Source organism: Pimephales promelas, chromosome 14, assembly GCF_988280905.1.
Source record: "Pimephales promelas chromosome 14, fPimPro1.hap1.1, whole genome shotgun sequence".
Lineage (NCBI taxonomy): Eukaryota > Metazoa > Chordata > Actinopteri > Cypriniformes > Leuciscidae > Pimephales > Pimephales promelas.
Window position 1 is genome coordinate 13,390,861 of NC_142782.1, and position 60,948 is coordinate 13,451,808.

The 60,948-nt window shown below is 37.8% G+C and overlaps 2 protein-coding genes across 2 annotated transcripts; both read left to right on the forward strand.

The window, feature by feature from the left end:
• The first annotated feature begins 21,730 nt into the window (after nt 1-21,730).
• On the forward strand, nt 21,731-38,054 carry LOC120479797 (H-2 class II histocompatibility antigen, A-Q alpha chain). Its single transcript, XM_089119445.1, has 4 exons — nt 21,731-21,829; nt 36,391-36,636; nt 37,214-37,498; nt 37,607-38,054. The coding sequence occupies exons 1-4, from the start codon at nt 21,772-21,774 to the stop codon at nt 37,726-37,728; spliced, it is 711 nt and encodes a 236-aa protein (XP_088975571.1). The 5' UTR covers nt 21,731-21,771; the 3' UTR covers nt 37,729-38,054.
• A 5,623-nt stretch (nt 38,055-43,677) lies between these two features.
• Nucleotides 43,678-46,198, forward strand: LOC120479795 (H-2 class II histocompatibility antigen, E-S beta chain). Its single transcript, XM_089119448.1, has 6 exons — nt 43,678-43,784; nt 44,048-44,323; nt 44,752-45,033; nt 45,190-45,303; nt 45,403-45,430; nt 45,512-46,198. Exons 1-5 carry the CDS (start codon nt 43,715-43,717, stop codon nt 45,423-45,425), a joined length of 765 nt encoding a protein of 254 aa, XP_088975574.1. The 5' UTR covers nt 43,678-43,714; the 3' UTR covers nt 45,426-45,430; nt 45,512-46,198.
• Nucleotides 46,199-60,948: the final 14,750 nt, after the last annotated feature.

Here is a 60,948-nt window from a genome sequence, read left to right on the forward strand (position 1 = left end):
GGCTTGGTGAGTTTTGGTGAACAAATGCATGTTATGAGCAACTTAAAAGTTATTTTCTCACTATTACAAAAGACCTAACAATGTTTGTTATGTTTTAAACATGAAGGTGATTTAACACATGCTGATTTTGATTTAGACTCTGGGAACTTTTCCAAACTGGTTTAACCTAACTGTTACCTAGCTAGACCTGGTTTCACCACATGCTTATCCTCAAAAGAATAATGTGATTATATTTATACATCACTGTCACATTTACAAGAAATAAACTGCACATATACAGTCACATATATGATTAGGCCTACCATTCAGAATATTTTGTCATACACCATTGCATAATCAATGTCCCTATTATCACACATCAAAACTCTTAGCTATGATGATGGGCCAAGATTCAATGCATTTATTTTTTGGTTTGTTTTACACTGTGGCAGTGATTACTGGCACACATTCAAACACTGTTTGTCTTGTCTAATTGTTTCCTGGCCAAATCAGTTCATAATCCAACATTATTGGCTCTAAATACTGTATATAGACTCCATAACAACATTTTAATGGACTTACAACTTTAATTTTGTAGTTTGCTTGAAAAGATTTAAACATTTGGTCATTTCAGTTCTACTATTTTCCTGTTTACGAATGAACAACTCCAATTTACCTGGAAACCAATGACATATATATATATATATATATATATATATATATATATATATATATATATATATATATATATATATATATATATATAAATCTACTCCCAATGGCTAAGCTGTCCATCTTCTCCAAACCCGTTGTGTTTATTTATTTATTTATTTATTTAATTTTGTGATCAACTGTTCTCTATTTGTTTTATATGAAGAAGGTCACTTCTACAGATTGCCCAGATTCTTCACATGGAAACATAAATATATATATATACCCTCCAATTGCCTGTGGTACCTATATAAATTAATAAAATATGAAGCTGGAAAGTTTACATAAAAAATATTACCTGTCTATCTGTTCAATCTTTTTTTTTTTTTTTTAATCATCATTAAGAAGTAGCTAGAGCAGGTTGCATTGGTATTTTTACAACTGTAAGTCTTTAATTATGGCCTATTTGCAAAGTCTCTATTTTTGTTTTGTGGCAAGACGAGACCACAAAACAATCCATGCTGAAATGCCACACAAACAGTTAAACTGTATCTATCAAGGGCCTAAAGCCACTCTCTCTTAACTTTGTGATAATGCGGATTGTTGTAATGTGTTTATATTTAGGTCGGTAGTCTGTTGAGATTGAATTACCTTTTAGTAAGCCTTTGTTCCCTTTTTGATTTTGCACATTTCATCCATTTGACTCATTGATGTTATTAACTATATGCTTTTATTTCAGCAGTCTGACTGGCAAAAAAATAGTTTCATCGATTGTGTATTGGATTTGAAGTGGTACAAATCTTCACTATGTATAGGTATAATTTACATTTCGACATTATTTGCCTCACAATCTTTTTCCATGAAGGCCCTTTCAGAGAGTCTTGTCTTTTAAAAAAGGCTTCCAGTCTTCACCAACTTAAATCTACCTAGATACTGATGACATCTAAATTCCCTTCTCTCATTGGTAGATCAGTGGCAAAGGAAACTTCTTCAAACTGGTCTGTGGCTGATGTTTCACATGAACAATGGTCCCAATGAAACAGAAACTGAAAGCTAGAACAATTTGCTAGTTCCCCTTAAAGCTTTATTTTATTTTAATTTTCATTATCTAAAAAAAATATTGAATGGAATCATGTTTTGACAGTACTTTAACACCATATAAGACCCATATGGCTTTTTTTCAGTCAAATGTTGATAGTGATATTGTTGTAAAATTACTGCTCACAGCATTTAAAGAAGGTTAAGGTTACAAGGGTTTAACAGAGTATCAAGTAAAGACCTTATTTTGAACATAAGACATTTTCTTATTTGCAGTGAGCAACTTGACTGTTTACAATCTGAGAAAAAGTGATTCTGTTTTTAATATGAATAATGTTTAGATTTCAATCTGCATAGAAACTAATGAAACGTCTCTCTTGTAATTGGATGGTTTTGGAAAGTGGTTTTAGGAAGAACATGCTATAATCAGTTCATGGTAGGGCTGTGAATCTTTGGGTAGACAGCGAATCGATTCGATTCACGATTCATAGGTTTTCGATTCGATTCAGGAACGATTTGTGCAAATTCAGAACGATTCGATTCGATGCGATTCAAATCCAAATTCGATGCGATTCGATTAATTCGATTCGATTCTTAATTTTTTATATGCGTTATAGTATTATTTCAATGCTTCACCCATCTTTGTCTGGGTTTGAATTAGCCTACAGCGGCCTCCGGGGATCAGATAGTGGGGATTTTGTCCATTGTTAATGTTAGTTCATGTTTGTTTTTAATTTTAATGAATATATTATTATAAAAAAAAAAAAATTCAATGGCCTACAAATTAGCATTTACAAGTAGCAAATATTTTGAAAAAGGCTTTTAAAGTATTGCATTAAATGACTACATGCACAAATTAATGGAGACGTTTTCATTAGTTTCATTTTGCGTCCTCTCAGTGCACTCGTTATCATCTTTTCACTGAATTTTGCTCGCGCTCGGTCCCATAGCTCTCATGCTTTCATAACGTTAACTACAGATTTTTGAGCAGTCCATGTTTGAGCTCTCCAGCTGAGCTCTCTGTCGAGAAAGCAATAGTTTTGAGGCAAACCGCTCAAGCCATTGATAAAGCTGCCATGCCATTGCGTGGGCAATATGAAATAAAACGCTTTCATTCATTTTTTTGCGCAAGGTGGTCTCTCGCTCGCTTTCCCTCTCTGCCGAGTGCTTGCAGCCGTGTGTGAACGCGCGATACGCGGTTTGGAGCACAACCTCTGTCTCGTATGCACGCTCGCTCTAGATTCCGGGAGATTTTAACTAATTTGCGGTAGGCTAATACAAGCTGATCACGACATGAGTAGCTCAACAGGTAGAAAGATAGGCTAAACTCATCTTTCAGGCATTTGACCGACCGGGCTTAAGCGTGAGAAATCAGGGGTGTGTGTGAGCGCCTGAAACCAATCAAATGCGGATGTCGTATGACGGCCAATGCGTGAGGCAGCTTGTACCAGGAACACTTTGAGGTTGTGTTTATATATTTTAAATCACTGACTCGCTATAAAATCGTGATTAATTCGATTCTTAGCCTTTTAAATCGATTATTCACGTAAATAAACGATTCACGATTCAAAATACATGTTTCAGGATCGATGCATATGCATCGCCAGGATTTATAATCGATGCATCGAGAAAACGAGTGAATCGTTACACCCCTAGTTCATGGTTGTGGTTTTGCTTGTCAAATGCCACGCTTCTGAAATGAAACCATAGGAAGAGTCTATTGACAGCATTCTGTGGGAAATGTCAGCGTTTTCTTTCTGATGAGTGGGCCAAACAAGATACACAAGAGCACAGACAGAGTATCAGATTTTAAAGTTAAAAATTACTTTAAAAGTTACTAACCCTAACCCTAACCCTAAGTTGCAATGAAATTAAAATTTCCCATTTAAATCATTAGCCTGATTAAGTTTTTTCTTTTTTTTTGATGACCACCAATGTTAAAACACTAGGCTGTGAATAAACATTATGAATAACATAATAAGGTATATCTTCATCAAAATAACTTTCAGCAGTAACTTTCACATGTTTAATGAACTTCCTTTTAACCATGTGATTTCTGTATGAGGAAGTCTCACAAACCTAAATACTTGGTTTAGGTTTGGCTGTGTTTGTGACAGGAGCTCTGGGGACTTTCCAAAACTGGTTTAACATGATTGTACTGGTTACATAATGAAACAGGCTTTGTTGCCTTTTACATGAATGCTGAAACATCAAGTAAACAATGATATTTTGCCAATATAACCAAACAAAGCCCTTTAGTTTAATTTCAAAATACTGTTATTACAACAATAATTGTATTGTTTTGGTGAACAATTGTGCCACAAAACAGGATTTTTTAGTCCGAGATTCTACAATATTATGTAAATCGTTCACATAGCAAACCTTTAATTCAAATACCATCTATCTATAAACACAGAATTACTTCAGTAGTTGCTAGACTGCAGTCTTCTATCTATCCATTCTCTAGACTGCTTGTCATTTGTGGGGTTGCAGGGATGCTGGAGAATGTCTCAGTAAATCAAGTGAAAGACAGGGAAATCTCCTGAATGGATGTCAGTACATCACAGAGTTTAGACTGCCATCGTGTGGTTGTTAATATTTCACATACCCAAAATCAAACCCCTTAGGTTTTTAATTTTTGTGATATTTACTGTTGGGATAATACTGTCACCTAGAGGATATACATAAAAATTACAGGCTCTTATCTCAAACACATTAAAGCCACCATACAAATCTAAATATTCGGAATATTGCAGTACATTTCCTTTTACATAAATTATTCAATAAATCTTTAATCAAAATAACTTCCCCTCCTCTAGCAGTGTTTTTGAGGGCTGCACAACCTGTCACTCACATAAGATCATATCAAAAGCAAACCACAATGATGCAATCAATTCCCAATGGGGAAAAAAAAAAAAAATCAAAAATCAATATACGTCCCATAGAAAAAAAAGAATGTCGTTCTCAGTTTAAAAAAGTATTCTGGTGATTGGGACATTTTTTTGCCATTGAGATGACTGAAAAAATGGAAAAAGTGTCCCAATCGACCGAAATTCACCATATTTATTTATTATTTTTACTTACTTGACAAATTAGTCAAGTTCCAACTCATAAAAAGGTAAAAAGGGTTATACTGCAGTTTGGTTTAATTATTTCCTTTGCCTTTTTATCAAGTTGTGGTTTTAAAATCAAATGCTCACCCCTGCACACCTCCTGTATTTGGTAGGATCTGTGCTAGCCTGATATCTGTAAAAATGTATTCTGGGACCTGGTATGGCTCAAATCCAGTGGTCAAAGGTTTTTTTTTTTTCATTGTTCATGAGTTTTTGGGATTCACCATAGACTATATTTAATTTGAAAACGAGGCTGTGATGGATAGAAGTACAGTGTGTTTAATGGATTGTATTGTTTAACAACAAACTAATTATTCAGCTGACAAAACATATTTCTAACAACAACAAAAAAGTTACAGTAAATATACATTAACTCCATTAAAATAGTTTTGAAAATTCCGATTTTTGAAAATTACACATGATCAAGGATCTTTATATAGTGCGGGCCAGTTGCACGAGAAGGCAACAAATTCAGTGAATTTGCCAAATTATCGTTACGTGCTGATCACCACTGTTACAGCTACACATTCCTGGTGACCAGACCTGTTGCATAAGGTTGCAACATTCCCTGCTTTTATGTTGGAATACAATAATTTAAATTTAAATTTTACTAAAACACAGTTCAGTTCAAACACTGTATCAGTGTACAGTACGTTAGCGCTATAAATGAGTGCTAACATGTTGCCAAACTGTAAAGAATCTAGCCCTTGCTAGTGCACTACTGAAAACTTTTAAAGGAGCATTTCACCCATTTCAACATTAATCTTTATTGAAAATGGATCATATATGTAGTCGAAATGTAAAATAATTTTTGAATTTGGTGCCCTCTTGACCGAGAAAATAACCGAGGGGTGCATTTGTAAGACAACAACTCCCGCAATGCACCACATTGCACAGCTCCGCAAGCCACACCCACAAATCCGGAACAGCGCAAACAGAGATATCACTCTTCCGTCTACAAGGCTAACGTTAGCCGTCACTAGAGTTTGAAATTCATTTCACACAAAATTTCTAGTTAGTTGGCTGTGGCGAGCTGGACGATCGAGGGCGAGGGACGTAAGAGGACGGCGCGAGGACAGTGGCGTGAGTGATAATGAAAGACACCTGTGAGACACTCACGCACCTGCGAGACACTCAAACTCCTACCTCTTACGGAGGAACGGATCATAAACATAGGCTACGTTCACACTGCAGGCTAAAACTACCTAATTTTTTTGCCCCTATGCGACCTGTATCTGATTTTTTCATGACAGTCTGAACGACACAGATCTGATCTTTTCAAATGTGACCCAGGCCACTTGGGCATGTGGTCCAAATCCGATATGTATCCGATCTTTTGAAATGCGACTTCAATCTGAACGGCCAGTACACATATATCCGACCCGCACGTCATTGCACGCACCTGTAGCTAGCCAATACACGCTAACTCCAACGCGTTTCTGCACTGTTATGGGCCGCTGCAGACGTGTCTCTTCCCCAGTGTTGTGCCTGAACGCGTTCAATGAACGATAGTGCATGAACGCGTTCATATACTGTATTACTGCCTGATGAACATTACTGTGAACACGTTCATTCTGGTGTCTGTGAACGTGCGTTCTCTGTCAGTTTAACTTCGTACAGTAGGGTGCCAGATTTCTATTAAGCCTTCCAGGAGAAAACCTGGCTAAAACACATGTAAACATTCCTCAAAATGTAGCGAAAAAATACCCAATCTGGCAACACCAGCCACCAGTGTCGCCGGTGACAAAGCAAGGAGCGCCGAGGACGCGTACTATCAATTAAACGGGTTTTATGACGAGGTCGGTGAGGATCGGAAAAATCTTACATTTATGTGCAAATTTTGCCCGTTGATAAAATAATTATTGTCTGTGTTTGTATATGGGCTGTGGCAATAATAATAATAAAACAAAAGCTCGCAACATATGGAAAAGATAACTATTCCGCAAACAACAAGTGACGTTGTTGACCGTTGATTACTCTTCTGCGCATGCGGGTCACTTCTGGGTCATTTCACGTTCACACAGGAGATCACAAAAAGGTCTCATTTAATTGGAAATGTGAACGGCCTTGCAAAAAAATCTAATTTTTTCAAAAAATCGGAATTGAGCATTAAGCCCTGCCATGTGAACGTAGCCAAGGAGGACGACGGCAGATCGAGAGAGAAACAGGCCTGATTTTATGTTGTGTTTTGTTTCTGTTGTGTGTGGACAGCAGTCGTCAATGAGGGGCTGCTGGTTTATACTTTCGTTTTGTATTTGTTAATTTTACTATTAAAATGTTTAAATGTTCGCCGATTCCCGCCTCCTTCTTCCCACAACAACAAACCCTGTTAACGTTACATTGGCAAACTCATTAGTGAATTATTCCTTGTTTGTATTTATTTCTACACTCACCTAAAGGATTATTAAGAACACCTTTTCAATTTCTCATTAATGCAATTATTTAATCAACCAATCACATGGCAGTTGCTTCAATGCATTTAGGGGTGTGGTCCTGGTCAAGACAATCTTCTGAACTCCAAACTGAATGTCAGAATGGGAAAGAAAGGTGATTTAAGCAATTTTGAGCGTGGCATGGTTGTTGGTGCCAGACGGGCCGGCCTGAGTATTTCACAATCTGCTCAGTTACTGGGATTTTCACACACAACCATTTGAAGGGTTTACAAAGAATAGTGTCAAAAGGGAAAAACATCCAATATGCGGCAGTTCTGTGTGCGAAAATGCCTTGTTGATGCTAGAGGTCAGAGGAGAATGGGCCGACTGATTCAAGCTGATAGAAGAGCAACTTTGACTGAAATAACCATTTGTTACAACCAAGGTATGCAGCAAAGCATTTGTGAAGCCACAACATGCACAACCTTGAAGCGGATGGGCTACAACAGCAGAAGACCCCACCCGGGTACCACTAATCTCTACTACAAATAGGAAAAAGAGGCTACAATTTGCAAGACTCGCCAAAATTGGACAGTTGAAGACTGGAAAAATGTTGCCTGGTCTGATGAGTCTCGATTTCTGTTCAGATATTATGATGGTAGAGTCAGAATTTAGCGTAAACAGAATGAGAACATGGATTCATCATGCCCTGTTACCACTGTGCAGGCTGGTGATGGTGGTGTAATGGTGTGGGGGATGTTTTCTTGGCACACTTTAGGCCCCTTAGTGCCAATTGGGCATCCTTTAAATTCCACGGCCTACCCGAGCATTGTTTCTGACCATGTCCATCCTCCTCCTGTTCCTCCATCAGCCTCGGCTGCTCTTCACTATACTGCGGCTCGTAAAGATAGCCACGAACATTGAATTCGAGCAGCAGAATTTCAAAATCCTCTTCTTCCATATCATGTTTAGTTTCTTCCGTCATTATCATACTTCCTATCTCCACAGCGCTTGTTAGCTTAGCTTCCAAACAAGATGGTTGATATTGATTCAGTATCTGCAAGTGAAGTCCCACCCACTGATCTGTAATAGGCCTGTAGCGTGAGTGGGTCCCATACCACTGAATAATAATGAGCTAATGTTTGTACTCTCTACACTTATATGTTATGTTTGTAGTCTCTGCTTATTATGATGCAAAATGACGATTAATAAGCAGGAAGTAAAACACTTAAATCCTTATTCCTCCCATCTCAGGTAAAAATAAGGTAATGAACCATGACCATTCAAAAATATGGGTTCCTAAAGATACAAAGCTTAATGCAAATGGGTGAAGTGTCCCTTTAAAAACAGTTAAAATTGTACCTCCAGTTCTCGCTGAAGAACAGACTATCCATGCTGACCCCGTCTCCCCAACCATTTTCTCATCCACGCTCGTTTGATTTTCTTTTGTTTTTATTGCTACAAAGAATAAGTATTAATTTAGCAAGTTGCCATGACATATCCATTTTGTTTACATACGCTTCCCCGTGAGTTTGCGTCATGTGAGGTGCTAAATCTGGCAAGATAATCTTAAGAATATATTGTAGTGTGTGATGCGCCACTATTTTCAAATCTTGTAGTGTGAACATGTTTAAGATTTGAGGGTAGAAAATCTGCAAAGTGTGAGCTGCAACCAGAATTTATAATTGGTTTATGATTTTAAAACTCATATGTGAGCCAGGCTTTAGTTCCTGTTTTATTGCTCCATTCGGTTACTGATTATCTCCTCATTTGTTTCTAATGTTACTCTAACCGCTCAGTCTAATACTGACAGCTACTAATATAAGGTGGTTTAGCCCAGCAATGCCCTGGCTGACACGCTGTACCCTCGTTATTCTATTACCATACTGTCTCAGTCTTAAAAATCTCCAGGCTTTGTTGTGTTGCTGATTATTCCGTTTATTTGTTTTACCGTGCAGAGGTAAATGTCCATTTATCTAGTTTCAATGGCAAATCATATCCATATCCGATTATCCGTATACATATACTTACAGTAAACTTGTCAACAATCAGTTTCCAGCGCCTGTGCGCCACAGTGGTCAAAAACCGCTTGCCCTTCCGGGTCAAACCCCTCCCTGTTGGCAGTTTGAATGCTTCCCTTATAACTTTGACCTCAGGTAACATTAGAGCGACACCCACAGTACAAACAAGAAACAACACCCAATATCTAAATACACAAACATACATTTGGCTCCTTGTTACATATGATTATTACCTGTCAGTTATTATGTTCGTCTTGTATTTAAACCCCCTGTTATGTCCAGTCCCATGTCGGTTCACGTGTGTGCTCAATGTTTTGTGATTTTGTGAGTGTTAGGTTTAAATAAAGACAGTGATCCACCTCTCAAATTTAATCAAAAATATCTTCATTTGTGTTCCGAAGATGAACGAAGGTCTTACGGGGTTGGTACAGCATGGGGGTGAGTAATTAATGACTTAATTTTCATTTTTGGGTGAACTAACCCTTTAACAAATAAGAAACACAACGTTAGATTGACTGTTAAGGAGCATTGTGTAAGTTCTGAAATTTCTAACCGTTACTGACACCAGTGGGCGTTAGAGAAACTGCAGCCAGTCTCCTTCTCGTTCTCGGTGTGCACGCTCATATGACCATGACCACAGCAACCAGAGAGTTGCCGCTGCAACCACAGACGGCTCATCGAGCTTCACCATAGATATATAGATGTCACCTTGGCCACGGCAGATAATTAGAAGGAATGCGTCAATAGAGCCGCCATCTTGGAACAGGGGAGCCCCTCGACTTTAATGCATCAGCGTCAATGTAGACAAAGGTTTAACGGAAATAAAATCACCATAAATCATCATGAATGTGATTTTTTTTTCTTTTGGTTCGTTCTAACAGTCAGACATGTATTTATCATTGATTCCAGAATTAAAAAAAAAAAAATTCTTCCTAGTTCAGATTTAATTCTTGTGAACATCATACACAGCACAAAAGTCCGCCACCATCAATTAATTCAAAGTAAAGTCAAAGATACAGTAGCAGCGTTACCTAGCTATGACAAGACCCCTGTTCCAAGATGGCGGCGGTTTTGACGCATGCTTAGAACCCGAAGGTGACGTCTAGTGTATGTCTATGGAGATTCACCAGCATGTTTACAGACGTAAGAAAAGTTACAGTACTGTAAGGTTTTGATATAAAACTTTGATATACTGCAAGGTTTTTGATATAAAGACAGACCTCGAGCTACAGCTCGAGGACGAGGTCTGTCTTTATATCCAGCCCTCGGACGTTAACTCTTGTCTTTGCCCGACGCCTGTCAATCTCTATTTTGGCCGCGCTAGATCAGGCTTTAAAAAAAAAAAAAAAAAAAAAAAAAAACTTACGAGGAGTTTCCGTGGGTGTCTGAATTGTGTTGGAGTCCATTTGAAACACTACTACTACTGCTTACTAATGGCTGCCGTACAGATGTAAGCCCAAGTAGACGAGAACACGTATGATGTCACATTTGGTGAATTTTCGTGTCCATTTGGACCCGTCTCCTACACACACAATTGAGCCTACAGACTGATAGAGACAACAGTGGTGGACAGTCAAGGTGTCATTCTTTCTATTACATTATGGTTGGCTCATAAATGTACAAATGAAAACTCTATCTTAAAGATTTTGTTTAAGTAAAAACCTTTAATAAACCTTCACACAGTTATGCTTTACATTGATGATTAACGTTACACATTAAAAGAACTATGTATACCTCATTGGCCACGTTAACTCCTGGGGAGTGAAACAAACACAGGTAACAAAAGAAACTTCTTTTCCGTGTGTCTCTCGGTGAACTTACAAATGTAAGGATATTACCAAAAACTTAACGAGCCGCAGTTAGCTCGGCATGTGCTACATGCTACGATGCTGGTGTAACATCAATATATATCTGAACCAACTGAACCTCAGAACAATAGTTCTGCTATATGAGCCTACATAAACAAGTCAGCTTGTACATGTATTTCAAAGTAAAATACATGCAGATAAATATACATATATTATGATATATTTAAACGTGCTTACTTATTAAATTAAAACTATTCTTTTAAAATTTCCAATTATGAAATTAAATTATGCAACTGTCTCTGCTGATATAGCTACAAATTCATTAATACAAACAATTGACTTGAGAAAGCCTGATCAGAAAGTGTGAAAAGTTTGAAAGTTTTCAGTTTTAAAGAACTTTGAAGTTTATAATGAATTAATGAATGAATTACTCTTTATTTCAGACCAATGGAGACATATCAAAAAAAACAAAAACAAAGTAGAAACAAGAACAATACATACAGACATCGATTTACAGACAACATACACATTTCTCTTAAAAAACATAAGCTTTCATTCCACTGCCTCCAGAAACAGGAAAAATACCTTGTATCACTTAATGTGATATTATTTAGCACCATTATGATGTTCTTTTTTGAGTCACTCAACCGACACATAAAATTGTACATATACCTCCGCAATATAGCATGTAGAGTGGGTACACTGTTGGAGACAAACAGCTGGCTTGCGCTTGTCCACCTTGGGACCCTAAGCAAAATTCTAAGCGCATCATTATATGCTACCTGGAGCTTTTTCATTTTAGCTCTAGAATATTTACACCACAAGTGAGCTGTATAGAGAGAAGTACAGTATGCCCTAAACAGAGATATTTTAACATCTTCTGTACACATATAAAATTTACGAGCCAACACGTTAGCTTGTCCATACAGCTTACAACACTGTCGCTGTATGTCATCGTCATCATTTAAGTCATTTCTAATAATGTGACCCAAGTATTTAACTTTAGTTACTACATTTATAACTTGGTCATTTAAATAAAAAGAAGGAAATTTTAACTTAAGGTCCTCTTTGGTTCTAACAATCATGATCACACTCTTTTCAACATTAAATTTAATATCATGCTGCACACCATAGCTTGAACATATTCGAAGCAGCTGTTGTAATCCTGCACTATAAGGAGATATAATGACTAAATCGTCAGCATACATCAGATGATTAATAATACTATCACCTATTACACATCCAGTCTTACAATAATTTAACTCTATAGAGAGACCATCCATGTACAGGTTAAAGAGAAGAGGTGACAGTAAACCCCCTTGTCGAACCCCATTCGTCATATAGAAAGGTTCAGATACATTCTTCCCCCACCGGACTTTTAAGGTTTGATGTAAAAAGTAAAATTCTTATCAGGTAAGGGGGAACCCCTCTTTCTTGCAGTTTTATAAATAATTTGGAATGGTTGATTCGATCAAATGCCTTCGATGCGTCCAAAAAACACATAAAAACTGTGGAATTATGCTCATTATAATTACTAACCACTTCTTTCAAGGAATATATGCATAAATCAGTGCCATGCTTGCTTTTAAAACCAAATTGGTTATCCGTAGTTACTAAATATTCTTTTAGCCTATCCATGATGATTCTCTCAAATACTTTTGAGATCACACTTGCCAATGCAATTGGCCTGTAGTTTCCTGTCACAGGAATCTTTAATTTTTTATCTTTAATTACTGGCACTAATAAAACTGATATCATGGAATCAGGTAGCACACCATGAATTAAAAAACCTGTAAAACACAATGCAAGTAACACGGTGATCCTCGTACTAGCTTGCTTTAAATGTTCAGCTGTTATTCGATCTGGACCACAAGCTTTATTCTCAGCCAATTTCTCAATTGCATATCTGACCTCGTCCGGTGTAACAATCCTACCTTTATCGCACGACACATGTCCAACCTTAAATTCCTTCCTCTCAACACAGTTAAAAATATCTCCATAGTATTTTCTCCACAAGTTAACAATATTATCAGCCCCAACAACCCCATCAATGCTAGTTGGCAGTGGTATTTTACAATTATTGACAGTTTTCACTTCTTTCCAAAATTCATAAACATTATAGTCTTTTTAAAGCTTAAAGTTGACAACATTTAGATATGCGTCGTAGTTCATGCATGTTGCTTTTCACTGAACCACTGAAACAGCCCTTTATATTTTATTGCAACTATATATTCCTGTATACCTCTTTTAGCCTTTGTTAAGTTGTTAACTATGGAAGTCATTAACTTGATACATTAATTAAATATTAATTAAAGTGAATGATTGTTTGTTTGTCATTATTCAATGACTCACATTGACTTCAAGTCCTCACAATATTCCTAATTCGTCATTTATGCAACTAAAATGGTTTTACAATGATTGTAGATGATTTCTTGTATAATCAGATTATAACAGACACACAATGAGTTGATGAATAGCCTACATAAAGCAGTTGAATAGTTAATGCTTAATTTCACAGATATGAAAGGGACATGTGTCCTTATATTCCCAGCAGCACAATTCAGGTTTGTAACATTTATAACAAGGAAAAGTTATTGATGGCTTCACACAAAAGTACATCATAGGTACAGAATGAGCATTTAAACCATAAAAATGCATAATAAAGTACACTCAAATGACCCAATTCTACTTAAAACATAATGGGATGTCATCCTCATTACATGGGAACTATAATGTGGGGGAACAATGTACAATCATAACAAAGTAAAGAAAGACAAACTAGTCCTACCAAAGGGGCTTTTCCCAGTCTTTCGGCCCAATTACCAGCTCAAGCACCAGGAGGGACAAAAATAAAACAAAACAAGAAGAAGGGGAAAAAAAATAATAAAAATAACAAGAGCAATAAATGAGCTCTAACTGATATAAATACATAATGTAAAGAACACCTTTGGTGTATATTAAATGTCAGCATATATATTAATAAAAATGTAAATCAAATTCATGCCTTGCGCAAAGATCCAAAAATAATGCAAATGAAAACCCCTTGCACATGCACAAATAATTAGGAGGCTTTGGTTGAGATGTGTTAAAATATTAATCCTACTACACACAAGATTGTTTTATAGACAAAAACCCTACAAATGTTTTGAAATAAAAGATCAACAATTATGTCTTGAGGTGTGGTAACAGTAAAGTGAAATAATTGACTTTATTTTGCTCATTCTATTTCAGTGTTACATGAATATTTTGGAATTCATGGATGTTCGGAGACTGATGGAGAGGATATGCATGGAATTGATGGAGAGGAAATGTGGCATGCCGACTATAATCAGAAGAGAGGAGTTGTAACAATACCTGATTTTGGAAATCCTCTTGTATTTCCTGGTTATTATGAAACAAGTGTTGTTGAAATGAAAGGGTGCAAAAATGATGTAGCCTTTTTGACTAACATTTTCAACTACCCACCACCAGAAATAAGGCATGTTAACATGAAAAACATGTTAACTCCTAACTAACTACAAGCGTTACCTTATTTAAACATTGTGGGATGACAAGGTAACGCTTGTAGTTAGTTAGGAGTTAACATGTTTTTCACTTCAAAATAATGGGCCACATCACTAGTAGTTTCTGCGGGAGGTAACGCTTAAGTAGTTATTGAGGAGTTAACACAAATTTTTCACAAATGATACAAGTAATTTAATTTTATATTTGACACATACTGTACAGGTTCTGTGAGGCACTAATGTTCTAACAAACTGTAATCTGGAAGATGTGGTTTTGCGCTTATCGTAACATAAATGCAGCCAATTTCTTCATTAAAGATGCTAATTGTTTTGACAAGTGAACATCGATGTTTATATTCATGTCCTAAAGAGAAGTCCTCCTCAGGCAGCTACTGTAACATAAAGTTATAGGTTTTTGGAGTCTGAGATATATGTGACTGACATTCAATAGAGCTCATAATAGTGAACTAATTCAATCATGAGAGTGTAGCATCACTTCCTAATTATTTAAGGTTTATTTTTATTCATTATTAGTATTATTTTATGTTTAAATTTTAATAAACAGAGAACATGCGTCCATCCTGGCAAGAGTAGTGGTCACAATCTCAACCTAGCTAATGTATTTGGGGGGATGTATAAACTTCATAAACTGGTTTCCACAAAGAACCCATTTGAGGCACATGCTTCTGAAATGTTATGACCATGTTAAGAGTAAAACCCCCACAATTGTTCACTTTTTAGACATGTTACTTTTGTGATTAGTAATTAATTGGTTATTATTTCTTAGTTCACAATGAGGATATAGTAATAATCAAATACCTACCAAGAAACTACCTTTGTACTAAATTACCTATTACTTATTGCTTAGTTAATAGTGCTTCCATATTAGTTAATAGTAATAACTTCGGTGTTAATGCAGTACTACCTATTACTTCCTGCATAGCTACTTGTTAACTACGAACCATTATTTTAAAGTGTTACCCAAAAGTGCAGTTTTAATACAGAGTGAAGCAAGTAAATAAACAAATCTAGAAGCAGGGTTCCTACACATTTTCCATTTCAAAATTCCATACTTTTCCAGACTCAAATTCAAACCGTTCTGTAGATTTTCAGACCATATTCAAAGTGCCCCTATTATGCTTTTTCGATTATTTCCTTTCATGCAATGTGTATAGCTATCTGCAAAGTTATGACAAAAGAAATTGACTTGAACAGCCTAATGTTTCTGTGACAGCTACAAGTCACTGGGTAACAAATGCCCACCTATGTTCTACGTTGTCCGCTGGCGAACAACTTGACCTGCCCTAAAACGCTATAGTTGGTTGTTGTTGTGTATGTCGAGAAGACGCTGTTTTCTGCTCTGCAAAAGCAAATTCTCTTGTAATCACTTCCAAAGGATGTGAAAAAAGTCTGTTAAAAATTACTACAGCGATACAACAGCAGTACAACCCTTTGACGAATGCTTCTCAAATATCCATGAAGTATAAATTAGGTAAACAAAATCCTTATCCATTAAAGATGGGACAATACTCATTTTGACAGTAAATTTGATTATTTATTGATGTATATATTTTTTACTGCGTGTTCTACTAGCGCATTGAGCACTGAGAAATGTTCTGCTCAAGGCATGCTTGTGATTGAGGTTCAGGTTGAATAACTAGTTCTTCCAGTGTTTGATCATCGGATTCGAGCTCGGATTGATATGGTAAAATCGACAAACGCCCCCAAAAAACGCCTACTGTAAAAACAGTAGCGAGTAGCGATCTACTGTTTTTACAGTGTGTACAATTGCTATAGGGCGTAATATGGGCGTTTAGCTTCTGACAAGCACTGTAAGTGGTAGACCAATCACAGCAGACTGGTCCATCTGGCCAATCAGAGCAGAGTATAGGCTCATGACAAGGAGGGATTTAAAGAGAATGAATCATGGGACCTGCATTTGAGAATCATTGAAAAATGTGGTGATGTGCAATGTATATTTTGAGAAAATTAAAGTGTTTTTTTTTTTTTTTGTAGGAGACCTCCAAAGCAAAAATTGTATTTTCAGCCCAGCCAAAAAATGGTTTTAACCAGTTATTTATATCTTTTGCTGTAGTGTCAGGTTATAGCATATATAAAACTACCAATTCTAATGCGTTAAGCATGGAAAATATTCCCGTGCCCTATGAATAGTTTCTCGAGAGCACGAAAAAAGTTTCTCGTGTGCATGCAAAAGTCTGTATTTATACAGCACTGCGCAAAAGTCTTAGGCATGTTAGTATTTTCACCCCGAAAAGTGGTTTTAAGCGGGTTATTTATGTATTTTGCTGCAGTGTGTTAGTAGGAAATGTCAGTTTACAATTCCTAACTTTGATTTTGCCATTAATTGTAAAGATTTTTGTATGCACAAGGAGTGAAATATAGTATAGACTTTTGCATGCACACAAGAAACTTTTTCGTGCCCTCAAATAACGTTCAGGTACTAAAACAATCAGCACAAGAGGAAGCCGGTATAACCTCTGTTTCATGACAGTTTCACAGGATCCCTCCACCACCCCATCACCTCTCTTTAGGCTGGTTTTCTATCACAGTCAAAGGGGGGATAAATTACTATAGCACATAAAATATGGATTTCAAGAACATTTCAACTTGTGATCACACAGGAATTTTTTGCATGCTTACGCATTCAAATTTCTAGTTTTAAATATACTGTAACCTATCTCCTTTGTGTGTCCCTGTCATCTTACTATGAAGAAAAAGTGACTTCTATTTAGGTTCTCGTCATCCTCCGTGGACTTATCTGCAGCCTTTTTCTCAGCCTCTGTGTCTCATGTTGATAAAAATGAGTAACAAACTTCATGTCCCGAGATGACTTTTCAAACTGAGAAAATTGATCTCTGATCTCTGAGGTTTTAGTTAAGAAAAGGAGACCTTTTGCTACATTTGCACCTCCCGTCCAGACTAAAACGGCAAAAACGAAGACCTAAAATGGAAAAGTTCAGAAACGCTGCCGACCCCGTTTTGCGTATTGAATCTCCAGAGGGCGTTATTGAACACGGGACAAAACGGAGGACTTTAGAAACGATAACGCAGAGGCTCACACTCATCTCTCTGATTGGGTGTCATCAGTCATGGCCTTGGTAACCTTTCCTGATTCGTCAGCCACCAGCAAACGCACATGCCCAGTGTAGGTGAATGGTCACGTGATCCGCATTTTCAGTCGCTTTAATGTGGAAGGAGATCGGTAACACTTTATAATAACTGCACACTATTAATCATTAGTTAAGCATGAGTAAACAGTTAATTCATCATTTATAAACATTAACAGACATTAATATGCAGTTTATAAATATAGCTATAAATGCTTTTTTCTTGATTTATAAGCATATCCATAATGCGTTTAATGATTGTATTTTCATACTTTGTTAATGATCAATTAAAAATTTCTAAATGAAGTATAGCATTATTTACAAACCAGTTGTTTAAGAGTTGTCAGTCATTCATAAGATCACTTATAAAGTGTAAGTACATGTAGTAAATACAGGTAGTTATAAAGCATTTAGTAGTGGTTAGTTAACTATTTTTGTGAGCTAATCTAAAGTGAGGGCTATTCATGCTTTGTAAAGCATTTATAAAGGTGATTTAAAGACTCGTCAATCTTCTAAACAGTAAAATGTAACAAACACAAAACAGTGATGCAGAACACAGAAATATTTAACAGCTTTTAAAAATGCTTTACAAGGCATGACTAGTCCTCACTTTAGATGAGCTCACGAACATAGTTAACTGACCACTACTAAATGCTTTATAACTACCCAAATTAACCCTTAATTACAGCATTAATAAATGTTAATAAAGCATTTATTAATGTAAGAAAGCCCAACAATGCCCCCTGGAGGTATCTTTATGTATGTGACTTTGTTGGTGCTTGCACGGGCATAGACAAGTCGGGACATGTCTGAACTAGTGTCAGAGAGCAGTTCAGATACATAGGAGACTGATTTTGCTTCTCACAGAAAGCGGACTGCTGCATGTTTATTACTTCCGTGAGTGATTGATCGAAAAGTAAGTTGTCTGTTTCACATTCTATGCTGATCAAACTTTAATATTCTGTGTATTCAGTTGCTATTATCCGTGAAATGTACTAGATCATATAGTAATTTGGATAATCATATTTTCGTGTGAATTGCATGCTACCACAGTCATGTAAAGTTAAATCTAAACTAGTTTGATACTGTTCAGTTGTTTAAGTTCTGTAGTATAATGCAGATATTTAAGCTAAATAATTTGTGTTATCTGTAAACTGTTTATACTAGCAAATTTATACTGTATTTTGTTTTCTGTTCATTGTAGACCACACATACCTATGAGAAAATCCTGTAATATTTCATACAGAAATAATCCGAATAAAACCTTCTGCTGGGACACACACTCTCTTGCTCCAGTTTCTCTAACCGGAAACTCCCACCACCATTTCTACTAGTGCTTAACCGAACCCCCTGAGCGTCTCATACGCTCGTACAATTAACACATTAAGTAACCATCACTATATGCCTGAATAATAAGATGTATGAATGTACATTTAAATAGTTTATTAATCATTTACTTATTCGCTCTAAGTAATCGTATGAACCACTGAAAATTCTTAAATAACTGGCTCATAAAAAATGCAATTCTTCATTTAGAAATGATAAATTGATCATTAATAAAGGATGAAAATACAATTATTAAACAAATTATAGATATGCTTTTAAATCAAGAAGAAAGCATTTATAGCTGTATTAATGAACTGCTTATTAATGTCTATTAATGCTTTATGAATGACGAATTAATGGTTTACTCATGCTTAACTAATGATTATTAGCGTGTAGTTATTATAAAGTGTTAACAGGAGATCAATTCTAATACACAGCTAAAACACTGGTGTGGACGGAGATCGTTTTCGTTTTAATTCTACGTTTCTAAACTAAAACGCAGTAGTGTGGATGGGGCCTGAGGGTTGCCACAAACAAACATATCCAGCAGTATCTAAGTTTATGTCACGCTTTTGCAACGTGTCACTTGTGGCTTTGAACCTAGTCTGCATTTTGACATCAATGTCCACTGGTTCCTCAGGACACTCTGGGACGTCCTGAAGCCTTCTTCACTGCAGCCGAATCTCTCTCATTTACATTTATTCATTTAGCTGACGCTTTTATCCAAAGAGACTTACAATTGCTATATGTCAGAGGTTGCACACCTCTGGAGTAACTAGGGGTTAAGTGTCTTGCTCAGGGACACATTTGTGTCTCACAGTGGATTCGAACCTGGGTCTCACACCAAAGGCATGTGTCTTATCCACTGCACCATCACCACCCCAACTCTCCTTGAAAAGTGATGCAGAGGGGCCCTGACCAAGACCAAGCATCAATATGTGACAAGTTTGATATGGAACGTGTTTCTGAGAGAATTACCTCCATGCTTCCCTGAACTTGTCAAAGTGTTTAATCAGGTAATGTGGCTTTTTGGAAGCACAGCAAACTTTTCATAACTATGAAGTTCAATAAATAAATATATTTGGGGTGGGGTGGGGGTTGCAGTGGCTGTTCAGGGGACATTCTGGGAACATATTTTTTTTATTAGTTGGGTAATAATTACATATATAATATATATTTTATATAAATATAATTATATTTTGACATAATCTGCCCCGGAGCAGGTTAGCTGTGGTGATCAGTGTTGTGCCTGAACGCGTTCATTGATGCATAGTTCATGAATATTTTGGGCGAACGTGAACTGTATTACTGCCTGATGAACGTTACTGTGAACCCGTTCATTCTGGTGTCTGTGAACAGCAGCACTCTCAGTTTAACTTTGTGCCAGGTTTCTATAGAGCCTTCCAGACAAAAATCCAGATAAAACATACAGTAAAAAGGCCTTAATATGTAGCGGGAAAAACACACAATCTGGCAACACCAGCCACCAGTGCACTGTTGCATCAAAACAAAAAGCAAGGAGGCTTCGTATGATCTTTTAAATGAGAAAAATCGTACATTTCTTTGCCTGCCGATAAAATAAATGTTGTCTGTGGTTCTATATGGGCTGTGGCAATAATTTTGAAAAATAATAGCTCGCAGCAACATATGGAAAAAAATAACTATGAACTAGTTAAAATTTTTAAAGAATGAACTAACTGAACTAGTTCATTTTAAAATTTGTGAACTGAACTTTGAACTAGTTCATTTGGAAAGTGAACTTGCCCAACACTGGTGGTGATGGGTGATGAACACTAAAAGCAGAGCCACATTCATGGTGCCTAAAACCCAGGGTTGGTGCAAGCTTCTAACTAAACTGAACAAAAAAAAAAAAAAAAACCTGGCTAGCCACCTAAACCAGCTTCATGGTATGCCAGTATATAAAATGCATTTTTTTTGTGAAACCTCTTGTAATTTTTAGATTCTGCAAGGTGTATGTAATCTTTTGACCACAACTGTACAAGTATTGCCAAACAGTTGGTCTCTGCAATAAATAAATAAATACATAAATAAAAAAAAAATATATATATTTTTTTACTATAATATTAAATATATTTTATGTGGTCCTTGCAAGAAATTATTTAGTCAAAATTCACGGCCAATTCTAATTGGATGTCAAAGGAGAAAAATGCTCTTTGCATCTATAATGGTGTAGTTACAGCATCTACCAGGAGGTGCTGCCTGGATCACGCTAACCAGCTAAACCTTGACTCTTTGGATGTTGCGGAATGAATTTTTCCCATAGACTGAAAAAAACAACAACAAAACATTCCTTACAAACACTGTAAACAACAACAACAACAAAAAACCTAGCAGTAAAAAAAAGTTACAAAAAAATTACTTTGAAACTATAAATGTACATTGAAATACAAATTCAAACTTGGTTAGTGAACTTATGCTTTAGGATTTTAAGACAGGATAAAGAACTGACTTGTTCACAGCACACTGCCCCAGCATTTTTTTTTTCAGGTTTGTCATTGCATAAGTCATGTTTTCACATGACCTTGCAGTTATCTCTTCAACAAACATTTAAAACCAGCTGCTCCTATTATAACAAAAACAACATTGCATTTGCATTTTACAATTAAAGTTACAGTAAAACAATAAACCCAGCATGTCTTTTACAAAGTAACATTAGAGGAAAAGAGGGAAATTCTACCTAGATACAGCAATGTCACAGTGTCAGTCAAACTTTGATTGGAGGATGCAAAAGCCCTAAAAGAGGGAGTAACACTTTCTTTCTTTCACCTCAAGTTAAGTATCTGTCAGAAGTTTGTTTGACTCTCTATCAAGATGGAGCTGTCCATAATCGTTCTTGCCCTTACCATTGTTCTCTCAGCTGATGCTCGATGTAAGTTAAAGTTTTTTTTTTTAAATATCATTTTGGTACTGTTTTCATAAGTTGCGTAAATGGAAAAACTTCAAACTGATCTCTTGTAATAATGCTAACAGTTCATTCAAAACCTGCTTGTGCTTTTATTAGCAATGTTAACGTTTCCTTTCACACTACCAACATCAAATTATTGTCATACAGTATGTTTGGAATATTAGGTTTAAAAATGTTTTACTCACTTTGGTACTATTTTTTTTTCCACAAATAAGCAAAAAAGTATTTCCTAAACTCTCTGTAGAAAACTTTTAATGATATGAAATGAATGATCTTTCTTAAATTGTAAATTGTAAGCCATGAATTAACAATTTAATTAATTAAATGGCAATGCAATAAAATGCATGTTGCATTACTCCACGTCTGGATTGGGGGCAAGTAACAAAATAAAAATGATTAATGGAAAATTAAAAATCAATGAAGAGGAACAGGATGTATCGATATTTTGCCCCAAAAATGAACACAACAACCGGATAAATGCAAAACAAAAGTACATTTAACTGAACAAAGAGGAAATAAAAGAGATCAATAACTTGATCACAAAACAACAATAACAAAACAACAAACAAAAATGAATATAGTAATGCAGGAAATATTTAAATGAGTAAAAGTGAAAGCAATTTTTGCTCTGCATTTCACCCATCCAAGTTCACACACACACAACGCATTCTCACCCCAAGGCGTCACCTTTGGACATGCTTCAATATTTGACGTTTTAGGCGCCCTTTAGCGTCACTTACATGACGCGATCCTACGGCGTCATCTAACTGACGCTAAAGGAAAGCGTCAGTTAGAGGACGCGGTTAGGTTTAGGTGTGGGGTGGGGGTAGGGTACACGCGATCCTAGGGCGTCATCTAACTGACGCTAAAGGGCGCCTAAAGCGTCAGATATTGAAGCATGTCCAAATGCTTCCCAAGGCGTCAGTTAAGTGACGCCTTGGGGGTGAGAATGGGCTGACACACAGCAGTAAGTATTGAACACACACACACACACACACACCGTGAACACACACCCGGAGGAGTGGGCAGACGTTTTTCCTGAGGGTAGGTGCCTTGCTCAGGTGGATCTCTGTTATGGAGAAGGAGAGTGGAAGAGAGTACTGTTCATTCACTCAAACCCACGACATATAGGTTACAAGTCTGAAAAAAAAGAAACAACATAAAACTTCATCAACTCAAATCTAAACACAAACAGGAGACTATCACAATATAAAAATTTGGAATATTTACATACATTTACAAGCAAATTAAAGAAATCAACGAACAACGATTGATTCACTTTCAAAGAAAACACACCATGAACACCCTAAGTCTACGGGGCTGTAGTATGGTTTTATGGTAGTATGATGTAGAGAGGAGGGTGTTTTTAGCGTCCGTGCTAAATCTGCCCACTTAAAAATAAGGTCACATGACTCAAATATATTACCAAGAAGAAAGTTACTGAATTTTTAATACTGAATTTATAAATTGAATTGGTGGAGCACATTAGTGAGCAATGCCGTGAAGATCCCTATTAACTTAAACTGAAATCAAAGAACTAACTTCTGTGACATAATTTTTAACAAATCTGGCTAAATAGTACAGCATCACTTTGAGAGTGATTCGAAAGCAGAAGGCTGATTACCACACTGCTATTTCACTATTGGCCAGACACACAACAGTGATGCCATCGAAGGCAACAACAGTCTTTCTTTGCAAATGTAACAAGGTTTATTATTCAATATTAAAATACAATAACATTACTGAAGTGATTGAAGATGAAAAGGAAGCAGGCAACACAACATGCCTTAAGATTCCCTTATCCTGCATACTGGAAATGGCTCTGCTAAGAGGTGTACACCCTCAACCACACAAAGAAACTAACACTTACTACAAATCCTATAGCGAAGTGAGACTAAATTAAACCATCAGTTATCCCCCACCTTACAAGATTAAACCACACATAAGATGATTGGAACCATGTTGTCGTTTAGGCTGAAAAAAAGAGACTAAAGAAAACAATATCACTATCAATCTAATCACCCTTCCTACACCAGACCCAATGGGCTCTCTGCACGGCGGTATTTCCGGTGAAGGATTAAGGATGCTCAATATCTTCCGCCGATCGTAGAGTCTAATGCAATACCGAGAATTTATGTTGAATTTTATAGCCCATGGTTATAATAAAGAAACGTTAGTCACAAAAACAGATAAAACAGACACCCCTCGTTGTGTTTATGCTTCTTTTTAAAATTATATTAAGTAAACATAACTATATAAAATTACATCTAAACGTATGTACGTTTCGTTTCAATGACGGGAGGACAGTAAATTTTGAAGACTCTGCCATAATCCCGTTTTCCTCGGTTCTCCTCCGCTTAAATCTCCACAACCGGAAATGGACGAGCATCCTTGCGTCAAATGCGGAACTTATGCGTGCATATAGCCCATTGGCTTTATGCACAGCTGCACTACTTCCTGAACTTCAGTCAGCTCCTTGTTTTCTGTCTGCCATTATTGGCCAAATTAATTAATTCAGGTGTGCCTGACCTCAGTAGTCATGGCAACAATAATCAGACACACCTGCATTAATCAAGTTTGGCCAATAATTGCAGACAGGAAACAAGGAGCTGGCTTAAGTTCCGGAAGTAGTGCAGCTGTGCATAAAGCCAATTGCCAACATTCTTAATAACAGTAATCGGCTATCATGCATCATCCATAAAAAAAAAATAATAATAATATATATATACTGTATATTAAAAAAAATATATATATATATATATATAATTTATGATTGTCATATAAAAAAAATTACTTACTGTTAAAAACAATTACATCATCAAACATCCTCCAATATACAGTAAAAAAGAAAAAGAAAAAAAACCCTCTTAAATTCAGCTGTGTGTGTCGGGGTTATGTTTTTTTATCTTGGATTTTGATGTGTTTCCCTGTTCTGTTCATTTCTTATATCTTCTAATCAGTTAATTAGTTCAGGTGTGTCTTGTTAAACTGTCTGTTAGCTCCCATTGTTTTCCATGTATATAAGCCCTCTTCTGTCTTGGTCAGGCATTAGTTAACATTATGTGTATGTGGTATGTTTCTCCTTTTTATTGTTTGGATTGTTCTATCAAAAGTCTCTTGAAGACTCTTCATTGTGCGCTTTAATACAGCCACATCTTGTGACACTGTGCTTCTCTGCATTATGACTGCGTTAATGGACTGGGGTCATTTTCAGTGACTGCAATTGGTTGCTTGGTTGAAATTGTAAACAAAAAATAAAACATCGGTAACTAGTCAACCATTCTCTGAGATTTTTTTTCATGATAATCGAATGTAAAGAGTTTTATCTCTAAAAACTGTTTAGCGTATAATGCTAGTACTGGGGGCATTTACTAAGTAAAAAGAAATCGCTAGTTTATACCACTAACAACAAGGCTCAAAATAGCCTCACACTAACACCGAAACATAATGAGGGTCCATTTATGCAAAACGAAGCATTGAGAACTTTATAAGTGTACAGGCCGTTTAATAAGAAGATACTTTATAAAGACGGTTCACTTCGTGTATACAGGCGGCGCCATCTTTGGAAAACAGTCACGACAAGTCAAACCATGAACGACGTGCTGAGTGATCTGAACTGTATGAAGTTCAGCGAACTTCTGAACTGTATGAACGGCTTTCGGGGATCGACTTATCGAGACTATTTTCTAAGATGGCTCCTGTCTGTATACATGAAGTAATTGTCTTTATAAAGCATTAACCCTTTCACACGTAAGTTTAAAATATTCTAACTGACCCCCCAGCGTGAGTTTTTCAAGGCGACCGTTATTTAGAACTTGCCACTTTAATGTTTCCATGGTGACGCGTCATTGCTTGTCACGTGACACAGCACAACCAGAACAGAGCGCGGAATGAATGATGATCTGCTTTTATGTCATTTTTCCTTTTTTATTAAAAATATAAAAAAAATGTATTAGCTATATCATGAAACACTGATATTCCGATTGTCAAATATGTGCAAGTGGATGGGTTTTGTTGTTTAGACATCTTTATAACGATCGCGTTAGTTGAGCTGTATGCACAACGGGCGGCGCCATTTTAGTTTTGTTTTCAGTTCAGAGAATCGGATCTGTTGGATTTATAACGTCAATTCATCCACTTCTCACGATATACATGATATTAAATGGCTGGTGAACTGGGAGAAGAATATGATCAAATGTTAAGCTACTTACACAATGTGTATCTGATATGAATAAAATGTGTCGTCTTATTATAATTGAAGGATTATTATTGCCGCTTCCATAGACATCTGTATGTATTTTACAAACTCAAAATCATTGTTTTGCTTGTACATATGTGTATTTGAAGAGCTCTTTTCCAAAACGCTATAAATCCATTTCAATAGTTTTCAGGAAAACTACATTTTTTTACCTAGACCCACACATTTTGTGAATATTCAAATTATCCTGTTTAAATGTTTTATTGGTTCAGTCTGAACATTTTGAACAATAATTATTAAATCAAACAACAATATTGTTAATGATAATTTAAAAGTTAATTTTATTTTTTTCCAAAACGCTATAAATCCATCCATTTTTTGTATCATTTTTAGTAAAGTCATTTTTAGTAAAGAGTCAAACCTCAAACAAATAGTACCAATTTCAACATATGCATGAAAAAAACGAATTATTAAAAATGATCAATATATGATAACGATATTCAAAAAAGGGATGGGCACCCCACCAGCACATGCACACACACACAGGCTACATAACATGTGAGCAAAGCGGAGCAGCATGACGCTTAAATATAAGTTAAAAAAAAAACAAAAAAACAAAATAAACATTTCACATTTGTTTTTAATAATATTACATTACTTATTTTTATTATTTCATCTATGTTGAGTAGGCTATGAAAAGGGAACCGCATGAGATGAGTAAGATAGGATCAAAATTCAAAAGCTGCCCAATATCGGAAAATATTTGGAGTGCGTCAGACATGATTTTGACCACTTATTAAGTTTTGTTTTGTAGAAAGCTTGTAAATTTCGTTTCATATAAATTGTATCTTCATTTTAATAAATGTTAAATCGACAAATTGACTGGATTAATACATTAGAAGTAAATATCAGACAATATAATCAGGACACAGAGGCGCGCAGGTGAACCGGAGCGCGTCTCATAATATGAACCGAAACACCACGATGCTTGCCTCATACAGGCCTGAGAACTAAGCTACAGAAAGCTTTAAATATCTACTTTTAAACAAAACAATTAAAAACTAAAATAAATTGGCAACTCTCTGCGTATGTAGGCTAATTCGAAGTATGCGTTTCTATAGGCCTATGCGCGTTCACTGCGAAGATGGCGAGTAAGCATCATCAACTTTATCTTTGTTGCTGACACTGACAGAAAACACTAGTTTATTAATAAACAATTCAAATGTTTCATGGATAATCATTACTTTTGCCGGTTCTTTGTGGCAAGCTTTATGCATACGTTGAAATGCGGAATAGGCAATTAAAAACGCTCATATGGTTTCTCTCCCATTTAATTAAATCAATATATGTGATTACTGATAATACAAATGGCTTAAATGATCTACTACTAGTCGACTAGAAAACTAGGACTCATTTTGAGGAATGAATGAACATAATAAACCTCTGTTCAGAGTGCCGCCGTGCTGGATTGTGTAGAGCGCTCATTGAATTTGAGGATTTATCGTGTTAACACAGTCTCATCCCAAAAAGTCATATAACTGACGTCTTGGGGCGTTTTTTGACCATACGTCAATATCCGCCTTTTTAGGGCCCCCTTAAACGTCGGTAGATGGCGATCCCGGGACGTCATACAACTGACGCTTTACCTTTAACGTCAGTAAGGTGACGGGTTGGGTTTAGGGTTAGGTTTCGGTCTGGGGTAGAGTTAGGATCCCATAACCTCATCTACCGACGTTTAAGGGGGCCCTAAAAAGGCGAATATTGACGAATGGTCAAAAGACGTCCCAAAACGTCAGTAATATGACGTCTTGGGATGAGACCGGGTTGATCGTGTTTAGGCTAAAAACAGGGCTGGCGCTTATCGCGGCTTGGAAAGAAACTGTATCTTGCAGTACATTTTAAACAAGGAAATATAGCGATTTGGCATGAAACGTTGATGGAGCAGTGAAAGGGTTCTGTCCACAGCAGAATGACACGACAAACTCGTTTTTTTTAAAAATGGCGTTTATCGTGTTTTGGAAAAGAGCTCTTCATTTAAATGTCTGAAACCTAAAATAAACATTATGTGGTTGAAAACACTCAATAGTTGTGATATATGACAGCACTGATTGCGTCTGTCTCTGGCTGAGCGCCAGCCAACGCACGAGAGCAAGTTTGAATTTAGCAGTTGCTGACATGTGCACTGAACGTTCTAATCACACCGGTGTCATCGTACGCTCCATGGGACCAGCCAAGACTGATCACACCGGTGTGATCGTATGCGTGAAAGGGTTAAACGGTCTGAACACTTGTTCTCAATGCTTCGACATGTAGGGACCCTCATTATGTTACTGTGTTAGTGTGAGGCTATTTTGAGCCTTGTTAGTAGTAAAAACTAGAAGTTAACTTCTTTTAACTTAGTCAATGCCCCCAGTACTATTATACGCTTAACAGTTTTTAGAGATAAAACTCTTTACATTCGATTATCATGAAAACAAATCTCAGAGAATGGTTGTCTAGGTACCGATGTTTTATTAGACTAAAGGTTCATTTTGCACTGGATTTCTACTTTAAGGCTATGCTAAATAATTAAACTGACCATAAGAAAAATGTACGCTAGCACCACAAATGAACACCGGCCATCTTTTTATTAGCCTTATAAAACTCTTATCAACTGTTAAAAAGCATCACAACTAGTGAAGCCTAAAAAAGCATAGTTAAACTTACACACACACACCAGTTAAACTCTAGTAACCTAAAAAGGCACAATATCCAAGCCAATTATATATAATATTAAACAAATTAAATACAAAACAAACTAAAAATATATAAAACCTCACCGATATTATGATACAGTAATTTATAAACACGCAGCCTCAATGGGAAAAAAAAGCACCTGTGGCAACTTTTTGCAAAACGCTACATATGTAGGCTATGTAGCAATACTTACAGTACATATTGCGGCAGTTCCAACAGAAATGAACACTAGAGGCAGTAAAACAGCAAGCACTTTTAATCCTTTTCATACCAAAGTATGAGAACATGGCTGTCACTGTTATGTGGCTTAGATGAAAGCAAAAGAGGATGTAGCTAATGGAATAGTCTTTAATCCACAAATTCAAAACAATAAGCTGGAGGAAAACTCAACCACGAACAAATGAACTCAAACACATTAACACAACGCAAGACAAGGGTCTAACAGAAAGTGAAGGCTTAAGTAGAAGGGTAAAGAAAGTCACAATTACTGTGCGATTTTGAGCCGGAATCTGACTCGTGCGACTCTTTTTCGGGTGGGACCGATTTTCAGCTTTGTCGTGCGTCGTTTGTCGCGCAGTGTTTGTGCAGTGTACAAGGGGAAACGAGAGGCGATTAACCTCTCCCGATCGACAATCGGATGGTTGGATGAATTTCTGGCATGTCAGAAATTTTGGTCGCTCCTCGAGACTATATCGCACAATTGATGCAAAGCTAGAACCAATTGCCCTAAACTCATGCTGTTTCCGAAATCTCCACTCAAACCACTACTCCCTACCCCCTATGTAGGGGGTAGGGAGTAGAGAACTATATAGTGAGCTCACCAGCATAATAGAAACACCACTTTCGGACACTACTCGATCATCTCTCGGCTCTGGGCTAATTTTTAAAAATAAAAACAGTACATTATATTGAGCTTATTTCTCCAAAATTTTTAAACTAAAAGTCATTTCTGGCTGTTTCTGTGAATTAATGCATTCTGATAATGCGCTACTCCACACATGATTATAGAGGGAATGCATTGACGTCACTTTCCTGCTGGAACAACCCCCCTCAGCCTGACCGAGTGGCAAAAGATCTGCTGCGTGACTGGATTTAATAGGGGAAACTGCGAAAATGCGACTAAACCGAACAATTTTATCAATTTAAACTAAATGTTTGACTCAATATAATGTTCCTTACAACTTACTAAAGATCCAGTGATCCATGGATATTGACATGCAGCCAGGAATCGTGTTGCCTGACATTTATGTTTGCCTGATTTCGACACCGGGGAAATAAAAGCAAGACCGAAACATAAAGCAAATTTGTCTGTGAACGCTTTATATAAATACAATATAGGTAGGTCTAAATCCGGGTCTTTCCACTTATATCAGTGTTATATATAGCCTATATATCATATCGTCCAGCCCTAAAACTTTATAGTTTTTGTTTTTTTTGGTCAGTGTTTATTAAAAAAACATCCAATAATGCAGAATATGCAATGATAAATATTTAATTGATGAGTTGTTAATATATATAACAATACAAAATATACGGGTATGGTTTTACAGCTAAATTCAGCATATTGACACAAAATGATAACTGTATCCACCTTTCGCTGACTGGAGTCCAGTTGTTTGTGAATTGCAGTGATCCATTTGCTCCTCTTTCTATAGTAATCTGTAAAAATATAGCCTACCTCAGATTTTTTGTCAAATCTAGTTGTACAGTCAATCGCAAAGCTCTTTCCCACTTTTTATGTGGTGTGTCGTAACATATACAGCCGCTCAGTCTTTTTGCCACTCACTGTGAGGAACTGCAGGCACTCCGGCCGACGGTGACGTCACGCGCATTCCCTCTATAACTTATTTTTACAATCAGCGCAATGCATGATGGTATGTAGGGTTTAGGTTAGTGACCACAGGCCTATTTCACAAGATGGCGACCGAGACCGGAAGTAGGGTAAACTTTTTTCCGGTGAAAGCGTTTAGCGCTAGCACAGTTGCAGCGGAGGACAAATATGCGGAGACTAAAAGCGGTCCGTCTTGTTGCTTACCTGTTTATGAGAAGAAACAATCTAATTTATCACTTCACAGCTTTCTGTGTTTTCATGGCACAACTGGGGAGAAGTTAAATCACGTCAGACACAGACGACAACAATACGACCAGCTGCGATCGACATTCATTCTCAAAATGGACTGTGAACAGCTTGTTTTCTCTCAATCATTCATACATCTGACAAGAGTAAGAATAGCAGATGTTTTCAGTTTTGTTGATAGTTTTCAGGGAGCTGTGAAAACATCGAAATTGGACAAAGGTTACAAATTCTTGACGTTTGCTTACATAAAGTTTCATTCATTAATGTCATGACACTTGATAACTGCTCACATTCAGCGTAAATATATTGAAAAACAATAAATAAATAAATAAATAAATTGAAATGATGTCTGATTGTAGGCTATGAGTGAAATCTAGTGTCTTTTGTTAAAAAAATTATATATATGGAATTATATGATCTTTTCATAACAGCTAAAATCTTTCAGACAGTTAAATATTGTGTAATATCATGATTTAAAAAAAAAAAACCATGTAATATCACTCACTTCATTCATGCAATCTCCTGGACTAATTAGTGATTTAAAAAAAAAACATGATATTATACAATATTAACTTTGTAATCAAAGCCTGGACTGGAGCAAAATCACGTTCCTCTCTCCACTCATACCGTTCTGTTGTCACTCCGCTCTTGATCCACTCCTGGTTTTCCCGCACCCATGGTAAAAGGAAATAAAGTTACAGAAAACATCTTCTACAAACAATTTTAATTTGCCAATACTTATTAATAATACATAAAAGTGCATGACGTGCAAATCGGATAATAATCAAGTGCAATATGTTTTTTCAAAGCATCGGTCCCGAACGAACGGGCATCAACACTACATTTCAACATCTGCTTCCTCCTTCACACGCGTCTGCCGTGATTAAACTTCTCCACAGTTGTTCCATGAAAACCCCCAAAACACGAAAAGCTGTGAAGTGATCCATATGGTTGTTTCTTGTTTGGTTTGAAGGATTAAAAGTTAAGCAACGGGACGGACCGGTTTTAGTCTCGGCATTTTTCCTCCGACTGCAACTGCTAGCGCTGTCACCGAAAAAAGTTTACCCTACTTCCGGTTCGGCGGCCATTTTTGTGAAATAGGCCTATCGGTTGTACCAGAGCCCGTCTAACGGAGAGCCTTGGCACTTCCTATGAGCCCCATTGTGTATCATCCTGGTTGCAGTTCCATTAGAATTCCACTGGAGGTGATCACGGGCGAGAGCAGAATGAATGGGAGTCTATGGGGCTAAACCAAGCGTGCCGCACAAGCCCTCAAAAGTGAAGCCAAAACGTCTCGATCGCCCCCCTGTGACCGGTCCTAGTATAGCTCATAACCCCCGCCTCCCCATGTTATTCAAAGGGACGCGAGACCAACTAAACAATTAAATTACACTTCAAATATCCTTTTTCCAAAGATAGTTTCTGTCATTTATTGTAGTTTCTATCACGTTGATGTAATTTCAAGTGTTCGTTTTTAAAATATGTTTGTTTATAGTTAGTTATGTGATGATAAAATAACGGTGCTCTGACATCATGATTGACCGCTGTGATTGACAGGTTCTCTGTGTGAGGTAGTCACTGAAGCACCAGCGGACTTTTTTAATAATGTTGATTATGTGGTTAGTAGTTGTATTTACCTTATTTTAACGAGGTTCTGCAATCAGCAGACATCATTGGAGAAGAACGAAGCAGACAGAGGACACTTAATAAAAGTGAGGGGCGTGTGCTTGCGTTTGATTCAGCGAGAATGAGGGCGCGGCCTTGATTTCGCGGCTTTACTTCCTGCTCACGACTGCGCATGACTGGTCCCGAAACACGCAAGTGCGCAGACTCAAGTCCATGATGTCAGCGTCATATCGAGACACTGGCGGCTTCAGTTCACTCTGATGGAAAAGAGCGAAGGGGCGTCGTCCATCTTTTTTACAGTCTATGGGCTAAACGGCTAAAAGTGTCTCTTTCACCTGCTTGTCATTAAATTAACATAGATTTTATTGTTGATTCCGCAAGTTCAATATAGATTATAGGCCAAAAGTCGAATGAATGAGTACTTATGTCCTTTTGATCTACAGGTTAGGCTGTTGTTGGCTGGAACTCGCTAGCATTCTGCTATTGTGTGACGTCATCACAGTTTTGAACGGATTTTTAGAACAGATAAGTGAACTTAAAAATGCAATTTTCAGCTGAGTGTATTTTCTTAGCCCTCCCTTTTGAATACAACTTTCAAATTACTTGACAAAAAATTATATCCTGAGAAAAGTGGATTTATGGGGGTGAAACCCCATTGACTCCCATTCATTCTGCACTCGACCGCGAGCGCCCCCGCATGGACAGAGATGCATTACTGCAGGCAGTCCAGAACCCGGAAGTAACCAGCCAGTGCCAATTCTCTTCAATTAGACATTCTCTGGTTGTACACTACTTTTCAAAATGCATTCTGGGATACATTGAGTGGACTATATAGGGTATAATAATCATCACTATTATGGCAAGCCGTTTTAACATTTAATCATTTTAACCCACTAGTCTATATTTTCATGCTACTAGTACTTATTTTTTAGATACTATACACTCGGACAGCACTACAAAATGGTGAGCTCACTATATAGTCCACTATATAGTGAGAAGTGGGGGATTTCGGACACAGCATCAGTGTTTTTTCTCTCACTGCGCCTGCGCAAAAACAGAACTTTAACCATTTCATCTGCAGCAAAAATAAAATTATAATAAAAACGAAAAGAGAGAGATCTTTAAGTTTTGTAGTTCAAACCAGCTACACCTCTTTTATTAATTTGTTAAACAACGTTTTTGAAATAAACCTGTTTTTAATTTTCATTGATTATTGCAATGTTCGGACAAATTATAGACTGTTAATAGTTATTTATATGCCTATAATTCATTGTAATCGACCTAAATGTTTTAGACAATTTTCAACGAGGAGGAGTTAGCTTCTATATTTTATTATCATATTTTATTATCCTCACAGCACGTTGGTTATTTGCTCTGAAATTATTGCGTGGCAAATTAATTATAATAGCGAATCAATTTAATAATAAAATGGGTAACACTTTATAATAACTGCACGCTATTAATTATTTGTTAAGCATGAGTAAACAGTTAATTCATCATTTATAAAGTATTAATAGATATTAATAAGCAGTTTATAAATACAGCTATAACTGTTTTTTTTTCTTCATTTATAAACTATAATGCGTTTACTAATTGTATTTTCATACTTTGTTACTGATCAATTAATAATTTCTAAATGAAGTATTACATTATTTACAAACCAGTTATTTAAGAGTTGTCAGTCATTCATTAGATCACTTAGAAAGTGTAAGTAGATGTAGTAAATACAGGTAGTTATAAAGCATTTAGAAATGGTCAGTTAACTATGTGTGTGAGCTCATCTAAAGTGAGGACTATTTATGCTTTGTAAAGCATTTATAAAGGAGATTTAAAGGCGCATCAATCTTCTAAACAGTAAAATGTAACAAACCAACGCAGTCTCATCCCAAAAAGTCATATAACTGACGTTTTGGGACGTCTTTTGACCATACGTCAATATTCGCCTTTTTAGGGCCCCCTTAAACGTCGGTAGATGAGGTTATGGGATCCTAACTCTACCCCAGACCTAAACCTAACCCTAAACCTAACCCGTCACCTAACTGACGTTAAAGGTAAAGCGTCAGTTGTATGACGGCCCGGGATCGCCATCTACCGACGTTTAAGGGGGCCCTAAAAAGGCGGATATTGACGTATGGTCAAAATACGTCCCAAGACGTCAGTTATATGACTTTTTGGAATGAGAATGTGTTGCAACACAATGATATAGAACATAGAAATATTTAACAGCCTTTAAATCACCTTTAAAAATGCTTTACAAGGCATGAATAGTCCTCACTTTAGATTAGGTCACAAATATAGTTAACTGACCACTACTAAATGCTTTATAACTACCCAAATTAACCCTTAATTACAGCATTAATACATGTTAATAAAGCATTTATTAACACAATCAGTAACCATCACTGTATGTCTGAATGATAAGATGTATGAATGTACATTTAAATAGTTTATTAATCATTTACTTACACATTCTCTTATGAACCACTGAAAACTCTTAAATAACTGGTTTATATAAAAAAAATGCAATTCTTTATTTAGAAATGATAAATTGATCATTAATAAAGGATGAAAATACAATTATTAAGCAAATTATAGATATGCTTTTAAATCAAGAAGAAAGCATTTATATCTGTATTTATAAACTGCTTATTAATGTCTATTAATGCTTTATAAATGATGAACTAACTGTTTACTCATGCTTAACTAATAATTATTAGCGTGTAGTTATTATAAAGTGTTACCATAAAAGGTAGGCCTCCCCTAATAATGATAATCCAATAATAGCTACTAGTAATAATGCATAACTTGGAAATGCTAAATGATCTTGATATTAGCTGATGCTTGTTTTATATCTCTGGATATATGATATCATCTATCTGCGCAATCCAAGGGTTTATCGCAGATATTTCACACGTATAGTGTGAGCAGTGAAGTCGCAGCTCGATGATCGGACCGTATAGTGTGCGCATATAAATCCTGAACTTTGACTTTTACATCACATGCGATTTACTCGTTCAGTGTGAGTAGGTACTGTGCTGAAATCGCACAGACATCGCACAGTGTATGCCCGCCTTTACCTTGCTCGGTAGCTCAAACACAGTTGTAGCCTGCTTATGAAACGGAGAGCTCGGGTATGAAACCTGTGAAACATGACAAAAGAGCTCAAAGACAAGAGTTAAAAAAAAAAAAAAAACTAAGTAAATTGCTTTTATTTTAGTAATACACATTTGCTTTTGTTAATACTGTATAGGGTATAGGGGTTTAGTGTAGGTGTGTTATTTTGATGGAGCATTAAGCTTTAGCGTCACTCAATAGACATTTGAATTCAGAACTGCAGTGATAGGCCTACACAAATAAGCGTAATAAAACGTTGCCATATTCAAGTTAATCTGTTCCGTAAAAAAAACGAAACATGCTTTTAGCACCACTCGCTGGACATTTCACATTGAAATTGTCCCGAAACTTATTCTTGCAAAAATGTTGCCACAGGTAGTTTTTCTGTAGCCTAATCATCCTGGGCTGTGATTAATATAATAGCAAAAAGAAAATAAACAATACTGAAAAACATTAAATATGCTTGACTAATGAATTAAATAATTAATCACTTGGCCTAGCCTGCAATGGAGGAAGAGAAAGTTACTGATCGACTGCGGTGATCTATTTGATGACTCCTTTCTTGTTATGTGGCAAATCGTGGCAAAGGTAAAACTGTGGGATCCCAATGCACCCCTGAGCCCTGGGTAGATATCTGCAGTAGGCCTATATACTGTAATTTGCCCTTCCAATTTATGAACAATATAATCAAATATGTATTTTTTTCTCAGTTATTCAATGTAACACAATTGTCAACCCTGAGAATTAAGTTTTATGATGCTCAATCTTTTTCAGTTGTTCATGAAGATTTCCACATTGCCATATGCTCTGATACTGAAGCAGAAGACATGTTTGGATTTGATAATGAGGAGTTGTGGCATGCTGACTTTAATCAAAAGAAAGGAGTAGAAACATTACCTGATTTTGGAGATCCTATGACATTTCCTGGATTTTATGAAGGTAGTGTTGGTGAAATGGCAGTATGCAGAAGTAATGTAGCCTTGTGGACTAAAACTTTCAAGAGTCCACCGCCAGAAATGGGTAAGACATGAGCATGTGCTATATGGACTTTTACATTTTTGAATGAATATCAACACTGCATAAACACATGATATGAGTAAAACTTTACATTAATTTTCCCTAAAGTTTTATTAAGGGCTTTATTAAATACTAAAATATATTCCCAAACGAATCATTGATAGGCTGATCTAATAACATAAATAAAAAAAAATCAACTTTTACACAATATCTGTGAGCCATTTTAAATTTGTGTAAAAGCTTAATAAAGATGCTTATTCATGGTTATTTTAATCAAAACCAACTGATTTATGCAAAAATAGAATCTTATATTGAGATAGGTGTTGTGTTTATGTTCTTTAATGTAATGCCTTGACTCACTTTTTTAGTGATTAATAAACCCAAAGGGAATATTAATGTAAAGTGTTATCATGATGTGAACATCTGTCTGGAAAAATAAATTCAATTATTTGCTGGATATAACATCCATCTAGTGTCATCAGGTTTTTCCTTAAAAGTTTATATAATTAAAATAATGTTACACTATCTACATTTATTTGAATTAAGTAATTAATTAATGAATAGTTATCTGTGATTCTAGATGCACCCGAGACTTCCATCTATCCAAAGGATGATGTACAGCTGGGATTTAAGAACACCCTCATCTGTCATGTGACCGGCTTCTATCCTCCATCTGTCAGCATCTCATGGACTAAGAACAATGTTAATGTGACAGAGGGTTTGAGTTTAAGCCAGTACCGTCCAAGGAATGATGGTACTTTTAACATATTTTCAACTCTTAAGTTTACACCAGGTGAAGGAGACATTTACAGCTGCACTGTGAACCACAGAGCCCTCCGGGGTCAACCTCAGACCAAAACATGGGGTGAGTGTGAGTTTTAGATTGAATGCATGGACACTGATTTCAGTACTCTTCCAGTTCTTCATTCTGTTAAAATGATCTGATCCTTAAATATATTCATGCATTTTCTAGATGTTGAAGTAGCTCTCCCAGGTGTTGGACCAGCTGTGTTCTGTGGAGTGGGTCTGACTCTGGGGCTGTTGGGAGTCGCAACGGGAACCTTTTTCCTTGTCAAAGGAAACAACTGCAACTGACTATGGACTATTTAAAAGACTTTAATTGAAATGAAAAGAAAATAAGTTAGTGGAGGTTACATTTACAGATCACTTTGCAATTTGTATAATAAGTATTGTACTAAACACTTTCTCAATGTTTCCTTTCCAATAGATGTAGTTTCCTTCTGGGTGAATTTAAAACTTTCATGTAAAATTAAAACATATATAAAAATTAGACATACATTTGAAAATGAGGTAGAATTTATGATGTAATTTTTGTAATCAATTTAAATCAATTTACTATAAGTAAATAATGGCCTTTGTATTTTATGATATGCATCAAATAAAGGAGAACTGGAGCTGTTTGTTCTATCTTCATGTGTTCTGTTGATAAAAAGAATGTAATAGATATATTATATTCTTTTATATGTGTCTGTAAAATCATGCTTATTTCCTGTAATGCAAAACCTCACTTTACATTAAAGGGATACTCCACTTTTTTTTGGAAATAGGCTTATTTTACCACTCCCCCAGAGTTAAACAGTTTTTACCATTCAGTTTTACCATTTCCGAATGTATTCAGCCGATTTTCTGATATTTAGGAGAATATCAGTAACCAGACAGTTTCTGGTCTCATTGACTTCCATAGTATATATTTTTTCCTACTATGGAAGTCAATGAGACCAGAAACGGTTTGGTTACTGATATTCTTCTAAATATCAGAAAATCGGCTGAATGGACTCGAAAATGGTAAAGCCTATTTCCAAAAAAAGTGGAGTATCCCTTTAAGGACTATGATACCTCTGTGTAATTGGGTCCCTAATTTTTATAAAACATGTGGTAGCACTTTATTTTACAGTCCTGTACATACTATGTTCTTATTATAGTAATAATAATACCTGGGTAATAACTAGGTACTAACCCTGATCCTACCCCTAAACCTAACCTTAACCCATGTAAAGACCATCTAAATACAATGGACTAAAAAAAATAATAATAATAATAATAAGATGTATTTTTTGGGGCATTAGTTCCTTTATTAGATAGTGTGGTGTGCCTGAGTTTTCCACCTTTTTATTAAAGCGAAAAACTAACTAGCGGAAAAGTTCATGCATTATTACAATACAATTCAAGTTATTCATAATCTGGAACAGTTTTATAAAGTGAAAATATTGGTAAGCCATGAGCAAATAAGGTTGTGTTAACACGAATCTGAATGAATGAATGAATGAATGAATGAATGAATGAGACATTTATATAGCTTTTTCATATGTATTACTGTACACACAAAGTGCTTCACAATCACATCTGGGGATCTCTCCTCAACCACCACCAGCATGCACTTGGATGATGTGAGGGCGGCATCCACAGTACAACGGCGCCAGTGCGTCACCACACACCAGCTACAGGTGGAGAGGAGAGCGAGTGATACAGCCAATTCAGTGGATGGGGATTGTTAGGAGGCGATGATTGGCAAGGGCCAATGGAGAGAATTTGTTACACCTTATGAGAAGTGTCATGGGATTTTAAATGACCACAAAGAGTCAGGGCCTCGGTTTAACGTCTCATCCGAAGGATGGTGCTCTTTTAAAAGTATAGTGTCCCCATCACTATACTGGGGCGTTAGGACCCTCACAGACCACATGGTGAGCGCCCCCTGCTGACCTCACTAACACCTCTTCCAGCAGCAACCTAGTTTTCCCAGGAGGTACTGACGTAACTGACCAGGCTCCCTGCTGAGCTTCAGTGGGCAACTAATCTTGGGCTAAAGGGGGATGTGGCTGCTGGCTGTCTGGAGGAATCTGGACGAATTATAACGTGGAACAGAGTTCTTTGTGAAAACAAATAATAAAGCATTTACACAAATCTGAAAGAATAAGTATAAAAATTTCATACAGTATTCTAAAGTGAAAAAAAAGGTAACCCATTAGAAATGAATACCATTAATACACAAATCTGGAGAATTGATTTTTTTTTTTTGGAACAGTGTTTTAAAAATCAAAACTCCAACACAGAATGACTGTATGAAACAACTAATAAAATGTAATGGCTGAGATAAATATAGTAACAATGTTGACTAATGATGATGATTCCTTTTGGAGAAAAAGGCTACATCTTTGGACTGTAGTAAATCCACCAATTGCAAGTTGCATCATCATGATCGTCATCATCATCATTATCAAGCAGTAGAAGAAGTAGATAAAGAAGAATCGGCAAAGACCAGCTTGATATCTTTTTGTGTATGATTATTAATGTTAATGTTAATTCAGTGATTTTTCCTGAACCTGTGTTAATTAACAGTTTATAGTAGTTTTTCAAGACTGGAGGCACAACAAAATGTAGTTATTGATTAGCTTACTGTTACGTACCACACTAATAAAATACTATTAGTAAGCATTTCTTCTTTATTAGTTATAGGGATCAGAGATCATCTTATTTATGAGAACATAACTTTCTCCACGGCTCTATCACTGCAGAAAGTGTATGGCCCACATGGATCATGTTGGTGAATGTAAAATAAATCATAAACCAATCACATTATATGACTTTGACGTCAGTGAATCACTTTCAGGGTTTTACAATAGTCGATCACAGTTTATGGATACCACTGAAATTGTAACGGTTACCACCAGAGGGCACTCCAGATAAGACTATGTTTCACACAAACTACATTTCCCAGAACTCACTGCCCGGACTCATCATCACTGATCACATTCACCTGTACCTCATTCACTGATTGCATTCACCTGTGTCTCATCCTGTTAGTGTGTCTATATAAACCTTGTGTTCACGTTCAGTGTTTGCGAAGTCTTGTTTAAGTGTTACTCTGCATTTCTGAGCGTTTTTCCGTGTTTGGTTTCTGGTTTTTGACTTTGGATTGTTTTTTGGATTTTGATTATTGCTGCCTGCCCTGACCTCTGCCTGTTTCCCGGATTCCCACTGTGTTTCCTCCATTGTCCTGTCTGTTAATTCTTGACCCTGCCTGTACGACTAATCTTAAATAAAGCTGCATTTGGATCTTCATCTACAAGCCTCAGAGCAGTTCGTGACAGAAGACTTCGCCACACCGAGATCCAGCAACAACCGACCAACAAATGAATCCAGCAGCACAAATCCGGGAGTTTGCTGGTCAGATCGCGGCCTTGGCCCTGGATAGCCGTGATCTGTTCCAGTATACCTGGGGGTTTGTTCCTCTCGCTGCCTCCTGCTCTCTCGGTGATGAGGCTATTAAGCTGTGTTACCAGCTAGGGGCTAAGGAGGTCAACCCGAGGGAGCTCCCCAATCTCTCGGGTCTGAACTGGAGAGAGGCGGTCTCCGTTTGTGAAGAGAGTTTCATTCCAAAGCCTCATCACGTCTCAGCAGAGCTTCCAGAGCCTCGTCACGTCTCAGCAGAGCTTCCACAGCCCGCGCTCACAGTCAGCCCTGCCGAGCCTGCGCTCACCTTCCAGCCAGAGTCTCGTCCCGCCGAGACAGCCCAGCCAGAGTCTCGTCCCGCCGAGACAGCCCAGCTAGAGTCTCGTCCCGCCGAGACAGCCCAGCCAGAGTCTCGTCCCGCCGAGACAGCCCAGCCAGAGTCTCGTCCCGCCGAGACAGCCCAGCCAGAGTCTCGTCCCGCCGAGACAGCCCAGCCAAAGTCTCGTTCCGCCGAGACAGCCCAGCCAGAGTCTCGTCCCGCCGAGACAGCCCAGCCAGAGTCTCGTTCCGCCGAGACAGCCCAGCCAGAGTCTCGTCCCGCCGAGACAGCCCAGCCAGAGTCTCGTTCCGCCGAGACAGCCCAGCCAGAGTCTCGTCCCGCCGAGACAGCCCAGCCAGAGTCTCGTTCCGCCGAGACAGCCCAGCCAGAGTCTCGTCCCGCCGAGACAGCCCAGCCAGAGTCTCGTTCCGCCGAGACAGCCCAGCCAGAGTCTCGTCCTGCCGAGACAGCCCAGCCAGAGTTCCATGTCAGCCCTGCCGAGACAGAGACGCTCCACGTCACTTCTGCCGAGCCAGAGACGCTCCACGTCACTTCTGCCGAGCCAGAGACGCTCCACGTCACTTCTGCCGAGCCAGAGACGCTCCACGTCACTTCTGCCGAGCCAGAGACGCTCCACGTCACTTCTGCCGAGCCAGAGACGCTCCACGTCACTTCTGCCGAGCCAGAGATGCTTCACGTCATTTCTGCCAAGCCAGTGTCTAAAGACAAGATGGCCGCCTCCAAGCCAGTGTCTAAAGACAAGATGGCTGATTCAGAGACTGTTCAAATCACTTCTGCTGATCCAGATTCTGTTCACGTCACCGACTTCGAGCCAGTGTCTCCGGACAAGATGGCCGCCTCCGAGCCAGTGTCTCCGGACAAGATGGCCGCCTCCGAGCCAGTGTCTCCGGACAAGATGGCCGCCTCCGAGCCAGTGTCTCCGGACAAGATGGCCTCCTCCAAGCTAGTGTCTCCGGACAAGATGGCCGCCTCCAAGCTAGTGTCTCCGGACAAGATGGCCGATCCAGTGTCTCCGGACAAGATGGCCGATCCAGTGTCTCCGGACAAGATGGCCGATCCAGTGTCTCCGGACAAGATGGCCGATCCAGTGTCTGCTTCCGATCCAGTGTTTGTTTCTGTGTCTGTGTCTGTCCTTGTGACCATTTCTGTTGTAGTGTCTGTTCCTGAGCCGGTGCCTGGTCCTGAGAGGGCATCACCGCCGTGGCCTCCCGAGGGGTCTTCGCCGGCGTGGCCGCCCGAGGGGTCTCCGCCGCCTTGGCCTCCCTTACAACCTGCTCCGCCCTGGCCGCCTGCACAGCCTGCTCTGACCTGGTCGCCTCCACAGCCAGCTCCGCCGCAGTCTCCAGGTCCTCTTCCGCTCCACGGGCCTGGCCCTCCATCCCGCCCCCTGGTCCGCCTCCGCTCCACCTCCCTCCTGGACATTTTGAGGAGCGTCTGGAATCCGCTCCTTAAAGGGGGGGCTATGTAACGGTTACCACCAGAGGGCACTCCAGATAAGACTATGTTTCACACAAACTACATTTCCCAGAACTCACTGCCCGGACTCATCATCACTGATCACATTCACCTGTACCTCATTCACTGATTGCATTCACCTGTGTCTCATCCTGTTAGTGTGTCTATATAAACCTTGTGTTCACGTTCAGTGTTTGCGAAGTCTTGTTTAAGTGTTACTCTGCATTTCTGAGCGTTTTTCCGTGTTTGGTTTCTGGTTTTTGACTTTGGATTGTTTTTTGGATTTTGATTATTGCTGCCTGCCCTGACCTCTGCCTGTTTCCCGGATTCCCACTGTGTTTCCTCCATTGTCCTGTCTGTTAATTCTTGACCCTGCCTGTACGACTAATCTTAAATAAAGCTGCATTTGGATCTTCATCTACAAGCCTCAGAGCAGTTCGTGACAGAAATGATCAGGTAATATCGCAAAATGAATAATAATTGTTTGCTAAATTGTCTGTGACATCTCTTCTAAATCAATGATCTATTTTTTTCAGACCACACATAAAAGTCCAAATGTCCAAACGGAATATTACATGCAAACACTTTGAGGATTAGCACCAATACAGTCAATTTATAAGGGCTGTTTATTCAGTAATACTGAAACATTTCCATTGACATCCATTCAAAAAGGGATCTTGTCTTCTTACCAGTTTACCAACACATTATGTTTTGTTCTGCAAACAGGCTCTGACTAAACAGAAACATGGCGAACAAAATGGTTTTGGAAAAAATATTTGTTTAAAAGTAGCATTTGTATTTTCATGGTGTATAATCTTAGTGTGCTATCACTGATGAAAAATATATAGGCCTACGGAATATAAGAACAGTACAGCTATTGTTTAATTTAGTTATTAAATAATGCCATAAAACAATGTAACAATTGTTCAGATTGATAACTAAAGTGTTTGTGTTTTAAAATGAAAGCAGGATACTACCTAGCAACACTTGACACTTACACATGCAGTGACTGGTTGGACAGTCATGTCAGACATCCACCTCATGAACATGAACAAAGCACTGGCAGCATTCAGCTGGAAGTCAGTGTGAGTCAACATGTCACTGCTAAAGCTCTTCAGTTTTCATCTCATATTCACACTGTCTGTGTTCACCCTAGCAGAAAGTGGTAAGTAAAATAAGAGGTATTAAAATTATAGACTTAAATTTCAACAATAATTATATTAATTTCAGAAGTGGTAACAGTAAAATGATTTACATTATAGTATTGCAATTTTCCTTAAAAAGGGCATCTCTCTTATCTAAAGTAGATATTATTTGAAAAGTACTTTTTGAATAGGCTGATGTATTGTATCAATGTTCTTCTGTTTCTATATTGATTACATTATTATTTGACAAAACCAAATGATCTGCTTCTGCATTCTTTTTCAGCTAATGAATATTACACAACACGTTGGGGAAGATGCATCTACAGCTCCCCTGATCTCAGTGACATGGTGTATATTGATAGCTATTATTTTAATAAATATCTATTCACACAGTTCAACAGCACTCTGAGGAAGTATGTGGGGTTTAGTGAGTATGGAATGAGAAATGCAGAGTACTGGAACAATGACACCAGCAGTCTGCAGGGAGAGATAGCTGAAGTTGATAGATTCTGCAAACATAATGCTCAAATCAGGGACTCGGCTGTTCGTGATAAAGCAGGTAAGTGGCACAAGACTCTTCTCTGATCTTTACTCTTACGTGTATAACTCTTGCTTTTAACATTGCTGTCATTTTTACAGAAGCATAGATGCCAATACTAAATATGAAAAATGTTTTAATATCAGCATTTTTTTATTTATTTTATTTTAATGTGAAAGGTGTGCATTTTAAGTAAAACTAATTAATATTTCTATGGCTTTTTTAGTAAGTACTTACTTTATTAAATCTCTCCCCCCTCCCCCCACACAAACACACACACACACACACACACACACACACACACACACACACACACACACACACACACACACACACACACACACACACACACACACACACACACACACACACACACACACACACACACACACACACACACGAGACATGCATTGGAAACTGTGTTTAGGAAGTTTCTCTTTTTAATCCAGTGAAACCAAATGTTAAGCTGAGTTCAGTGAAGCGGGCTGGTGGCAGACATCCAGCTGTGTTGATGTGCAGCGCATATGAATTTTATCCTCCACACATCAAAGTGTCCTGGCTGAGAGATGGAAAAGAGGTGACCTCAGATGTGACCTCCACAATGGAGATGGCTGATGGAGACTGGTACTACCAGATTCATTCTGAGCTGGAATACACTCCTAAATCTGGAGAGAAGATCTCCTGTTTGGTGGAGCACGCCAGCTTCAATAAACCCATGATTTATGACTGGGGTAGGAGATACTCTCATATTAGCATTACATTTGTGAAGGGTATATTTGGACACGCCAATGTAGGATCAAATAGAACAAATATGAAATAGTCCTCTTATTATGGAAACACACTTATATTTGTAAATATTGTAATAATGTGAAGTGATGTGTGTACAGACTCCTCTCTTCCCGAGTCTGAGAGGAACAAAATCGCTATTGGATCCTCTGGTCTGGTGCTGGGAATCATCATAGCAGCTGCTGGACTCATTTACTACAAGAAGAAATCAACAGGTCAGTTCAGATTTAAATCATTCAGATTGATATTGTGTGTACATCATTCATGTACATGCATATTTCTCTTTCAAGATGTATTTATTTTTGCTTTGACAGGGAGGATCCTTGTACCTAATTAATGATGGTAGGTTTCTCATTGTGTATTTGATAACTCAGACTCAGTTTTCAAACTCAGTCACATGATTAATAATTATTTAAATTTCAGATCCTCATGCTGACTGCAAGTGGACTAATGGAGCATTCACCCTTTATGTATCTGTCATACACAATCCTATAACAATCCTTGATGTTTAATTTCTAAAAGTTTAAAATAATAATGACATAAATATAGCATCAAATCTGATACTTATTTTTCAATGAACTTTACATTAAGATCATTTTTGAGCACTATTTTCTTTCACTATGCAATGTAGGCGGTGATTGAAAATGGTGTGCGAAATATAGAGATAATAAAGCTTTTTTTTTTTAAAGTTTATCTCATGTTCACAATAATGTAAATAGAAGCAAATATTTGATAGTTAAAACTGAGGTGCAAGTCTTTATTGTTACTGAATAAATGATACCTGTACAAACAAATAAAGCATCTGATAAGCAAAACAAGTCCTAAATGCTCCTAGTGAGGCTCTTCATTTCTGCTTTAATTTCTCAAAATGTTGAGAAGAACATTGTCATGATTTTCCTGTACTTTTTAGCCATAAATTAATGTTTCTTCAAACATTTTAGAGAGATAAAAAAACTTGATTAATGAGAGAAATTAAAAGATGAGATTAGCATTTGGCTGATAAGAGGTAATCAATGAAAGTAGTCTTCATCTCATGTGAGTGTACATAATTCTAAACATTTGAAAACTGATGTAAACTTAATGTAAAATAAAATAATGCTGAGAAATGTTTCTGAGTACATCTTTAAGTTCATTAAACTGCCCAAGTTCCAGTAAAGGTCGATAAAGGATTTTGTTGGTTCATAGTACTGTTATTTTCCATAATAGGTTTGTTATTAAGAAGCAGGTTGAACATTATATACAGTTCTGATATTGCAAAAAAAATAAAAAAAATAAAAAAAAAATAACAACAGTAAAGGGTTAGGCCTATAATAATTTCTCATTATAAACACATTTTGTTACTTTTTTTTTTAAATGATTAATCATTGGAGGATCTTTACTTCCATAAATATTCCATATAACTAAGATTTAAGTCACTCATAATCCATCTTTTTTCTCAACATGCAGTGGTTTAAAAAAGTTAGAAGAGTAATCTTTTTTCCATAAACAAATTTCATTAAGGTCCTGACAGTGTGAACAAGTTATTCACTAAATCATTTTAAGAAAAATGAAAAAAAAAAAAAAAAAATACAGTTTTTGTCAATGAATACAATTCTCCATGCACACAGACAATGAAACAGGCTCCTAATTTTAAGGAACAATTCAATATCACAGCATGATGAAACAAATGTATAAATAACATGATATCATGTCTATTTAGAATCACCCCTATAGTCTGAATCAGGTAAGATCATTTCTTCTGCATATTACACTGTTACAGTACTGTAGTTCTGGCCTAGTGAGTGAAGCCCTCATATCTACTTCACAAACTCCAAGTATTGTCATAAGCACCTCCATTGGCAGGAAAAGGATTTGCATTAGTTTCTGTCATAAACCATCCATTTTCCAGTTCAACATGCCTGTCCCCCCTCTCCTTTTTGTAGCACTTTCTACAGAAACATGTTGGATAAAGAGCATGCTAATTTGATGTCAAGACAAGCTAACATGTCAGTTAGAAACAAAATAAAAATCTAAAGAATGGCCAATGTTCATTAAATTGACAACACAATAACAATGTTTTGTGGGAAAAGCTGAATAGTTTTCCAAATTGGTTTATAATTAATCAAGTTAGTCCTTACATACCGAACTAAGATTTATCTGAAGTCAATACTGCATTTTTTATTTATTTACTTTGTTGTATGTTGCTGAAACAATTTTTAGAACATAGTGTGAAGGCATACCAAACCAAAATTAGAGTTTCTTCCACATGATTAAGAAAATGTGGTTGGCATGTTCACTGTCATTTGATGAAATAGGAAGTATCACAGATCTAAATACTTGTTGCAGGTTTGAATGTGTATTTGATACCATTGAGATTTGGGTACTTGGCTATAGGCTAAGTAGTTATAGGCTACTTGGGTACTTGTACCAAATTGTTTTGTAAAGTATTTCCATGTGGATTCTCATATATAATGTAAAGTGTACATTGTTTCAACATCTAGTCAGTAAATATGGAATAATACATTTTATGTAACATCAACAGCTACTCTGCATTTGTTTTTTAATTAGTTGAAAAACAAAACAAAAAAAAAAAACAGTAATACAGGTGTATCAACAAAATAGTAATTTTATAATTATTATGTTTTATAATTACAAATATACTTGTTATGATATATATATATATATATATATATATATATATATAGAGAGAGAGAGAGAGAGAGAGAGAGAGAGAGAGAGAGAGAGAGAGAGAGAGAGAGAGAGAGAGAGAGAGAGAGAGAGAGAGAGAGAGAGAGATTTGTAGATTGATTTTTGTATGACTTTTTATAACTCGAAAACTTAGGACTTTTTAAAACGATTTTAACTGTTTAGTTAGACTTAATTTCACCACATGCATTATCTTTAAATTAATGGAAGTGTGTTTCTATTTATCAATTATTGAAATTACTAGAATGCATTTCCATATCAGATATGCATGCTTTGCAAAAAATAAAAATAAAAATAAATAGTAAATGCAGCCTTCTCTATCAGAGCCACAATTTTCTGGAATAGTCTGCCCAATGAGTTAAGGGAGTGTAATAGTCTCTCCTCTTTTAAAAAACAACTCAAGTCTTGGATTGGGGACAATTACACTTGTAACCATACATCCAATACTTGAATTTGAAATCTTTATTTCAAACATAAACAGAAAGTACCTAGGGTCATAATATATATGTGTATGTATGTGTGTGTGTGTGTATATATATATGAAGAGTTCAGATGCAAAAACCTCTAAATGCCATTTGAAATTTTCTTCTTTAATGATCATTTTTATCAAGCTTGTATATTTAAGTTTAGTGATTTCACTTAAATGGCAATGATAATTACCTATTAATTGTTATTTAAGTGAAATTACTGAACTTAAATGTACAAGTTTGATAAAAATCATCATTAAAGAAGAAAATTTCAAATGGCATTTAGAGGCTTTTGCATCTGAACTCTTCATATATATATATATATATATATATATGTGTGTGTGTGTGTGTGTGTGTGTGTGTGTGTGTGTGTGTGTATGTATACTGTATATGTATATGTATAATATATGTATGTAGCCTATATATGTACAGTATATATGTGTATATATAGCCTACACTCTAAAAAATGCTGGGTTGTTTTAACCCAACTTTGGGTCAAATATGGACTAACCCAGCCGTTGGGTTAAATTTTTACATTACATTTTTAACCCAACATTTCATCTTTGTCCATATTTGACCCAAAATTGGGTTAAAACAACCCAGCATTTTTTAGAGTGTATGTATGCTTTTTTATTTTCATTATTTCTTTTTTCTCTTCACTCTCTTTATGCTTATATTGTTTCTGAAATTTCCTGTTGTATTTATCATATTGCTACTGTATTTATTAGTGTACTTTTATTGACTTTTGTATTTTAGGCAGCCTGCTAAGACCTGGCTAGGGACAACAGATGGAAACTAGCACGCGTAGCTAACTCTGGCTTTACAGCATGTAATTTGTTCTTGATTAATGAGCATTGTCCCTATCAAATAAAAGAACAAACAAACAAACAAACAAACAAACAAACAAACAAATTGGATGATTTTCTAATCAGACAAAACCATTTCAGGTCTAGAAGTCTCTACCAATGAGCTGAGGAGTTGAATCAGAATCAGATTGGGGAGACATCCAACATGTGCAGAGCTGGGGTTACTCCAGGACTAGGGTTGGGAACCACTAATCTACAGTTTAACACGTTCGATGTCTTTACTAACATTTCTGGGCCAGCAGATGGAATTACCAAGCAGCTATAAATGAGTTCAGCTCTCAGATTTCATCAAAATATTTAACTTGTGTCTTGAAAGAGAGAGGAGAGAGAGAGAGAGAGAGTGCAGTGCCGAGGACATGTTTTTTAAACAAAAAAGCTTGTTGAATTGCACTAATTGACATCAAAATAAATATGAGCTCATGGGGTAGTCAAAAACCGAAATAATTACACATGATTTTAATATCAACAATCTAAAAGGTGTGCATCATGCCTGACACCTACATGAACACTTTACATAAACACTTTACAGTTTTTTTTATGACTGAAAGACATTCTCTTCAAATGCTATTGAAGATAAAAACCTTTATACCACTGTCATAATAGGTAACTTTAGAGACGGTCCCTAAACTTGCAAATATCAAATGTTCAATGTCAAGCCAACTTTATGCCAGAATTTCCCTAGGAAATGCTTAGCGTGAACCTTTGCGCGTGGTTCATATTCTGAGTCCATCTGCTTGCCTGTTCCTATAGCTCTATGTAGTAGGCTATAGCCTACATTCCCAATAAAGTTTGGTCTTTTATATCTTTGTATTAGTTCATTAAGTTACGTTAAGCATCCCGGCAGGGGAATCCAGAGAGGAATATAAGTCTACCTCAGATTTAATCTTTGATCTGTGTGTCAGCATCGGTGAATAACGTTATAATCTCATTCACAGTAGAGGAAGCTGCTTTCAGGGGAGGTGATGGCGCAGTGGATAAGACACATGCCTTTGGTGTGATTGATCCGGGTTCGAATCCATCAGCCAGAAACTGAAGCTTCCCTTGGGAGCCGCCATTGTAGCAGACCATCGCCTGCTGTTAGCATTCAATTGACTCCTATTATTCAGCGAATAACTTTACATCTGATGCATCCAAGGACTCCATTTGTGATGCGATCTGGGAAAACCCGTCGGATGTTGTGCTGGTACGTTTTCAGTAAGGTCTAAATATAGATTGAATGTCAGTTTTTTGTCAAAATTGGGTTTTTATTAAATTGTTATTCTATAACATCTTGTTTATCATCTCTGAATATATCTTGGGAAAATTCACAAGTTTAGAGCAGAAAAATACCGATTTATAATGTCCTGCTGAAAAGACTGTGTTTCTCTTTAAGAACACGCGGGCGGAGCAGAGGGGCAAAAGACTATATCTCCCATTTGGCTCTCCTTCTCATAACACTATAAAGACAGTTCACCTATCAAAATTAACCACATAACAGAATAAAGTCCAGTCCTAGGTGAACTACAACAGCCCGCAAGTTTTTATGGTTACACTTTATTTCGATAGTCACTTTAGACGTTCTACTAATTAGAAGTAACTTTTCAGCTACGTGTCCCCTAACTCTCATTACAGTATTAGTATATTATAGTAGACTGTCAGTAGACTGTTAGGTTATGGTTAGGTGTTAGGCTTTGTATTAGGAGAATAAGTTTACTTGTAGTCGCCAATTTACTTGTAGTCAGTTGAACGTCTGTTTGGGGACCAACAAAATAAAGTGTTAGCAGATATTAAGCTGACAGTCTACTAATACTCTAATGAGAGTTAGTTGACATGTAGTTAAAAAGTTACTTATAGTTAGTAGAATGTCTAAAGTGGACTGTCAAAATTAAGTGTTACCATTTTTATTTATTTATTTTCAACCTGCATTATAGTGTGGTGTGATGCGGAGCACAAGAGAACAGCTAGTAGGCTATATTGAGTAATTACGTCACATCTGTACAAGTAAAGAAGAGTCTCGGCTAGTAGGATATATTAAGTCATTACGTCACATCTGTACACATAAAGAAGAGTCTCGGCTAGTAGGATATATTGAGTCATTACGTCACATCTGGACACGTAAAGAAGAGTCTCGGCTAGTAGGATATATTAAGTCATTACGTCACATCTGTACACATAAAGAAGAGTCTCGGCTAGTAGGATATATTGAGTCATTACGTCACATCTGTACACATAAAGAAGAGTCTCGGCTAGTAGGATATATTAAGTCATTACGTCACATCTGTACACATAAAGAAGGAGTCTCGACTAGTAGGCTATATTGAGTCATTACGTCACATCTGTACACATAAAGAAGAGTCTCGGCTAGTAGGATATATTGAGTCATTACGTCACATCTGGACACGTAAAGAAGAGTCTTGGCTAGTAGGCTATATTGAGTCATTACGTCACATCTGTACAAATAAAGAAGAGTCTCGGCTAGTAGGATATCTTGAGTCATTATGTCACATCTGGACACATAAAGAAGAGTCTCGGCTAGTAGGATATATTGAGTCATTACGTCACATCTGGACACGTAAAGAAGAGTCTCGGCTAGTAGGCTATATTGAGTCATTACGTCACATCTGTACCCCGTAAAGAAGAGTCTCGGGTAGTAGGATATATTGAGTCATTACGTCACATCTGGACACGTAAAGAAGAGTCTCGGCTAGTAGGCTATATTGAGTCATTATGTCACATCTGTAACCCGTAAAGAAGAGTCTCAGCTAGTAGGATATATTGAGTCATTATGTCACATCTGGACACGTAAAGAAGAGTCTCGGCTAGTAGGCTATATTGAGTCATTACGTCACATCTGTACCCCGTAAAGAAGAGTCTCGACTAGTAGGATATATTGAGTCATTACGTCACATCTGTACACATAAAGAAGGAGTCTCGGCTAATAGGCTATATTGAGTCATTACGTCACATCTACAGATAAAGAAGAGTCTCGACTAGTAGGCTATACTGAGTCATTACATCACATCTGTACACATAAAGAAGAGTCTCAGCTTGTAGGCTATATTGAGTCATTACCATCTGTACACATAAAGAAGAGTCTCGGCTAGTAGGATATATTGAGTCATTACGTCACATCTGTACACATAAAGAAGGAGTCTCGGCTAATAGGCTATATTGAGTCATTACGTCACATCTACAGATAAAGAAGTAGTCTCGGCTAGTAGGCTTTATTGAGTCATTACATCACATCTGTACACATAAAGAAGAGTCTCAGCTTGTAGGCTATATTGAGTCATTACCATCTGTACACATAAAGAAGAGTCTCGGCTAGTAGGATATATTGAGTCATTACGTCACATCTGTACACGTAAAGAAGAGTCTCGGCTAGTCGGCTATATTGAGTCATTACGTCACATCTGGATACATAAAGAAGAGTCTCGACTAGTAGGCTATATTGAGTCATTATGTCACATCTGTACACATAAAGAAGAGTCTCGACTAGTAGGCTATATTGAGTCGTATGTCACATCTGTACACATAAAGAAGAGTCTCGGCTAGTAGGATATATTGAGTCATTATGTCACATCTGGACATATAAAGAAGACGTTTCGGCTAGTAGGCTATATTGAGTCATTACGTCACATCTGTACACATAAAGAATTAAACCCCGTTTACACCTGGTATTAAAATGCGATCTGTATCCAGATAAGTTATCCGGATAATAAGTACTGATTCCATTTACACCTGGCCACATAAATGTGTTTTTGCAAAACGGATATAAATCCGATCTTCACCTCCTGCGTTATATGCAGATTTATTGGATTGCACGCCACCAAAAGCAACAGATCTGAGCGGCATTTTATTGATCATCAGCTAATTTCCAAATCAGAGACATCAATAAGAGAGAGTGGCAACAGGCCTGGTAAGATAATTTCGTTTCTTTACTTGAAGATGTGTTAACTGCGTCTGTGACTTACTTTCACTTTTATTTGCGATGTTTGCACGTTGAATAGACGCTCAGCTGCTCATCTGCGGTGATGCGTGTCGCGTGTCGCATCTGACTAGGCTATAACATGACATATAGCCTATATAACACGCTCTCACTCGTTTATTTTTTAGCATTTTTGGGAGGAGTAAAATATACATATGTGGTTTCAACAACCAGATTGCGTTTACACCTAGTAAAGATCCGGACACAATGCGAGCCAGACTACCTCCAGATGTGGTCAGGCAGATCCGATCACGATCCGATCACAACGCATTTACACCTTGCATTAACATGCATTTTTTATTATCCGGATAACTTATCTGGATACAGATCGCATTTTAATACCAGGTAAACGGGGTCTAAGTCTCAGTAAGTAGACTATATTGAGTCATTACGTCACATCTGTACAAATAAATGAGTCTAGGCTAGTAGTCTATATTGCATGTGAGGATGCTCAAGGTGGAGATTTATAGCCTTTTCTCACAACACTTTATAATTAAACTTATACAATTGGATGGCAGATCCAGAAAGGTTCAAACGAAAATCACAGTTAGAGATTCACCCGCTGTTAAATGCAAAAGACTTCAACAAGACAATCAACAACATTAGTCACACAATTACATCCACAACCAATTACGTGTACAGAAGTAAATAAAGTTATTGTGTAACTAATTTGAAATGGCATGAATCTGCACTATAGATATCACTGATATTTTCTGTGTCATTTACACTTATCGACCAATGAGGGTATTTGGTCCCACTTTATATTAAGTGGCTTTAAGTACTATGTACTTACATTGAAGTTACTACTTTGATACATTGGACTTCTTGTGTACATACATGTTTTTACATTGTACTTATATTTTGAAAATACCTGCATGTAATTACAACTGTAATTAATTGATGTAATTACATTTGTAATTACACAGTTGACCCTTCCCTTACACCTTAACCCACACTGATACCTACCCATACCACCACACCTGTCCCTAACCTTACCCGTATCCCACCTCAATAGCAGCAAAAGTGTTTTACAATACAACCTGAACACAATAAGTACATTGTACTTATTTTCCTATGTAAGTACACAGTACTTAAAGCCACTTAATATAAAGTGGGACCGGGTATTTTATTAAAGGCTCTTTGAAAGAAACTTTATAAAAAGGTTTCCAGCGTTCACCAACTTGAATCTACCTAGAAACAGGTGGTATTATATATATCCTTTCTATAATTGGTAGATCAGTGAATGAGGAAACTTCTCCAAACTTTTGTGGTTGTGGTCAAGTTTCACATGAACATTGCTACCAATGAAAGTGAAACTAAAGATTGTTGCAACCTGTAAAAAAAAACAAAAACAAAAAGAGTTTGGTTAGTTTGCCCTCAAATCCATTGTAATTAATTGTAATATTCATTGTAACACATTTTTATTAACTAAATCAAGGTTGTTATTAAGGTTTCATGAATTTCAGATTCTCTCCTTACTCAATATGAAACATTTTTTTTTTTTTTTTTGTAATGGGATGGTTTTGAAAAGTGGTTCAGGTATGCCAAGCCTCTGAAACTAAACCATATACAGAGATTATGGTTTGCATTCTGTGGGGAAAGGTTGGCTTGTTTACTTCCTGATAAGTGAGCCAAACCAGATACACAAGAACACAGACAGAGTATTAAGTATATAAATTAAAGTTAATAAAAAATAAATTAACATTTTAATGAAAAGCCAGATTAAAAATAATAATTATTGATTTAAATTTATGAATGTATGCAATAATTGGATTTTGAAGATTTTTTTTTAATCTTGATTAGTACATAATCAGATGTATTATGTATTTGTGATGTTTAATCACATGAGATAAAGACTGGATGAACCTGTGTAAGAATCACAAGAACATAGGAGTCCTTGCTGTTGGATTCAAGTGTCTGAATCCAGCGGCGAGTGCTCTGCTGGCACCCAACCCAAGAGAGCAGGTGATGGCTGATGAGGCGGGTAAAGAGGATGTACAACCTGAACCCTCAGAGCCCCACTGCCCTGCGTTTGTTGAGTTGTTGAGTGTTATTGAACATGCTTCAGCAGCTGCGGTAGAAGCATGTGAGGGAAGAGGCCTCTCATCACAAACGTTTCTTTCCATCATAATTCAGCTCCCGTTAGCCTTCCATTCCTGCCCGATCTACACAATGAGACCGAAAAGGCATGGAAGAACCCATATGCAGCACAAATCCTTCGGCATCAGTGTGTAAACTACACTGATGTTGAGGGGATGCACGAACATGGGTATGTGTCGATGCCCCCAAATAACGAGACGTTCACAAACTATCTTACAGCTGAAGAGGCACGGAAAATTAGTGCTCTGGCCCTGCCTTCTAAGCCACTAAAAATGACATAGCGCTTAAATGGCAGAGCATTCGTTAATAGTGACTGATATTTCTGCACTTTGTTAAGACAGCAACATTAATGGCTCCAAAACCACACACACGATCGATTAGATCTTGTGTGGAGTGCATGTAGAAAAATAATTTAAGGGACAACCTCGATCCATCAGGAAATGCCAGGTCGCTACATTCGCCAGGTCACTGCACCTTATGGAGCGTTTTTCTTTTTTGCGCGAAGAGACCATTTGCCGGAGATGTGTTAAAAGACAGCCCATTCTCACCCCCAAGGCGTCACCTAACTGACGCCTTGGGAAGCATTTTTACTATGCTTCAATATCTGACACTTTAGGTGCCCTTTGGTGTCAGTTAGATGACGCCCTAGGATCGCGTGTAACCCTACCCCCACCCCAGACCTAAACCTAACCGCGTCATCTAACTGACACTTTCCTTTAGCGTCAGTCAGATGACGTCGTGGGATTGCGTCATGTAACTGACGCTAAAGGGCGCCTAAAGCGTCAAATATTGAAGCATGGACAAAGGTGACGCCTTGGGGTGAGAATGCGTTGCAAAAGATAGCAGAGTGCATTAGTTATTATAAGGCTGCCGGTATAATATATAATAATACACAGATTTTATCATCTCTACACTGGTTACCTATTAAGTTCCGCATCAACTACAAAATACTACTACTGACCTATAAAGCCCTAAATGGTTTAGCTCCTATGTATTTAACGAACCTTCTTTCGCCCTACAATCCACCGCGTTCCTTAAGATCACTAAATTCAAGGCTTCTGGTCATTCCTAGGATGTCGAAGTCCAGTAAAGGAGGGAGGGCGTTCTCGCATTTAGCTCCAAAACTCTGGAATGGCCTTCCCGATACGGTCCGAGCCTCTGACTCGCTCACACAGTTTAAAACTAGATTAAAGACGCTTCTCTTTAGTCAAGCATTCACATAATGCTTACCTTTTAGTCGTCTGTTATGCCATACGGAACCGTTTGCCACTGAAACTGCTTAACGCACCAGTGGGGCTCGACAGCCTTTTAGACAAACGGGTCGGCGCGTATGGTTGGGTTGCGGAGAGTTCAGGTTATAGAGTTTGTGAGTTATAACGGAAATCATTATGAACATCAGCTATGCTAATTATTTCCCACCTGCCTTTCTGCTGTTATTTCGGGACGCTTGTCCCGAGAAAAATGGCGTTCGTCAGGTCCAGTTTTGTGTCCAGCCTCTCACGGGGATTTCGGATGCCCCAACGCCTGTGATGAGACGACTCAACGCCTGTGAAGAGACGACTCAACGCCTGCGATATGTTATGGCGCCGTTTTATTCATAAACAATATTTATATTTAATATTTATATTTAAACAATATGAATGTAAGCCAGAGGAGAACTGGCCCCCGACTGAGCCTGGGTTCTCCCAAGGTTTTTTCTCCATCCAATCTGATGGAGTTTTGGTTCCTTGCCACTGTCGCCTTGCTTTTGGCTTGCTTTGAGCTTGCTCAGTTGGGGTTATTTAGTGTTTAGCAATATTATTGATCTGTGTTGTGCTACTTTCATGTTATCAGTGTGAAGCTGCTTTGATACGATCTGTATTGTGAAAAGCGCTATATAAATAAATGTGACTTGACTTGACTTAATAATAAATTAGTAAATAAATAAATGAAAAGGAGTAAGGCTGCAAGCCAAATCATTCGCCAGGTACATGTAGTGCATCCCCATGGGATTAAAATGCTTTCACGAGTTCACACTCACTAATGATCAGAGAATAAAAATGGTTATGCGTATTTGGCGTGCTGTCCGGGGGGAGGGCCAACTTGGGGCCGAACCCAGAGTATTCCCCCCGTATCTCTGTTTAGGAAGATAATTAGGCAAGTGTGAGGAGATGGGGTGGTGGAGGGATGCTGAGAACAGTCGAGGAATATGGGTGAGTCGACTGTGTGTTTTTATAGGCTTTACTTGTGCTGATTGAGTGAACCAGTTGATTACTGATTGCTGACAGCTGGCTGACTTGATTGTTTGATCATTAGAACGTGATCCTCCAGAACCTTGTTTATAAAACATCAATTAGTACAAGGAATTTGGTGGTGGTCTGCTAAGCATTCTTGCCTCTAGCCTTTCAGTATCTGATTGTAGGTCAGTCCCTCAAGCCTCATTAGGAGAATTTTTAGGAGAAATTTTTTTTTTTACTTATTTTTTCTCACTATAAGAGTCATCTAACCAAGGCCCGCTTTTTGCATTATATGTAAAATCCTGGTGTAACAGGGTATAGCAGCATACACTGAAAAAAAAAGTCTGTTGGATTTACATGATTTGATAGTGTACATCGGTCCCACATGAACCAATTAAGTTACACAAACATAATTTATTAATGTATCTTCAATGTCATGGAATTAAGTCATTTTAAGTTATCCATTTTAAGTAGTGTCAAAGTGATTTTAAAAGGCTCCCTGATTGGATGTTACAGGTATTCAAATTCATATATTCATTTATCCAATTAAGATTGAATGTGTTTGTCACTCATCTCAAAATCTAGTCTATAGCCTGCAGTTAGTTACCAATAGTACTTGGTAGCATACTGAATGCTAAGGTATACATACACCATCAGCAAAAAGCAGTTGCTATACACATAGTTCAATCGGTCCACAGCCTAACCATATCATCCACTCTTCTCCACAATGGTAACCAACTGTAATTCAAATGGTTCTAACAATTCCAATGTAATTGAACATTAAACACAATTACACACTAACCTTTTCTTATTTTCTCAAAAACATATAAAATAACACTTCATTTCAACATTTATTCTCTCATAATTCAGACATATGCAAAGCATGCTGGGAATTAACATGCACCGCCCAATTTCAGTTAATGCAACACAAATCATTCATGTTATCCAACACAAACGGATTAAGTAAACTTAAATTGTACATATATTTAAGCAGATTGGACACAATCAAATTAAGTTTGGACAAAATGTAAAGCAATTATGTTGCTTAAGCTAATTTTAATTAAGCGATTTGAACAAGCAGCAAAAATCATTTTTTTCAGTGATATCGTCGCTGCCCGATGAAACTCACGTTTGTCCAAAACGGTTACTTTTCAGGAAGTGAAAAAAACAAGTAATTTCAAAAGCAGCTGAACGCAGCGTTGTCATGCTTGGTACAACATCTTTAAATGTCACCATATTCTTGCCAGTGTCATGATATAATCCAGATTTGACCCAAAATCGAGTTTAAATGGACATACGTGCATATTGTACAGTAACGGTGGTCGATACGCATTCTTCCGATCATTAATTAGAATGACCAAATCGCGTTTCATATTGACAGATGAATAGGCTACTGTCACGGTTGGTAAATCCTATGTCTTCTTCTCGTCTCGTGTTTCTGTTATTGTTGTGTGTGTGTGCGCTGATGGGGGGGCGTGCCGCTCTATCAGCGCTCATCAGCAATCATCACCACCAGCTGCAGTTAATCTTCTTGTGTATATATTCTCATCAACTTCTCATCTCCTTTGTCAGATCGTTGTTTGTGGTTCCCGGTGTGTTGTCTCCTGTCTCGCTATTCGTGTTCAGCTCTGGCCCTTGTTCTCTGTCATTTGGATTTGTTCATCGTTGGATTCACCACCACCATCACCACAGCACCCTGCACCGGACCATCGGATCCCCTGCGTCACTATCTCTGCCTGTTAATGGACTGTCTGTGTGTGTTCGTCAAGCTTATAATTAAATAGAGTTTAACTGCACTTGCTTCCTTGATTCATTCATGACAGAACGATCTGACCAAAGCATGGAAGCAGCGGAAGACTCGCAACGATCACTGAACGAGTTTGTGGGAAGCTGTCTACAACGGATGGACACACAGGAGAAGAACCTCAACGACACAGCTCGCGCTGTACAGGCATTAGTGACGCAGGTGTCTGGGCTCACCCAACAGATTCAACACCTTCGTCTTCCCACTGCGCCACCCGCACCGCTGAATCCTCCAACACCACCACCAGCGGACCCATCCCAGTCAGAGCCGCGCCTTCCTACTCCAGAGCCTTATGCAGGTGAAGAGAATTTTTGTCGAGCATTTCTGACCAGATGTACTATGCATTTTTCCCTGCAACCCAGGACGTTCCGCGAGGAGGCAACCAAGGTGGCGTTTGTATTGACGCTTCTGACTGGGAGAGCGGCGCTATGGGGGGCAGCGGTGTGGGAGAGCCAAGACGACTGCTGTTCCTCGTTCCAGAAACTCTCCGACGAGATGCGGCGAGTGTTTGATCGGGCCGCATCAGGAAGAGAGGCTGCCAGGGTGTTGACGGAACTGCGTCAGGGTGACAGATCAGTATCAGACTTTTCCATCGAGTTCCGAACCCTGGCAGCCGAGAGCAAATGGAACGAGGAGGCGCAGTGGGACATGTTCCTGCATGGGTTGGCTGACCGCATCCAGAAGGAGATCTACGCCCTGGACCTGCCCACCAAGCTAAATGATCTCATCGCGTTGGCGTTAAGAGTGGATGCACGTCTTGCTCGAGTCAAGAGCCGAGGTCAACACGATCGTTTCTCTGGAGGCATCGAGGGGCAGCGTTCAGGAGGCGAGGGAGCGGTCAGCCCTACCTACGATCACGAGCCCATGCAGGTGGGTCGAGCCCGGCTTTCCCGGGAGGAGAAGGAGAGGCGGAGATCCCTGGGCCTTTGTCTGTACTGTGGGGGAGCGGGACATTTGGCGTTTCATTGTCCGTTAAAAGGTCCAGCCCGACAGTAAGAATGAGGCTACTGTCGGGTGGGATCTCTGCCGAGAAGACCTCATCGACATCTACCTTCCTCCCGGTAAGGCTCCGATGGTCAACTCACCTCCACGATTGTCGAGCACTACTGGACTCTGGGGCGGAAGGTAATTTCATGGACCATTCATTTGCTAAGAAACTTCATATTCCCCTCAAACCCCTCGCACACCAGATTCATGTACACGCTCTCAACGGCCAAAGACTCCCCACTATCTCATGGATCACTGAAGACATCACCCTCATCACGTCAGGCAATCACTCGGAGACTATTTCCTTTTACATTCTGGACACTCCACTAGCCCCTATCGTTCTTGGTCACCCATGGCTCACCCGTCACAACCCCAAAATAGACTGGCAATTCAAATCAGTAGCATCATGGAGCAGTTTTTGTCATAAGTCTTGTCTTGTGTCTGCTTGTCCGTCTGTCTCTTCTCGTGTGTTACAGGAGGAAACAGTGGATTTATCAAACGTGCCCACGGAGTATCGGGAGCTGAAGGAAGTGTTCAGTAAGTCTCGGGCTGATTCTCTTCCTCCGCATCGTCCCTATGACTGTGCTATAGACTTATTGCCAGGTACGTCTCCGCCTAAGGGCAAATTATATTCACTCTCAGTCCCTGAGAGAGAGGTCATGGAGAAATATATTTCTGATTCTCTAGCAACGGGATTCATCCGCCCTTCCTCATCTCCAGCGGGGGCGGGGTTCTTTTTTGTGGGGAAGAAGGATGGATCGTTGCGAC

What these genes read in the sequence shown, in the direction of transcription:
- LOC120479797 (XM_089119445.1), top strand. Translation starts at nt 21,772, where the DNA reads ATGGAGCTGTCCATAATCGTTCTTGCCCTTACCATTGTTCTCTCAGCT. An exon ending in TCTCTCAGCTGATGCTCGAT is followed by an intron (nt 21,830 to 36,390) that starts GTAAGTTAAAGT and finishes AATCTTTTTCAG; the next exon opens with TTGTTCATGAAGATTTCCAC. An exon ending in ACCTCAGACCAAAACATGGG is followed by an intron (nt 37,499 to 37,606) that starts GTGAGTGTGAGT and finishes TGCATTTTCTAG; the next exon opens with ATGTTGAAGTAGCTCTCCCA.
- LOC120479795 (XM_089119448.1), top strand. Translation starts at nt 43,715, where the DNA reads ATGTCACTGCTAAAGCTCTTCAGTTTTCATCTCATATTCACACTGTCT. An exon ending in GGCTGTTCGTGATAAAGCAG is followed by an intron (nt 44,324 to 44,751) that starts GTAAGTGGCACA and finishes TTTTTAATCCAG; the next exon opens with TGAAACCAAATGTTAAGCTG. An exon ending in ACCCATGATTTATGACTGGG is followed by an intron (nt 45,034 to 45,189) that starts GTAGGAGATACT and finishes ATGTGTGTACAG; the next exon opens with ACTCCTCTCTTCCCGAGTCT.